The 59,660-nt window shown below is 44.7% G+C and overlaps 3 protein-coding genes across 4 annotated transcripts; 2 read left to right on the top strand and 1 right to left on the bottom strand.

The window, feature by feature from the left end:
• The first annotated feature begins 12,080 nt into the window (after nt 1–12,080).
• On the top strand, nt 12,081–16,481 carry LOC310667694 (olfactory receptor 1f45-like). Its single transcript, XM_083420547.1, has 2 exons — nt 12,081–12,525; nt 14,885–16,481. Exon 2 carries the CDS (start codon nt 14,894–14,896, stop codon nt 15,857–15,859), a length of 966 nt encoding a protein of 321 aa, XP_083276673.1. The 5' UTR covers nt 12,081–12,525; nt 14,885–14,893; the 3' UTR covers nt 15,860–16,481.
• A 26,370-nt stretch (nt 16,482–42,851) lies between these two features.
• LOC310667811 (sperm acrosome membrane-associated protein 3-like) lies at nt 42,852–50,099 on the bottom strand. 2 transcript variants are annotated; one of them, XM_083420771.1, is made up of 5 exons: nt 49,983–50,099; nt 48,585–48,794; nt 46,885–47,043; nt 46,034–46,112; nt 42,852–43,127 (listed from the first exon to the last, which is right to left on the bottom strand). In XM_083420771.1, exons 2-5 carry the CDS (start codon nt 48,748–48,750, stop codon nt 43,061–43,063), a joined length of 471 nt encoding a protein of 156 aa, XP_083276897.1. In that variant the 5' UTR covers nt 48,751–48,794; nt 49,983–50,099; the 3' UTR covers nt 42,852–43,060. The 2 variants fall into 2 exon arrangements, with proteins under 2 accessions (XP_083276897.1, XP_083276896.1); XM_083420770.1 differs by having other exon boundaries at nt 49,862–49,990.
• A 2,895-nt stretch (nt 50,100–52,994) lies between these two features.
• On the top strand, nt 52,995–58,909 carry LOC310667843 (lysozyme C, milk isozyme-like). The gene is made up of 4 exons (XM_083420840.1): nt 52,995–53,164; nt 56,261–56,419; nt 57,653–57,734; nt 58,722–58,909. Exons 1-4 carry the CDS (start codon nt 53,026–53,028, stop codon nt 58,786–58,788), a joined length of 447 nt encoding a protein of 148 aa, XP_083276966.1. The 5' UTR covers nt 52,995–53,025; the 3' UTR covers nt 58,789–58,909.
• Nucleotides 58,910–59,660: the final 751 nt, after the last annotated feature.

The following is a 59,660-nucleotide window of genomic DNA, read 5'->3' on the forward strand; positions in this document are numbered from 1 at the left end:
ATCTGGGTGGCACCATGTTGACAACCCCTGCTTTACCTTCTGCGCTGTCTTCAAAACATTAAATGGTAAAGTAAAGCAAGCTGGTTGTCAATTCTTCCAGCAGCAACTGATCGCTAAATTCTGCTGGTATCTGGGGCCGCAACTAGTAGCAACTCCAGCTTCTAATAGTAAAGCGATGGTAAAATCACCAGGGCAAATCCCCGCTCCCACTCCCGCCCCCCAGCCTCCGAGTCCATTTTAAACAACTTCTTTGACATTTAGTTTTTCCTTGTAGAGTTGGAAGAGGGAGCTTCATTGTCCAAACGTGAATGCCTGGTTGGAAGAGGTCATATCCAGCAATGTTAAGGAAGAATCATTCTATTGTACCCTTTTCCCATTCCCTATCCAGAGGTCACTTAAGGGATTTAAGAGCCCATTGTCACTTGGGAAATAGACAATCTGAGTTAATCATCAATGCTTAGAACTCCAAGGAGGCCATTTCCTATATTTGGTTTTAGATTTAAATATCAGAAGGAGTGATAAATCACTAATCTTGGGGTTCCTGGAGGGATTTTATCTCTCATTCCTTGCTGGACAGCTTTTGTAAGGGAGGCATGATAGTTTATTGATAGAAGATGTTGTTTCTATTCCAGATGATTCTAATTGTGGGGGCACGATGACAGGATGCTTCAGGGAATGGCAGAGGGGGCTATCAAAATTCATTTGGAAAGGGGGGAAAGCCCAGGATTAAACATAAATTACTAATTGATATTAAAGATAGAGGGGGTTTTGCGTTACCAGATCTGAAGCTTTATTATGAAGCATCCTGTCTTTGCTGGATCAAAAGAGTGGATGATCTTGCAGAATACTGACTTATTGGATTTGGAGGGATGGGACAATAGATTTGGGTGGCACGCCTATTTAGGCTATGAAAAAGTAAAAGCACACAGAGGTTTTCTAAATCATCTAATACAGAAATCACTATACATGGTGTGTGGCAGGTACAAAAATCTATTGGAACCAAAAACACCCTGGTGGTTATCTCCTCTAGAGGCCATCTCAGTAAAGAGGAAAAACATGGGGGGAAATTGGGCAACTTATAAATAAATTATAGAGGAGGAACAAAACCAACTCAAATTGAGAAAATTTGAAGAAATCAGAGATCACCTCACAGATTGGTTGCGGTACCATCAACTAATTGATATTTTCAAATTTGATCAAAAAAATGGGTTTGCAACAGAGGTATTGAAAAAGATGTATTACAGAATAAAAAGAAAATACTATCTAAAATGTACAGACTGCTGCTAGATTGGGAAGTAAAAGAAGAAAAAGTGAAGGATGTGATGATTAAATGGTCAGAATACTTTGGTTACTCCATTCAGATGGCTGCTTGGGAAAAATTAGAATAAAGATCTAAAGTTTACTGGTTGTTATACACTAAAGGAAAACTTTATGAAAATGTTTTATAGATGGTACATGACCCCAAGCAAATTGGCCAAAATGTACAAAACAAATTCAAACATATACTGGAGGTGCAAGAAAATGGAGGGAACAATATACCATATGTGGTGGGGCTGTGAAAAAAATTACAAACTTTTGGGATATTGTCTATGAGGAACTAAAAAAATGTTTAAACAAACATTTGTGGAAAAAACTGGAAGCCTTCCTTCTGGGCTTTCTGACAAATGATTTTCCAAATGACAAGAGGAGGGTTTTCCTGTACGCAACAACAGCAGCAAGAAAGTTGATTGCCAAAAACTGGAAGGGAGAGAAAATTCCAAGGAAGGAAGAATGGCAAATTAAATTATGTGAATACTTAGAACTAGCAAAGATGACGGAGGCAATCAGAAACAAAACAAAACAAAAGAAAAATTTAAAACTGAGTGGGAGTGTTACAGAGTACAGTATTTTTAGAAAAACATTTTCCCCAAACAAAATCTCTAATATGCTTTGATTAATTTTTGCAAATTACTTAACAGACAAATAATGTACGCCATGTGAGATCAATGAATTAAAAGGTGAAATAGGATACAGTTAAAAAGAAAAAGAGGAAGTAAGGACCTGCAATGAGGTGGAGGGAAGTCATTTTCAAAGATGTTGAATTATTCTGGTTTTTTTTATGTATCTTATTATGTTTTGAAGAATGAAATGAATAACTGTATTAATAAACAAACTCAATAAAAAATATTGGGGGGGGGGAGAGAGATATGGATAGAAAAAGAGACACAGATTTTTGAAGCCTGGTTTTTGCTCCATCTCGAATCAGCATGTACTGGTCACAGTTAAAATAGTACAAGGTTCGAATTTCATGGGAAATATATTAGGCTATTCCATATCTTATACTCCAGGAATGGGGAATTTGTGACCCTGCAAATAATACTGGACTCCAGCTCCTGTTGGTGCAGAAAAAAATAAAGAAAAGAGAATTCCTGGATGCCAAGATCCAAGTTTGGGGCAATTAATCTTTGGTGAAAGACCCCCAGCAGAGATTTAAAGTTACAAAATATGCAGCAAAGTGATACGGGGGGGGGGGGGGAGCATGTCTTCTTCACCTTCTTCTTCGCTACAATATATCCATTTATTTCCAATTGTCATTGTCAAAAGGGACTAAAATCTATAAAATTCATAGAAAATCAACGTGCCAATTTGCTCAATTTCTCTAGGACTCCATGACACCTCCCTTGTCCTCCATAATCCCTCAAGCAAGGTGTCAAGACCCTAATCCTGTCAAATCACTCTGCCAAGCCTTTCCTCCGGGCAATGCCAGGTGGCAGACTATGCATACATGGACCATTGTCTTCTCATCACCAGTACTCAGAATGTGCTTATCTGCACATATCTCTAGCTCTGCATATTCCCCCCTCCCTCCTCCATATGTTAATCCTGTGTAACCCAACCTCTTCTTAATGTACAGTATTCATGATGTAATCTGTGTAACCCAACCTCTTCTTAATGTATTCATGATGTAACTGGGATGTATTTTGCACTGTATTCTGGAACATGGAGGGAAGTTTCAAAAGTTCATGTCACCCCTATCTCGCTGTTCAATCTCACCTTGAACCTGTTGCGCAATAAACTTGGATTTTCTGCAGTTTGCTCCTGTCTCCGGCTGAGCTCATTTTCCTCCGCAGGGACCTGCGGACTTAGTCAGACGAGCTGGGTGGCAGAGCAGCCTCGCACCCAGATTTTACCGTAACAAAAGTAAAGCATGGCGCTCTAAACCTATAAAACATGCCCTTCCAAGTGGTTCCCAATTTTCCTCTTCCTCCAGCACAGGAAAAGACCACACATTTGGCAAGCTAAAAATTGGTGTATTTATAAACTCTTCAAAGGTCTGCTTCATGTCATTTTCCATATATCAGTCAGAAAAGTTGCACAAGCAGTGAAACGTAGCTTAGTTACAAGGCGGTGAAAGTTTCTAAATAATTGGTATAGGAACTCAAGAGAGGCTGGTGAGAGCCATGCAGCTTTGCTGGAGCAACCCACTCATACCTCTTAACACACTGAGCTTAGGTAGTTCAACCCTGGGTGTTGAACAAAGGCTTGATTACCTATTTCTTCCCAAAGTAAGAGGACGTGACATAGCTATGCCTGGCAAGACAGCTTACTCTATGGTTTTAACCCCTACCTGCATTAATTAGACTTAAGAATGTTGGTTATCTCACAGTTCTCATCAGCCAATAGTAGGGGATAGTGGGAGCTGTAGGCTGCAGGCACACTATACCTTTAAAGCATATTCAAAGCACATTTCCCAACCTCAAACGATTCTTGGCATTGTTGTTTACCCCTCACAGAGTTACAATTCCCTCTCACTTTCCCAGGTACTGGCAGCAACCTCAGTATAGTGGTACCTCTGGATGCGAACGGGATCCATTCCAGAGCCTCATTCGCATCCTGAAGTGAACATAAGATGCATCTGTGGATGTGCGGGTCATGTTTCGCCGCTTCAGTGCATGCACGTGATGTCATTTTGAGTGTCTGCACATGCGTGAGCGGCGAAACCTGGAAGTAACATGCTCCGTTACTTCTGGGTTGCAGCGGAGTGCAACCCAAAAATATTTAAGCTGAAGCGTATTCATCCCGAGGTATGACTGTATTGAGAAGCCAGGTAAGCAACAGCGTCCCACCCCACTCTATCTGGCTGGCTGCTACCGTCTAAATAACTTCCAAGTTCACTTCCAATTCTAAATTCCATGACCCTATTGTGCCAGGCTATACTTTGGATCCTACCCAAACTGCTGGGCTCCTTCTATTGCTCACCCCCGACCCAAAATACAGCGCTTCTCTCTGAAACCATCCCAAAGAGTGTGCCCACACTTCAAATTATGGGACTCCTCCCTGGGGCCATCTGAAATGGCTGGGCCCAACCTTCAGTTATGGGTCCACCCAGGACAAAACGATGGACTCCAACTATATATTCATGACCTTGGCCTCCTGTGAGCTCTGTTTCCCTATCAAGGGGCTCTGTAGGCAGGCCCTGCCCAGAGACATGATTTATTTCCTCCCAAAATGCATTCTTTGTCATACACTTTATGTCTTACAACATGTATTGGAACATATCCAGAAGACCACTGTTACCAGAATTTGTATAAAGGTTGGGGGTTGCTTCCAGTTAAATGGGACGCTGCACCCCCAGACCATCCCCCAAACCAACACCATTAAATTTTGTAAATATCCCCATAAACCCACCACAGTTTTGCTACATTGTATCTTGTTCAAGGTTACATAGTATTCACCTTTCCTTTTGCATCAAAACCTTCAAATATTCATATACAATCACGCCTATTTCAGATCAAACCATTCCAAATTTATTTTACTCAGGGAAAACCGGTAAAGAAAGCCATAATCTCTGAAACCTGGGATCACATACACAGCAGCCTCTTGCACAAGAGATAATCACTGGCATCCTGGCAAATGGGTGCCAGACAGGTAGTCATCCCACGGACAATAGCAGACCATCCAAGAATGGATTGTGCTCTAGTTCAGGACAAAGAAGTGTGAGTACCTGACTGGAAAACCAGGAACTTGTAAATATTTCCATTGTATCACTTGATGGGTGTGCTGTAGGGGGCAAGGGAGGTTTGGGGGCAAACCTGATAAACCGGTTTGTGCCACAAACCCCTCCCTGTTTGTGACATGTATGGTGTATTTACAATGTATGCATGATACTTCACAAAAGGTGTTTGTTGTGGGTAAAAGGTAAAACTTGTTTTTTTTAAAAGGGGAGCCATCCTTTGTTCTAGGCTTTTTCCTGTATCTTGCATGTGGTGGGTGGAAGTCCTGTTACAACAGTCTTTTGAATGAAGATCAGGCCTACAGGCTGCTGTTTTGCTCCTATATACCTGGCTGGTATATTTGTTTGGCAATCCAAGTGAGCCCAAGGGTTTTCCTATAACACCACTGTATTATGAGGAGTTAGGGGTGATGCTCTGCCAGCTGAGCAAAAACATGCAAGATGCAAAGCAGGGCCAGTGCAGGGTGTGACCTGGGGAATGTTTCAACATCAGACAGAGAGGGGCTGATAGGCCATGTTCATCTAACATTCCTGTCCTAAACTGTCTTAGGAACTATGGTTCTCAGGTGCCTGAAACTGCCTGGTTGAAGACACAAGATCTCCCACAACTTTTTTTTTTAATATAATTTTTTATTATTTTCTCCTTAAACAATATTTCCAACCATACATAAAATACATAAATCCTTCCGCTCTGCCGAGCTTGTGGCTTCCCTCCCTCCCTTCAGTAGGTTTTCTGCTTTCAAGTCTTTGTCTCGCACTTTGACTCCCACAATTTTTTTAGATTCCGCTCTAAAGTATATAATCAAATTACATCAAATGTGGCAAAATTTATTTCCAGTCCTGCCAAACTGCATGAAATTCAGAAGATCCTTTTTCATATCAGAGGGAGCCTCTTCTGGTTCACTGATCATCAGCAGTATCATGTCCACACACTGATTAATAACATGAGTTGCCCCCTGAGTTTTACCCCTTTGACTCTTCGATTTGCTCACACAGTTGAGGCCAGCATTCTTACCACCACCACTGATTCTGAATTTTTCTGTTTTACTAAGTTAAAAAGACTCTCCAACATCCAGCATCTAAAGAACAAGCTCCTAAAGGGCCATTCTATGCTATCAAATACCTTAATATGGTGATTGGATCCTTGCAAAGCAAGCAAAAATTCCAGACCCTGATGATGGGCTCTGCCAGCTGATGTCTCGGGATAAAGCCTGTTTTGGTTTTCTCTCTGACCACCTGTAGATCTCAGGTAGCCACTTTGGTTCTGGTTGCTGCTTAGAGGCCCAGTTCTATAGCCATATTTGTTGCTTTAGCCATTTCCCCTTCTTTGTACAATACAGTGGTACCTCAGGTTACATATGCTTCAGGTTACATACGCTTCAGGTTACAGACTCCGCTAACCCAGAAATATTACCTCAGGTTAAGAACTTTGCTTCAGGTTGAGAACAGAAATCGTGCTCTGGCGGCACGGCGGCAGCAGGAGGCCCCATTAGCTAAAGTGGTGCTTCAGGTTAAGAACAGTTTCAGGTTAAGAACAGACTTCCAGAACGAATTAAGTTTTTATCCAGAGGTACCACTATACTCAGTTTGGCATCTAATGGGGACAGGCCATTTATAAGCACTGTCTTCAGTCCCTACTTCAGTAAACTCAAATCAGACACATTTGATTTAAAGGAGGTAGGTAGTCAGTTTCCAAACTTTCAGTACATCTGCACACACACCTTTCAGCACAACAACTTCTTCATCCTCATTCAACTGCTCCGAGTGGCCAAACTATTTTTTTGTCATTAAGCTTAATTTTGGGGAAATCGCTCTCAACCTATCTCCTGTATCACCTCTTCGGTGTTTTATGAAAAATCAATTTAAGTGCCCATGTAAAAGCTATCAATGCTATTTATTACTCATAAAGAGGGGAGCTCTTGAATTACATGTTTGTCCGACTGCTGGCAAGCCACATACACCTCCCAAGACCCCAGGGTTTTAAAATTTTCCAATACAGTTTGATGACCCTACTTATCAGTCAGAATTAAGTATCCAGCCATGCTGTCTGCTAACATCAGCTATCAGCTCCCGTGTATGTGTCAGGCAGGAGCGGAGGTAGATATCTTTCAGCAAGCCCTACCAGCTATATAGTTTAGTTACCTAGTTTTATTTTAAAAGTTTTAGTGATTTTACATATACCTGTTTTTAATAGTTTTTGTGGATTTCTGATAGGATTTATCTACAATATTATTATATACACGGCTCTGAGAGCTCTTTGATTAAGTTCTTTACAAATCATATACCCACTGTTTCTCGATACCTACTGATGATGTAAACTTTTGCTATGGAGTCGCATGCCACAAAAAAGCTAACGTTTAATGTTCTTTGTTTTAGACTTACGAGAGGATATTTGCCAATAGATGCTATACTTAACTTACTGGGGAGCCATCAGACTCTAACCATCAGACTTAGTCCCCGGCAGATTTGCTACAACATACACACATCCCATCACGGGATGCTGGAGCCAAAACAAAATCTCTATTAATTAACCCTTATGGAATTGCTCACTAATAAAACTAATTTTCTTCCAGATTCCCCTAAGGAGACACCCTCTGCTGTCAGCCAATTATGACAAGTAAACAAATGAAAAAGCTAATGAGGAAACTTTTTAAAAGTAAGATAACAATTGTTCTGCAGTGAACTTAAGTAGCCTTAGGGGAGGCAGGCCCTAAGTGGGTGATGAGAGCAACTGGGATATACAGTTACTTTATAGCAAAGGAAGTTTAATATGAGTTGCCAGAAAAAAGAAAATCTCTTAAACTAAATGACAAATTTAGAAAAGGAGACCTTGGGCCACTTTTATATATTCAGTGGAGAAGAGCGTGGGAGCTGCATCAACAAGTTGAAATCTCACACTGTGGAAGAGTAAAATGAATGATGTGACCAGAATCAGTACTTGCTGAAAGAAAGGATACTAGCTGGGCAGGAAACTAATATTACTTTACCTCTAATCATACATTCACTTTTTTATTGTTTTCACGAAAGACCCTGATCAAACACAACACATGGTCCAGTCTAAAGTCCAATGAGTGTGGGAAGTGGAATTCCATCAAGGCCACTCCATTTTGCTAACATGTCCCAAACTGGTGTGATGAATTCTGTAAAATGGGGGAAATAGGGGGCGGGTGGCGCTGTGGTCCAAACCATTGAGCCTCTTGGGCTTGCTAATTGGAAGGTTGGCAGTTCGATTCCCAGTGACGGAGTGAGCTCCCGTTGCTCTGTCCCAGCTCCTGCCAACCTAGCAGTTCAAAAGCACACTAGTGCAAGTAGATAAATAGGTACCACTGCAGCTGGAGGATAAACGACATTTCCATGCGCTCTGACACACATCCCGCTGTCCCATTGTGCCAGAAACAGTTTAGTAAAGCTGGCCACATGACCCAGAAAGTTGTCTGTGGACAAACACTGGCTCCCTCAGCCTGAAAACAAGATGAGTGCCACAACCCCATAGTTGCCTTTGACTGGACTTAACCGTCCTGGGATCCTTTACCTTTTACCTTACTCTGTAAAAAAAACAAAAAACAAACAGCAACAAACTGTTGTGTTCCATGCCTCTAGCTGCTTCATTGATTCTTAAGAGCTCATATTTGCTTCTTTATCCCAACCAGTATGTAAGTGTTGGTGCTGACCTTTAAAGCCCTAAACTGCCTCGGTCCTGTATACCTGAAGGAGCGTCTTCGCCCCCATCGTTCTGCCCGGACATTGAGGTCCAGAGCCGAGGGCCTTCTGGCGGTTCCCTCATTGCGAGAAGCCAAGTTACAGGGAACCAGACAGAGGGCCTTCTTGGTAATGGCGCCCGCCCTATGGAACACCATCCCACCGGATGTCAAAGAGAAAAGCAACTACCAGACTTTTAGAAGACATCTGAAGGCAGCCCTGTTTCGGGAAGCTTTTAATGTTTAACAGACTACTGTATTTTAATACTTAGTTGGAAACCGCCCAGAGTGGCTGGGGAATCCCAGCCAGATGGGTGGGGTATAAACAATAAATTCTCTTCTATTCTATTCTAACCAGGGACTTCTCTGCAATTTGTTGTAGAGGCAACGACCAATTTATACGTGTCCAATTGACATGCAACCCAGAAGTGGCCAGGAAAGGGTGTGGGGCCTAACGGGGTGGGCCAGTTGATGCACACTCCACCATCAGGTGCAATGACCTAGAACTCAACCCCTGCACAAATCGGTGCCTGTACATGTCACCGCTTTCCCCACTGCCACTCAACGAAGTTTCTCCTTGTGATCTTTGTGAAATGACAGAATTTTCTTGAGCACAAGGTGCAGTGAATTGAGAGAGCTTGGTTCTTGCATCATCCCAGAAGCCACAGGGGTGGAAAAGAAACACGTTCCAGGAAAGACCTCATTCTCGAGACACTATTGTAAAGTGAAATCGTGTTTATTAGCTGCAGGATTCTGGTCTATTTCTGGCTTACTGGGATAATGATGGGTTGCAGTTGTTTCAGAATGAGCCACTAGAGAGAGATGTTGCGCCTCTGGTGTCCCAAATACCTGCTGGAGATGTGGAGAACCAGGTGGTACCATATATCAAATGTGGTGGGTGTGTAAAAAGATCAAAGTCTTTTGGAATGATATTTATTTAGAACTTTAAAAAATGTTAAAAGCATCTCTGCTTAAAAAACAGGAATCATTCTTACTTGGTATTACGGGCCCCGATATTCCCCAGAATGTAAGAAGGATATGCCACAGTAGCTGCGAGGGTACTCATTGCTACATATTGGAAAAGTGATAAAATCTCCTCTAGATGACAGTGGCTAATGCAGCTTGTAGAATACTAGACAATCTTTCAGAAAAGATCAAAAACAAGCCTAAGCAAGAGTTTATTTCAAATTGGGAATTTTTCAAGAATTACCTCAAGAACAGTTGCTATAGCTTAAATTCAGTCACAGCCTTTGAACAACCTCTGTAAATAATTCATGTAAAAGGGAAATGACATAGATATCTTTCCTTTATTACCAAACAAGTAGATATGTTTACGCAACAGATTTAAAATGTATGAAATATGGAAAGGACGGGAGGTCAGACGCTTTGGAAGAAAATTTATTGTTAAAATGTCTGGTATTTTATTTTATGAGTTTTTTGACAATTGACAATTGACAGGTTGATAGACTAATCCACAACAATGAATTGAAGTCTATGATGTACAGATGTAAGTAATAATAATAATAATAATAATAATAATAATAATAATAATAATAATAATTTATTTATACCCCGCCCATCTGGCTGAGTTTCCCCAACCACTCTAGGCAGCTCCCAATCAAGTGTTAAAAACAATACAGCTTTAAATATTAAAAACTTCCCTGAACAGGGCTGCCTTCAGATGTCTTTTGAAGATAGGATAGCTGCTTATTTCCTTCACATCTAAAGGAAGGGTGTTCCACAGGGTGGGCGCCACTACCGAGAAGGCCCTCTGTCTGGTTCCCTGTAACCTCACTTCTCGCAATGAGGGAACCACCAGAAGGCCCTCGGCACTGGATCTCATTGTCCGGGCTGAACGATGGGGGTGGAGACGCACCTTCAGGTATACTGGACTGAGGCAGTTCAGGGCTTTAAAGGTCAGCACCAAGACTTTGAATTGTGCTCGGAAGCGTACTGGGAGCCAATGAAGATCTTTCAGGACTGGTGTTATGTGGTCTTGGTGGCCACTCCCAGTCACCAGTCTAGCTGCCGCATTCTGGATTAATTGCAGTTTGCGAGTCACCTTCAAAGGTAGCCCCACGTAGAATTTGTAATTTTTTCTTAACTTTTACTGTTTTACCTTTTGAGGTGTTTTTTTTTTTGTTTGTTTTTTACAGCCAAGCAGTGTATAAATTTTATGAAATAAATAGAGAATAAAGAACAATTAATTGACTGTCTGATCTGACGAAGAAAGACCAAGGTGTCCAATGGGAGAAGAGAGTTTTGACCACAGCATAAGTGTAGCACTTTTCTTTTCTCTGTATGACAAACCCTCCAAGTGTCTTTATTTTCCAGGGACGTCCCTGAATTAGAGAAGCTGTCCCAGTTTCTGATCTGAACCTTTCCCCACTTTTCCTTAGGATGCCCCTATTTTCATTGGAGAAATGTTGGAGGGTATGGAGTTATCTGACCACTGAGCCATCTAAAGGCAATCCTGTATAGGAACGGGTTTTTTAAAAATATTTAATGTTTGATTATGTTTTTATATATGTTGGAATCTGCCCAGAGTGGCTGGGGCAACTCAGAAAGATGTGTTGGGTATAAATAGTAAAATTATCCTTATGGAATGGGACGTCTCTATTTTCATCGGAGAAATGTTGGAGGGCATGGGGTGAGTGAATTACAACCAATCACTCAACAGAGAAGAAAGGAAGACAAATATTCCCCTTGCCTGTGGTGACCCTAGACTGCCCCACCAAACTGTCCTGAATTGAAACTCTATGGACTCTCTAAGGGTATTAACAGCGTGGTGTGAATGAGCTGTGGGTTCTGATCTCTGGTTCTGTGTTGCAAAGAGTTCCTGATAGCCTCCTTCCCTGGTCCAATGAGCTCCTTGCCCTCCTCCCTCTCCCCAATCCCACTGCCACCAAAATCATCTGCCTCCTTCTAACATCAGGCTCTTTCTCCCTCAGCTACTCCTGAGATGTGGGAATCCCATGCATCAAGATGGAACCAGGGAGAGAAACCTCACAAAGAGAAAGTACCCAAAGATGATGGTCCAGTGGCTATGGACAGCCAAGGAATCAGGCATCAAATTGCAGTTCAACAATAGACTCGTTTGAGTCGCCTTAGAGCTCAGTTCACCTTCTCCAAAAGAGAATAAGTGTCAGCTACCCCAAGGCCAGGAGTGGGGAACCTTCAGCTCTCCAGACGTTGCTGAACAACAACTCCCATCAGGCCTAGGAGGCACAGTGAATGGCCATGGATGATGGGAATTGTAGTCCAGAAGCATCTGAAGGGCCAGAGGCTCCAAACTCCCCCCCCCCCCACACACACACAACCACACCATAGGGTTATTGTAAAGGGAAACATGAAAATGAGTATATAGCATTTTACAAACTTAGGAAAATGACAGAGAGTCCTGCAGGATTTTAAGATGGTGTTTCTCCACTATTTTGAACATACATGGTCCACTCTGAAGTCCAAATAAGTGCAGAACTTGGGGAGTGGGATTCCACTGAGGCCACCCTATTCTGCTAACAAGTCCCTAGCTGATGTGATGCACCCTGTTAAAAACAACAACACAAAAACAAAACCCTGTTGTGCTGTCCATGCCACTAGCTGCTGCATTGACTATTAACAGCTCATATACCCCTCCTTATTCCAATTACAGTATTCTCTGCTGAGGATGCATCATGCCCTATGACTGAGTCAGAAGGCTGAGTCTCCAATACAGTATCTGCTCTCCCAGTTACAGACAGAGGAGCAGTGCTGCAACCACCACCTTCTTAATACCATCAGGATCCCAAGGGCCAAACAGCTGAAACTCCTACAGTATTGGACAGGTGGCAGCAGGTACGGGGGGGGGGGAGCCATAGGAAATAAGGAGGGAGGCTGGATTAAGACTCTTCCTTCTGTCTTTCTCAAACTCCCCAATCCTTCTATTTACTTTCTTAGCCCCTTTAAAAATGGGGTGAACATATGAGACCTTTGTGGGTACATGTACAGTTGTGTACAAGAAGGGATTGGCATGAATGGCTATTCAGGTCTTCTTTCCCAAGAATACTTCTCACCTGGGCCATTCCACACTCCCTTGGAATTCTATCATACTAGACAGGTGGGAGAAAAGAACTGGAGTCAACCTCTGTCAGGTCACCCTTAATACCAGGGTGGCCAATGTGATATTCTCCAGATGTTGTGGGAGTACTACAACTCCCCTGAGGCTGATGGGAGCTGGTTTCCAGCAACATCTGGAGGGCACCACATTGCCTACCCTGTTTTATGTTTTTGTTTTTATTTTCTCATTACTAAATTGTACACACATAAATAATAAAACATGACATGGGTCACAGGGCTAAAATACTAAACATATTTTACAGTACACAATCATTAGGTGATTACAGTAAACCAGTAAAATTAATTCTTCTTGGAAAACACAGAGTAATAGGAGTGAGCTAATGATCTACACCACATTGCTTTTTTTTATTATTAAAGATTTTGTTGATTTACAAAAGTGTGTGCAATGTCTCTCTCGTATTTTTTCCAATGGAACATTTTTACAAATCAGTTTCATTTGTTGAGACATTAGGAAGAAAAGGGGGGAGGAGGTGGAGGGGGGAAAGATGGGTGGGGTTGGGTGGCGATGTTTCTATTTTACTTAATATATGTGGGGTTTGGTGTCAGCGTTGCTTGTCCAGGTTCTCTGCTGTTCACTTGTGTTCCTTTGTTTTTTTATACAACAAGAAAGACAAACAAACAAACAAAAAACACAAATACCAAATTATACACAAATTACAAAAATAACCATAGACACATAATATTCTTAGCAAACAATAAAACATCTATTGGTCTTAACACTAAGACCCGACCTCCCGTCTATTCCATACTTCAAATTCATATTACTTATTGCCAATACACATTTTTTCTTATAATTAAACTTATTCTCATTAAATCTAATTTCTTATATCTACCTTACAACTATTACTGAAGTTTCTCGAATGCTGCAACAGAAATTAAACTACTATATTTATTTTTCAGATATTCTTTGAAAACCTCCCATTTAGAAACAAATTCCTGTTTTGATTTATTCTTTATTTTTTCTGATAAACCATCTAATTCAGCATATTCTGTCAGCTTTTGGATCCAATCTTGAATAGAGGGGATTTCATTACTCTTCCATTTTGCTGTGATCAAAACTCTTGCTGCCGCCGTGGCATATAAAAAGATACCCTTCCTCTTTTGTGGAATATCCAAATCTTGTGTTCCTTTGGTGGTGAGAGAGGTTGGGGTTGGCCTAGGGTGTGGCTATTCATTTGTGGTTGGCTGTGGTGGTCTTTGTTTTCATGTGTGAGTGGGTGTTTTGGATCAGGTTAGCCATATTGATTTGTATGCTGTTGGTGGATTTTTGTCGTTGTCTTGTTGGGCTGTGTCTATATCACATTGCAATAAATGTTGTAGGTATTTCTAGTCTGTGTTTGTTTTGTATATTTAATAAAACCACCCCATACAGTATAAAAAAATTATCTTGTTTTTTCCTTTCCCCTTGCCACCTTCAGTTTTTGCAAACATTCCCATCTCATATGTTTGTATGTACCTACGATTTGGCATCCTCTCCAACATAATAGAGAGCTATTGTGCTTTATGTAGGCACCTCAGTGTTAAATAACATCCGTGCACAGTTTTTAGTGAATGTGCCCTAGGTGTTGCTGACAGAGATTTATATGGTGCTTTTATCGATAAATTGTTCCATTTATCCTCTTCAATGTTTGTATCCCATTTTAATTCCCACCAGCTTTTTAGACTTTCTCTCAGATAAGTGTATAACAAATCAGCTGATGCAGAGAAGGTATTTTGGGCAAACCTTCATGGGCCAAATTTAGCCTGCAAGCCAGAGGTTCCCCACTCCTGATATAACAATTGAAAATAGGGTCTGTGGTGCAGACTGGTCTTGAAGGTCTGAAAAGATCGAAGATGACTAGCCTAGCCTGTCCGACAGTGCCTCTCCAGGGAATGGGGCAGTTCTGCCATCTGAAATTCTTTAACTAAAGGAGATGCCAGAGGTAAACTTGGGGACAGCTGTCAGGCCATGTGCTTGGGTGGGAGTCAGCGTGGATTACATGATGGTGGCTGGGTGGACTGAAGTGAGCTACAGAGTTACCTATCCTTGCACCCCTCCCAGCTTTCAGCTTATTTTTCTGTGGTTCTCTCTCCCCAGCTCAAACCCATGGAAAGTGAGAACCACACCAGCCAGCCTGATTTTATCCTGCTGGGTTTGTCCAGTGGGCAAGAGCAGGACCGCCTGTTCTTGGTTCTCTTCCTCACCCTGTACCTGCTGAACTTGCTGGGGAACCTGCTGATTATCCTCCTGATCCGCTCCGATGCCCAGCTCCTCCATGCCCCCATGTACTTCTTCCTCAGTCACCTCTCCTTGGTGGATGTTTGCTTCACCTCCACCACCATTCCCAAGATGTTGCACAACCTTCACACAGGCCACAAGAACATTGCCTATGCTGGCTGCCTGGCCCAGATGTACTTCTTTGTGGCCTTCGCCATCACTGAGAACTTCCTCCTGGGCTCCATGGCCTTTGACCGCTTTGTGGCCATCTGCCAGCCCTTGCACTATTCCTTGGTGATGAGCCCCATGCGGTGTCACGTGATGGTGTTCATTGCCTGGCTGCTGGCCCACCTCCACTCCTTGCTCCACACTGTGCTGATGTCCAGGCTCTCTTTCTGTTCCCCTCGCCACATCCACCATTTCTTCTGCGACTCCCAGCCTTTGCTGGTGATGGCTTGCTCTGAGAAGAACCTCAACGAGATACTGAATTTCTACGAAGGTGGCAGCATTGTAATAGGGAACTTCATCCTCATCCTCATCTCCTATGCTTTTATCTTCCGAGCTGTGCTCCGGGTGTCTTCTTCCCAAGGCCGGAGCAAGGCCTTCCAAACCTGCGCATCTCACCTGACTGTGGTCACCCTCTTCTACGGCTCGGCGATCGGAGTCTACTTCCGACCCCTCTCCAGCTACTCTGGGGACAAGGACAAGATTGCCACCGTCATGTACACCGTGGTGACCCCTATGCTCAACCCTTTCATTTACACCCTGAGGAATGCAGACATGAAAGCTGCCCTTCACAGAGCATTGGAGAAAGTCAGACATGCTTTGGGGAAGCCACACAATGTCAAGCCGTGATGGGAAGGAGGGGAACCTGTGATGATCAGTTGTGAGAGATGCATCGTGAGAGACGTGGGAGATCAGGCTTGAGTCGGAGGAGCATGGATCTTTAAAGGACACCATTGGTTGGTAGACAGTCATCAAGGCTGTCTTATAAGGTGTGCTGGAAGGGCCTGACCTTACCCAGCTTTCCCACCTGGATATTCTGTGCAGAACCAGTCAATCTCAGAGGGACGGGAAGGAACTTCCATAGAAATTCCATTGTCCTCCACAGGAGGGAAGTCTGTCTGGAAGCTGGATGCGAGGGTTTCTACTTGGTACTGGGTAGCAGAGGCAGAGCAGGAATCTTGCTGGTTTATTGATCACTCAGGTGCCAAACAACCTCCCTGACAAAGCTGGCAGTGGCACTCTCTAGTATAGTGCTGAAGAACTTCACTATCAATGTCGAATCTGCCTTGCCTAGGCCGGCTCATGACCTCATGGGTGCCATGACAACCACAGGGCTGTCTCAGTATGTCATGCACATGGCAGGTCATTCCCTAAATCTGGTTTCATGAATGCCCTTTCTGGCAAAGTAATTCTGTCTCCTTCATTATTGAAATTTATAAGAAATTTAAAACATTCCTGTTCACCTAGGCATTTGATGGCTCAAATATACTGGCCATGTCAGCCGTAAAATTAATAACTGTGAGGGTCTGTGGTTGCTTTTTTTAAAAAATTAGATATTCTAAACATTTTTAGATTGTTTTTAATTGTTTTAAATGTGTTTTTTATTGTACTGATTTAATCTTTTAATGTTTGGTACCCTGGGAGGAAGGACAGGATATAATAATAATAATAATAATAATAATAATAATAATAATACTCACAGAGCCCTTCAAAATCTGCTATGGACATAGTTGGGCGGGGCTTATATTTCAGATCACCTGAGATTATTGTTTTCCTGTCCAGAAGCAAAAATACCTTTAACTTTAAAAATGAATTACTTGACCTGCATTGATAACACATTGCTATAGCTATTATGAATGCATTTTAAAAGAAACAACAGAGGTACACATTCAGATACACCTCAGGTGCAACCAAAGAGCTTCTCTCTCTCTCTCTCTCTCTTATAAACTTTATTTGGTTTTACAAATTCATTCACATTCATATTCATCCGTAATAATTTTTTTTACACAAGATTCTTCCAAATCTCAAGACTTCCCTCCTCCCCTCTGTGGATTCTTTGCGTAACTTTTTAACTGCATATTATAAGTCCATCCAGTTTACAGACCTCCATTGTGTCCAAAATCTATGTGTCATTGCAAGAGTTATTAAAAACCTGCTAAAGAGTTCAAGTGTTTACAATGGTCTTTCAAATATAATATAAATTTGTCCCATTCTTTGATCCTCCTGGTTTCTGATTTTCCCAGTTAGTCTTGCCATCTCTGTGTAGTCCAATAGTTTCATCTGCCAATCCACCCTGGTAGGCATCTTGTTCTCTTTCATCACCCAAATCTCCACTCCACGGTCAGCCTCAATCAGGAGTGCAACATCTCTCTCTAGTGGCTCATTCTGAACCTGCAACTCATGATAAGCCCAGTAAGCTTCAAACAAGGAGTTATGCTAATACCAGACCATGTTATTACCAAGGAGGCAGGTTTAGTCCTCGGAGCACTATCCCTGCCTCCGGGTCTGGTCTTGACCGGAAGGATACTGGAATCAACAAAGGAGACCCAAGTGGCCTTAAGGTGCTGCTGTGCAATGCCAGGTCAATGATTCATAAGACCGTTGTCATCCACGACTTGATCCTGGATGGAGGACTTAACCTGGCATGTGTAACAGAGACTTGGTTGGATGAAGCAGATAGACCTGTTCTTGCTGCTGCTTGTCCACCAGGTTTCTCTTACGCACAGCAGCCCAGGTGGTGGTGGGGTTGCAGTGATTTTTAGGAATTCATTAGCTTGCACCAGGCATCCTATTGGAAAGACCCAGTTTTTTAGTGCTTCTTCTAGAAGTTGGACAATAGGGGCATTATAGGATTCCTTTTGGTGTACCGACCTCCCCGCTGCACCAAGGATTCCCTGCCCGAGCTGCTTCAGGTCATGGCGGATGTTCTCCTGGAGACACCTACTTTGGTTGTCCTAGGGGATTTTAACATACATGCCAACACGACCTTACAAGGGGCCACTCGGGACTTCGTGGAAAGCATGGCCTCCATGGGGCTGTCCCTGAATAAGTTTGGCCCAACTCATAGTCGTGGACATGCCTTAGACCTGGTGTTTACCTCTATGGATGTGGGTGATCTGGCACTAAGTAAAAATGAAACAAAAGAAGTGCCATGGTCAGATCACTTCCTGGTGCAACTGGACTTCTCCATGACCCTTTCCCTCTGCAAGGAGGTGGGACCAATTTGGATGGTCTGCTCCCACCACTTAATGGATCCAAATGGATTCCAGAGAGTGGTAGGGGATGTTTTATCCCACAATGATGGCCATCCAGCTGATTCCCTGGTAGCCCTGGTGGCCCACTGGAATGCAGAGTTAACCAGGGCTATTGACTGTCTGGCTCCACCCCCATCATTCAGCCCGGACACTGAAGTCCAGCACCGAGGTCCTTCTGGTGGTTTCCTCACTGTGATAAGTGAGGTTACAGGGAACCAGACAGAGGGCCTTCTCAGTAGTGGCACCCACCCTGTGGAACGCTCTCCCGTGAGATGTCAAGGGAATAAACAACTATCCGACTTTTAGAAGACATCTGAAGGCAGCCCTGTTTAGGGAAGTTTTTAATGTTTGAAGTTTTATTCTGTTTTTAATGTTCTGTTGAAAGCCACCCAGAGTGGCTGGGGAAACCCAGCCAGATGGGTGGGGTAGGAATGATAAATTGTTGTTGTTGTTGTTGTATCCTGACCTGCAGCTAATAAACTCAATTTCATTTTTTCACAATTTTAAAGAAATTAGGTCATTCCTGAAATACATTTCCCCATCACCACCTTCCTGGACAGAAAATCTGCTTTTGGAGCACATGGGGATATCTGGAAGAAACCAGATATCTTGGGTCACTGCTCCTTGTTCTCATGAGAATTTTATCTCCTCAGAAAGATGACAGGGAGGAACTTTGTAAAGTGAAGAAGAAGAAGAAGAAGAAGAAGAAGAAGAAGAAGAAGAAGAAGAAGAGGAGTTTGGATTTGATATCCTGCCTTTCACTCCCTTTAAGGAGTCTCAAAGCGGCTAACATTCTCCTTTCTCTTCCTCCCCCACAACAAACACTCTGTGAGGTGAGTGGGTCTGAGAGACTTCAAGGAAGTGTGACTGGCCCAAGGTCACCCAGCAGCTACATGTGGAGGAGCGGAGACGCGAACCCGGTTCCCCAGATTACAAGACTACCGCTCTCAACCACTACACCACACTGGCTCTGTGGTAGTGAGGAAGCTGACAACATGTAGAGGAATGGGATTTCACCACAGGGTCAAGAGATGACAGAGGCAAGTCAGTAACTCCTCCACAGACAGTGGTGGGGAAGAACATGTTTGTTTGTTTGTTTGTTTGTTTGTTTGTTTGTTTGTTTGTTTGTTGTGTTTCTGTATCACCTTTTTTCTCCAAGGAGCTCAAGGTGGCATACATGGTCCTCTCCCTCTTCTTTTAATCCCCACAACAATTCTGTGGAGTAGTTTAGGCTGAGAGGCAGTGACTGGCCCAACATAAGTCAGTGAGCTTCATGACCAAGCAGGGACTTGAACTCAGATCTGACTCCGCTGTACTACACTGGCTGCTCCTTAACTGGCAGGGAGTTAAGGATATGGAAAAACTGAGCAAGCACCCCAGAGGTGTCTGATTCATGCAGGAAAGCCACTCCCCACCACACATCCTCACCTTCCAACCCTGCAAAGCCCCAAACTGAGGGTCAGAATTTGAACTCTGGAAGCTGACACTAGCACAGCTAGCTCAGTATTGCTAACAGCAGCTCTCCAGGGTTTCAGAGCGGCAACATACATTTAAAGCACATGACTTCCCCCTCCCCAAAGAATATTAGGAACTGTAGTTTGCCACTCACAAAACTACAATTCCCAGTACCCTTAATAAACCACAGCATCCAGTGTATTTGGGACAAGGCGTGTTCTCTGACTGCATGGTACAGATGTTTCTCCAAGCCCTACCTAGAGATGGTGGGGATTGAACCTGGGACCTTGTGCATGCAAAGCAAGTGCTCTACCACTGCGCTACAGTGGCCTGTATAAATTAAGGGACCTATATGGAAGTTGAGTCTGCATGGAAACAATGGAATCCCAAGACTGAGGTCTGAGTTTATCTCTGAGTTCAGGGTGAACCAAAGTGGAAGTTGACTGGACAGAATGAGCATTGTCAAGGTCCAGAGATCCAGAGATGATCCCTGCTGCTGTTTCCTTATCAGGAGCTCTCTTCAGAGTTTTGCTCCTGTTAATGTCCACAGCCCTTAGAAGTACAGTGGCACCTTGGTTTGCATACATTTTGGATTACAAACACATCAAACCCGGATGTGCGTGTCCCAGTTTGCAACATTTTTTTTGGATTACAACCCATTTTGGGGGGGATTAGGTAAAGGTAAAGGTACCCCTGCCCATACGGGCCAGTCTTGCCAGACTCTAGGGTTGTGCGCTCATCTCACTCTATAGGCCGGGAGCCAGCGCTGTCCGCAGACACTTCCGGGTCACGTGGCCAGTGTGACAAGCTGCATCTGGTGAGCCAGCGCAGCACACGGAAACGCCGTTTACCTTCCCGCTGGTAAGCGGTCCCTATTTATCTACTTGCACCCGGAGGTGCTTTCGAACTGCTAGGTTGGCAGGCGCTGGGACCGAACGACGGGAGCTCACCCCACCGCAGGGATTCGAACCGCCGACCTGACGATCGGCAAGTCCTAGGCGCTGAGGTTTTACCCACAGCGCCACTCGTGTCCCTAATCTGTTCATAATCGCCTTGGGGGGGATTACGAACAAAAAACTTTGGAGGCCCCATTGGTGAAAGCGTGCTTTGGGTTACAACCTTCTTTGGTTTACAAATGGACCTCCGGAACAGATTATGGTTGTAAACCAAGGTACCACTGTACTAATACGGTGGACGCTCGGGTTGCGAACGTGATCCGTGTGGGATGCATGTTTGCAACCCGCAGAGTCTGCGCACATCCAGGTTGTGATTCGGTGCTTCTGCGCATGCGCAAAGAGCAATTTAGCGCTTCTGTGCATGCGCGGCCACTGAAAACTGGAAGTAACCCGTTCTGGTACTTCCGGGTTTCGGCGGTCCGTAACCCAAAAAAACGTAACCTGAAGCGGCTATAATCCAAGGTATGACTGTACTAGTATTCAACAATGACACAAAGTAGAATTAACAATGCAAACCATTGCCTTTGTGAACACGCAGTTAGCGTTCAAGGTACAAGATATCCATGATCCCAGTTTGCAATCTTATAATATTGCCATTATACATGACTCTCGTGTGGTCCTATACAAATTTTTTTTCATTCCACCACCTAAGGAAATCCCATTTCCCGCCACAAATGATTGTATTGCATTCTCCCCTCTGCTGTGGAATTTGCTCTGGTGGACCACACAACACTGCAGAGCTTTCCGGAAACATCTGAAGACTTTATCTCTCTGCCCCCTGCAGGGGTTTCTCCCCCCCCTCCACCCCCGTTGAAGGAGGTCTTAATTGGTGGGTTTGTTTTCTATTGCAGGGTTTGGCTCTATCTTTGCAATCTTTGCCTGGCAGCTTGTCTTTGCAGTTGTAGGTTTTTAACTATAGTTTTTGTACTGATTTTCTGTGTTTTATTGGAAAGTTTAAATCCTTACTGTCAAAGGTTAGCTTTATATTATTGTTCACTTCCTTGTGAGAAATTTTATAAAAGGCGGTGTAGAATTTTATTTTAAAAATGAATAAATAATTACATTTCCAAGGCACCTACACAAAATTACTGTTGCCTTATTTGTAAGTATAATGTTCCTACTTTTCTGGTCCCATTCCCTCAGAAGCTAAACTTTTGTAGAGAAATCCAACTCTGTCTGGTAGATAATAATATATCACTTACTGTGTCAGAAGATTCCAGTATCAGTTAAAAAGGCTAATTGGAATTCTATTTTCCACCATGAACCAAGATTATCCCCAAAGTTGTTGGTCAAAGTTCATCACTGAAATTGGCCTTTTTCAATGTTATCAGACATTTCATATGACTGTAACAGCCTCTAAACAATTTGGAACAAGACTTTAGATCATATCTGTGAATCTGGAGTTAATCAACAAAGGATAAGGAAGTGTTGAAAAGGATTCAGATTTGGTCTGTTTTTTACAAAAAAACACCAATATATTTGATCGAATTGTTAAGTGCTCAAAAAAGTTTCATTTCAGGTTAAGGTTGAGAAGCATAAGCAACTATGTTGAGCCATCAGGTAGGTTAAAAAAACAACAACTTTAATGGGGCCAATAGAATTGTGCAAGCTTTCAAGATCAGCAGAACTATGAATCCAGACTCAGAATCTAGTCTTCAAAAGAAGCATAGGGAATTGGAAAGCTTATACATTAGTTTGCGATAGATCTATTTTGTTGGTCTTAATAAATGTATTGCTGTACCCACAACAACAGCAAAACTTGGGGTCTCTTGAAGACTAATGCAATCTTATACATATCTATTCAGAAGTGAGCCCCATTGAGTTCAATGGGTTTGCTCCCAGGAAGATGTGTGCACATACCTATTTACCTGTGAGTAAGCCTCAGTGAACTTTTTATCTGTGAGTAAGCCTCAGTGAACTTAGTGGAACTTACTTTTAAGTAAGCAAAAATAGGCATAATTGCTCTGTAATAGGTCTATTGTGCCCTAACCGTTCCTGAACTAGAACTTAATTTTCAGACCCCAGAAGACAATATGACTCAGTATGGATGTGGTGGTCTTGCCTTCAGGCTTGTACATCTTGGAATCTGATTTTTAATGACCTACAAAAGGTTATAAAGCAGCCTATGGAAAGAACCCCATAACTGGCATTGCTGAAATTTTCCTTAAACCAAAATAAAGACGTACATAAGACTTGCTGGAATGCCTCTTAATCACAACGTTCCTGACTGAAGCCAATCACTGGAAAGACATGGAAGGTACAACGTGGATATATTAGTAAAATACATGGCATATATGGAAAAACAGAGACACAAACACAAAAGTTACGCATGTTCTTTCAAAACAGGAGAAAACGAAGTTTGATTTTATCATGCAAGTCTAAAATCTAGGTCCACCACCACAATAAGCCACAATAGGGAATGCTCAGTGACCCTACCTCTTCTTTGACATTTTCATGCCTTATTTTGATACTTTTTCTGATACCTCTCCAGGTTCTCAGTATTTGTTTCTTTGAATCCTGCTTACAGTCTGGATTATAGGTATTTGCAGGGGGGGGGAGCATTATCTGGATGTTTTTATTGATTGCATGTTTAAAATGATGTCACTTCCTTTATAATTAAAACAATAAAGATTTTTTAAAAAAAGAAATAATAGTAAGAAACCTATGCTTATGAGCCCTTTTGTGTTTCCACAAGACTTATTTGATATGGCGCTGCCATATCAAATACCCTTCTGAGCTTCCTCAAGGTTAGCGTCTCAGGAGTAAGGCTCGATTTTTAAAAAGCTCCATTGAATTCAGCGTCGGAGCCACACATGTCTGGGTTGAAGCGGAGATGGCAGGATGGAAGAAGGCAAGGTATGGTTGGAATCTTGCTCTTCTTGCATCCTCTTTTCTCCTCCCCCCCCCCCCATCAAAACTAATTGGCTCTTCTGATCTAATCTAGTCTGAATGTTAATGAGAAGCAAGCAGGGCTCACAGTTCCCCCTTCCTTGCACAATGGTCCATCTCCTTCCCCTCCCATCGCCCTTTGATATTCATGGCTGTAGGAGCCCAACTCCCGCTGTGGGGTGAGACAATGAAGGCTTGATTTGCCCGGGGCCCCTCCAAGAAGACTTTCACAACCTCCATCCATCCATCGAACCAGAAATGGAAGCGACTTCAACAACACGAGCTATCTCAAATAAGCAGTCCTTCTTAGATGTTGTGGGATGGGTCCTCCCTTGGGTGGCATAGAGTTCCTAGGGTTGGTATTTGACATGTTTTTACATAGTTCTAGAGAGAGGACCTTGAAGGGACTGTAGCTTTACCCCCTCCCCAGTCAAGGATCCCGTTGATCTGAATGTCTCCTTGGAAGACGATCCTCATTGGTTCAAATTTAGAAGGATAAATAACTATGAATCCCCCAAATTTCGTGGTTAATGGGGCCAAATTAAGAGTCTTGTGACAGCCTAGAGACTGAACAGATCTATGATGGCATCCAGAATTTATGGAGTAATAACAGTCCACTTTCTCTGGTGTATTAAGATGTACAGTTGGTAGATAGATAGCGTGCACGCACGCGCGCGCGCACACACACACACACAGAGAGATGCAGAGGGGGGAAACAGTAAACATGATGTTCAAGAACATCTGTGACAATTGTATGTAAAACCTACATTTATATAAGGAAAGCGCATTGACCAGTCACACTGTGAGTTTATCTTGTGTATGGACTGAAACATTACTTGAAAACTACTTTTTGCATGATGTGGACATTTGACTCAATATATTTCCATCTGTGGAACACTTTGGGACTTCATCCATATTTGAATTCTCCCAGTACATGAGATGTAACAGGGAGTGAGGCTGTAAGTTCCCACTGAATTTTGACCAAGGGATCAACATATTTGACTGAACTCTCGTTATACTTCCAGGATTGCAGTCACCCAAAATATGGCAATGAATAGCTCAATTTTCTTTACTTACAGTATTTCCACACTCTGATCTTCCTCTAAAACAGGGATGGGTGACCTATGGTCTTCCAGGTCATGTTAGACTCCAACCCCCATCAGCCCCTGCCAGCATGGTCAAAGATGAGGGAGATGGAACCCAATAACATCTCAAGGACCCCTCCTGCTCTAAATGCCATCTGCCAAAAAGCAAACATAAGTGCCAGACCTGTTTCGCTTCAATAACTGAACTGACTTGTGTGCCTTTGGCCCAGTCTTATCCTGTTAATGCAAGGCACAGTCCAATGTCCACATTTCTTCTAAGGTACTGAGGGTAGCATACTCAAGAGTTCCCCCACTTATTCCATCACAACAACCCTGCCAGGTAGGTTAGGCTGAAAGATAGTGATTGACTCTGGTACACCTGGCCTAAGCAGGAATCTGAACCCATCTCTTACAGGTGGTAAGGTGCATCCTATTGACTCTCCGTATTTGATGTTTCTCACTGTTCATCTGAACATGTGGAGTCAGTTTCCATGGACAGGGGGCAGGAGTTCTCAAGTAAGTCCGCATCCCCAGGTGTGTTGCTCCACACCTTCAGTCACTGGCCTTCCCTGCACTGAGCAGGGCAAGCTTATAGGTGGCTTCTACTCATGTTCCGTGGGCAGGGCTGGTTGCCACTGTCAGTGCCAAAGTGCTTGGCTGTGTGGTTCCCTGGGCTGATTTGCGATCATTGTAATATCCGATCAGAGGGAACCAAGTGTGGTGCAGTGTTAAGAATGTTAGACTCGGGTTCAAATCCAGCATAGCCATGGAGCTATGAATCAGCTGACCTTGGGCCACTCAGCCTCCTTCACAGGGTTCTTGTGAGGATAAAGCGGGAAGATGGAGAACTCTGTATGCCCCCTTGAGCTTCCAGGAGGAAAGAAGGGATCTAAATGTAATTTAATACATTTGTGAAAAGTAAACTGGAGGACTGGCAAGAAGGAATATTATCTTTGAGGGAGAGCACAAAGAGCTCAAAAAGCAGGGGAGAATGTGTCCCTCAGCACAAATAGCATATCACAGCCCAAAAGAGCTTGTAGAATTTATTCATTTATTCCATTTCTATCTCTCCTGCATACAGGGTTCCCCCTCTCCTCATTTTATCCTCACAACAGCCCTGTGAGGTAGGATGAACTGAGAGACAGTGTCAGAACTGCATGTAGGAATATACAGGGCTGTGGTTTCTTCCTAGGTTCTTAATTCAGGAATGGAGTGTAGGCGTGGAAAGGTGTGACATAAATGTTTAAACAAACCCAAGCATGTGTCACTATCATTTCCCTCTGGGAAATATCCGAGGTTATGCATCTAGTGAGTTTGTGGCTGAAGAACGATTCGATCCCGGGGAATTTCCATACCCACCATGCAAGCTAACATGCTTAAAAAGGTAAAGGGACCCCTGAACGTTAAGTCCAGTCACAGATGACTCTTGGGTTGCAGTGCTCATCTCGCTTTACTGGCCGAGGGAGCCGGCATTTGTCCGCAGACAGCTTCCACGTCATGTGACCAGCATGATTAAGCCGCTTCTGGTGAAACCACAGCAGCGCACAGAAACACCATTTACCTTCCCACTGCAGTGGTACCTATTTATCTACTTGCACTTTGATGTGCGTTCAACTGCTAGGTTGGCAGGAGCTGGGACTAAGCAACGGGAGCTCACCCCGTTGCTGGGATTTGAACCGCCGACCTTCTGAACGGCAAGCCCTAGGCTCTGTGGTTTAGACCACAGCACCACCTGTGTCCCTAGCTAACATGCTTAGCTACTGCCTAAAACCAGCTCCATTGCCACCAAAAGTGTCTGGATCCCCCAGAACTGAGTAATGGTTCTGCATTCAAGGTCGGGAGCTAAAGAACAGAAGAAGAGCCAAATGAATCAGGTCAATGGCCCATCTAGTCTAGCATCCTGTTCTCACAGGAGCTAACCAGATGCCTATTGGAAGCCTGCAAGCAAGACCTGAGTAAAACAGAACTCTCCCCATTTGACCCCATGTTCTATTTATGACCCAGAGAGGACTGCCTATCCAATTTCCCTGTGCTATGCATAATTTTTATGCACCTCTATCATGTCCATCCTTACCTAAATTAAAAGGCACAAAATGTTGTAACTTTCCCCATAATTCATTCAGTGAAGTCCTGTGCTTCAAATGTATGGTTTGTACCCAGAGATGCCTGCTCTGAATCCCTAAATCCCTACTGAAACTTCTGGAGAAATGTGGTTAAGAGAGGACTGTGGACAAAGAAGGCAAAAGGCCATATTTATTCAAGGACATCTATTTGAATTAATGTCTACTGATGCTAACTTGCTCTCAGTAACCTTGCCATAGCAAGCCAGCTCAGGATAAATGCCAGCTAGCAATACACTCGCCAAGTCCAGCGCTAGTCGCTCACTTGTTCCATGGCTTCAATAACCTCACACACACTTCCTCAAGCATTATCCTCAATGAACTCATTGGGGAGGACTTCCTTCAGAGTCAACCTCCAGAGACTCCAGCTGTAAATCATTCCCCACCAAGTCTTTTGCTTGCAGCAAACCCAGAAGCCATTGCTATTGCTGTGACTTTGCTTTTCCTCACCGCACTCCCTTGGGGAAGTGTGGGGTTGTTGTTTTTTGCCCTCTTTCCAGAGAGAACTGGAATGGGCAGCCAGCAGCAGGTCTGGTGGGGAGGGCTCATCTTTGGGGTGCAGACAGCTCTGGATCCAAGCCCCCTTTATTGCTCCTTTCCCCCCTCCAAAACTCAGTCCTTTGTCTCTGTTTGCTTCCCTTCATCCTGCCCTTCCTCAATTTGCAAATGAATTTCAGCCTTGAAGGCCACATTCCTGCATATCAGATTAAGGGATGTGAGAACGAAAATACCTCCTTGCATACAGGCAACACACACAAACACACACACTTGTCACTGGTTGCTGAAATCCCTCTCCCAAGAAGGAATAAGGATTGGGGTTTTTTTGGGCAGGCCCCAGCAATATCAATCTACACCAACCTGGGCCAGCCTGGCTTCCTCCATCCATCTTTCAGGCTGGGGCTAATATGAGTTGCAGCCCAAAGCATCTGAGGGTGCCAGGCTGCTAAAGGCTGATCTATGCAACCTCAGTCCTCACATATTTGGGAGCGAGCCTTATGGATCACAGAGGGTTTTACTTTTGGGTCAGTGTGCCTGGAGTTAGGCTGCACAGTGTCTAAACTTCATTCTACGTGGGGCTACCTTTGAAGGTGACTCACAAACTGCAATTAATCCAGAATGCGGCACCTAGACTGGTGACTGGGAGTGGCCGCTGAGACCATATAACACCGGTCCTGAAAGATCTTCATTGGCTCCCAGTACGTTTCCAAGCACAATTCAAAGTCTTGGTGCTGACCTTTAAAGCCTTAAACGGCCTCGGTCCTGTATACCTGAAGGAGCGTCTCCACCCCCATCATCCAGCCCAGACACTGAGGTCCAGCTCCGAGGGCCTTCTGGTGGTTCCCTTGCTGCGAGAAATGAGGTTACAGGGAACCAGGCAGAAGGCCTTCTCGGTAATGGCGCCCGCCCTGTGGAACGCCCTCCCATCAGATGTCAAGGTAATAAACAACTACAGTGGACGCTCGGGTTGCGAATGTGATCTGTGTGGGATCACACAACCCGCAGCGTTCGCAACCCAAAAAAACGCAACCTGAAGCGGCTGTAACCTGAGGTATGACTGTATTTTACTTTTAAAAGACAACTGAAGGCGGCCCTGTTTAGGGAAGTTTTTAATGTCTGACACTGTATTGTTTTTAATATTCATTTGGAAGCCGCCCAGAGTGGCTGGGGAAACCCAGCCAGAAGGGCAGGGTATAAATAATAAATTATTATTATATTATTATTATTATTACTAACTCCCACAGAAGCAGAGAAAGTGGTTGCTGCAGGATGCCCTCCAGATGTTCCATTCATTTTCATTTCTTCACTGTTTCATAAGGCATCTGAATGACGAAACAAATGACAAGTGGAATGTACTTCTGTCACATGAACTTCTCACTACAATACAGCAAATGTGAATAAATTATGTTTTTAAAAATTTTCAATAAAACTTAAACTCTCATATTTTTATCACTTTCCTATTTCTTATCACATTGCCTTCTTTTGCCTTTTCTTTTTTACAGCTGATATAATTCTGAGTGTTTATTTCATTTAAACCCCACCATTCCTCCAAGCAGTTCCAGGCAGCATACATAATTCCTCCCCCCCCAAATTATTCTCATAGCAGCCCTACGAGGGAGACTAGGGTTAGAAACAGTGACTGGCCCAAGGTCACCCAGTGAGCTTCATGGCTGAGTGGGGATTTGAACCCTGGTCTCCCAAGTCCTAGTCTAAGATTCCATCTACTACACTACACTCGCTCTCAACAGGGAAAGGGCCATAGCTCAGTGGTAGGAGATCTGCCTTGCATGTAGAAGATCTCAGGTTCAACCCCCAGCATCTCCAGGTAGATATCAGGTTTGGCATTCAGGTCTCTCAAATCCAGACTCAGGGTTCTCACTTCAGTAGCTTACATTTGCTCTCACCAACAACAAAAATTTGAAGAATTTTGGGTGCTGTCTTTCCAAGCGACTAATGTAACAACCATCCTCGTAAGAGTTAAAGGGGAGACCTAAGAACCTTTAAACTTCCCAGTATGGTATAAGAAACAGAGCATTTTTTTTTTACTATTGAGGACTGCATTCCCTTGGGGGTTATCTAGTGGGTTCAACTCCCCACTCAGCCATGAAGCTCAGTGGACCTTGGACCACAGGGACACATCCTTGCTGAGGATGGTCTTCATCTCCAATAAGCATCAGCAATGAGGCTCAATAATGAGAAACACACACACACACCAAAAAATAAAAATGCTTTCCCCAGCAAATATTGAAATGCTAGTTGGTTAGAAAACAAGACTGAATTTGGGGGCATGTGTTTCTTTTGGCGTTGGCTGAAGTCATTTCACATGCTGAGGAAGAAAACAAAGCCCAGAGATGATTGGATTTGGGCTGGGTGTGAGTCATCTTTGCCTAGATGGTGATAGCATTTACACAAAGGGTGAGTGATAAGGAGTGAGTCACTCCATGGAGCATTTGAGGTGCCACCCTTGGCCAATAGCTTAAGTAATGATCTATCAACACAAAGCTCAGGAAATCCCTAGGGAATCTGCCCATCCCATCCAGGCTTCCAAAATAATGGCTCTCTGGAGTTTTGGAGAGAGGGGTCTAGACTAGGATAACTGCATCTAAGCACTGTGAAAATAAATGGTGGTTTGAATATAATGTGGCTCTGTCAGTGCAAGGCCAATGTCTCTCAGCATCTTGGTAAGAATACCCACATACATCCCAATACATTTCCTGGCTATTGGAGACAGAGAAACCTACAAGAGACACAGGCGGGCCAGGCTTCTGACCCAAACTTTGTATCCTGCACCAAAGAGGAATGGACAGGTGAAAGGGGACCAGGGATCTGATACTTTCCACCGCCGCCCCCACCCCCCAACAGTTGGGACTACCAAGATATATTTGAAATTGAAATACTTTATTGTCACTTGTACAACTTGTATACAGTGAGATTACACGAGCTCCCCCCACTCAGCTCTCTTAGTCTTCATTCCCCAGGCACACCCACCAAACCCAAAAGTCAGTTGCCCTGTTGTTATCTTTTCATTCAGCAGCCTAACAGCCCACGGATAGAAGCTGTTCTTTACCCTGTTGGTGCAACTGATCATGCTTCTATATCTTTCTCCTGAGGCACCGTTCTTCTGCTATTTCATCCAGCGGATTCACGGGACAGCCCATAATATCTCGTGCTGTATTCACCACCCTCTGTAGGCACTTCCTATCAGTTGATGTCAAACCAGCATACCACACTGTGATGCAGTATGAAAGGACACTTTCTATTGTGGAACGCTGGAAGGAGATCATCAAATGTTGATTAACATCGTTCTTTCGCAATACTCTGAGGAAATGGAGTCTCTGTTGGGCTTTCTTAACCACCTGGGTTGTATTGATTTTCCAAGTAAGGTCTTCACTGGGATAAACTCCAAAGAATCTAAAGGAAGAGACTCTCTCCACACAGCCCTCCCCGATGTACAGCAGGGCTAGTTCTCCTCTCTTCCTCTGAAATTCCAACACCATCTCCTTTGTCTTGCTGATATTAAGGTGCAAGTTGTTCCCTAGGCGCCATGTAGATATTTTTTGGGCCTCCCCTCTATACGCTGATTCGTCTCCACCTGTTATTAAACCCATTATGGTGGTGTCATCTGCAAACTTAATAATTGCAGTCGATGGGTCAGATGATACACAATCGTATGTATACAATGAATACAGGTAGGGACTTTGCACACATCCCTGTGGTGTGCCAGTGCTGATTTTTAAGGACTTAGATGTTACATGTCCAATCCTGACTGTTTGTGTCCAATCTATCAGAAAGTCTTTAATCCAGTCACAGATGGTAGAAGAAAGCAAATGTGGTGGAAATAAATCCAGACACCATGGATTTTGCAGGATTGAGAGTTTTGGCAAGAACAGCATTTCTCAACATAAAAAAACTATCTGCTGTTTGTTTTATGCCCATCTTCTGTGAGAAGCAATCTGCATGGAGCCCCCAGATAGTCTCCCTCTGAGTCCTGCCCAGGCCCAGACCTGCATAGGACCTGCTTCCATGGAGGATAACACACTTAAGTAGTAGTAATGGCTATTTTGTCTTCTGCCTCCACTATCAGAAGTTACATAACTCAGTATGCAAGGATTCGCAGTCAGGAGACCACCGTTGCACCCATGTCCTGCTTGCATGCTTCCAGTGGGATCTGGTTGGCTGCTGTGAGAACAGAATATTGGACAAGGTGGACCATTGGCCCAATCTAGAATGACTATTTTTTCTGTTTGTAAGTTCTTATATGCCTTTAGCCCATGCCTAAGCTGTACTCTCTAAATTCTACCTCCTGGGACAACATCATCACCCCACTCTTATTCCACATGAAGTTCTCCCAGACAACAATATTCATTCCACTCCTGCAGCAGGAAAACAGTAGAGCTTGATGTTTTCCTGAGTTTTCAGAGCTAGTGTAGTATAGTATGTAAGAGTGTTGGGCTGGGATCTAGGAAACCTGGGTTCAAATCCCCGCTCAGGCATGGTTCTCACTGGGTGGCCTTGGCCCAGTCACTGTCTCTCAGCTAAACCTACCTCACCTTGAGTGGTTCGAATCCCAGTGATGGCGTGAGCTCCCATTGCTGTGTCCCAGCTCCTGCCAACCTAGCAGTTCAAAAGCACATCAAAGTGCAAGTAGATAAATAGGTACCGCTGTGTCGGGAAGGTAGACGGCATTTCCGTGTGCTCTGGTTTCCGTCACAGTGTTCTGTTGAGCCACATTCTGGCCACATGACCCGGAAAGCTGTCTGCAGGCAAATGCTGGCTCCCTCAGCCTGAAAGCAAGATGCGCGCCACAACCCCATAGTCACCTTTGACTGGACTTAACTGTCCAGAGGTCCTTTACATTTACCTTGGAGCAAATGCCAGGTATAAATGAATGAATTAAATTAAATTAAATTAAATAGAGAAGACCATGTAGATGGCAGGGCACTTCACCTCCAAGTGATACCTCAGAAAGCAAGTTGTGTTGCTCCAGCCACCACTCCCACACATCTCAGGGGTCACCCAATACTTTCCAACCCCTAGAGAACCCTGTGTATGATTACATTCCCCACCCATCTTTCCTCCACGGAGCTCAAGGCAACATGTAATATTCTCCCCACCCCATTGTTAAACCTCACAACAACCCTGTGAGGTAGGTTAAGCTGAGGCATTGACTTGCCCGAGGCCATCTAGTGAACCCAGGTTTCACGAGTCCTTGTCTGACACTCTAATCAGAACACAACACTGGTTCTCTTGAAGCATATCTGATGAGCCGAGCCACTGACCCCAGAAGGAATTGCTTCCATCTCAGTAATGGGCGACTGTAAGTCGAAATGGTAGATTTTCATCCATCCAACTGAAATGGAGTGGATGGAGGGCTCATCTGGGAATCTCCAGTTTGAGGGCAGAATGAATTCAATTCACAAACCCATAGCAACTTGGACAAACACTGATGGCAACATGAAAAGGTCCCACCACTGAACTTGTGTGTGGAGTATGCTGGATCAAGCCAGTGGCCCATCTATTCCAGCATCCTGTTTTCACAGCAGCCAACCAGATCCCTTGGGAAACCCGCAAGCGGGACCCGAGTACAATAGCCCTATCTGCTCCAGAGGTTTCCAGCAATTGGTATTCCGAAGCATTGCTGCCTCTGACTGTCATTGCAGCCATTGATAACCTTCTCCTCCATGAATTTGTCCAACCCTCTCTCTCTCTATTTGATTTTATTAATTTTCCAGAAAAGGGATATAAGAATAACATAACATTATCAAAATAATTGGTTCCCCCCCCACACACACATCTCCCCTAGAAGGCTAATACAGCAAATTTCCCCATAAATATACAAACTATATTTGTAGTTGCTGGGTGCCACTCATTAAAAATTGTCAATAAACCTAGGCATGGATTGCATTGTACACCCCTATTCATAATTTTGCATATTTCTGTAAATACCCTTTTTAAAAATAGCTGTACTAATTCCAATATCCAATACTCTTTTAAAGCCATCTCTCTCTCTCTCTCCCCCCCCCCCCTTGTGTGTGTGATAGTTTTGGAAAGTTTTGCAATTAAATATATGCTTTCCACTCCAGGGCCCGAAACACAGTGAAGCATTAAAAATACACTTTTGGTTTCAGCCACCCATGCAATCTCATGTCGTGTCCATTTTTTCCCCATAGAGGACCAGATTTGTTGAAGTGAAGGGCCATGAGGGCTGACCAAAGGGCCAACCATAGTTGTTGACCTTTTTTCCGGTTTTACTCCAAAGTTCTTGAACTTCTTTTAGGATTGAAATTGTTGAGGTTTAGGATTTTACCCCAGGAAATAAACTGCCACAGGGGCCGATTAAACCAACCGGCAGCCCGGATTAGACCCCCAGAACGGACTTTGGACATGCTTGTCAGAGATCAACCATGGTTGCCCACGAAAACATGATGAGAACCATCTTGACAGTAGGCTTGGCAAAGCCTCCATTATCTGAGATTAACCTCCTGCCTGTGAGGTGAGCTTGAAGGTGCTGAAACAGCTATTCTGGGGAATTAAAAATGATAGAATACACAGAGTTAGCAGGTTTAACTAGTAAAATAAGAGAACAAGAAGTTCAAGTATATAAAGAGGAATGGGAAACTTTGTGGAGTATCTGGGAAATAACTATAAACTATTCTAATATGCACCGTGTTGGGGCAGAGAACTTGTGGCCCTTCAGATGTTTGGCTCCAATTCCCACCATGCATGGATGGTGATCAAGGATGATGGAAGCTGTAGTCCAACAAAACCAGCAGGGCCACATGTTCCCCATCACAACACTATCCAGACTGTGTCTGCAATGTCACACTTACCAAGCTATAGACCAGGGATTGGGGAACCTGTGGCCCTCCAGGTGTTGTTGGGCTTCAGCTCCCATCATCCCTGACCATTGGCCATTCTGGCTGGGGCTGATGGGAGTTGGAGTCCAGCAGTAGCCAGAAGTCCATGGGTCCCCCATGTTGAAGGAAGACATAAGAAAAATAGAAACCTACAGTCTATGGAAAGACTCCAGGAAGCCACTAGGCATGACCTGGCAGATCACAAGTTTGGCCTAAGGAAGTTGGAAAGGAGGATTTTTGCCTTCTAGAGAAGGTAGCAACAGAAACTCTTGGAAAGGAGCAGACCTGGAGAACTTCTCTTTGGCCTTAGGTTCATTTCCCTATCAATTGAAAGTTGATTATGGAGTGTCTTTGCAAGTCAACCTTGGCTCCAGGCTTCTGAAACAGTTCCAGGAAGATGCTTATGATGGGTGGGGGATGTTGAGATAGTTGGTGGCAAGACACTTAATCTTCCCATCACAAAGCCTCTCTGTCTATTGAACTTTCATTCAAATGCAGAGATATCCTCCCCCACCGCAACCCCCTATGGGCCAAAGATTTCCTGCCACTGCCCTCCTCACAAGACTCTTCCCAAAAACTATTGATATGCAGGAATCTTCAACCTCCCCCCCCCCCAGCCCTTGCTGTAAGCCATCACCAGCCAGTAGAATGGGAAGCTTGATCCTGGTAGCCAGGATTCCACCCCACCTTAACTGTTAACCACTTCAGTTCTGGAGCACGATTCCTGATGACTAAAATAAAATAAAATAAAATAACTCCTGTTTTCAGCCAGATTTGTCCCCAATTAGCACATCTTCTTTCGTTGCTATGGATTTAATGGAAAGGGTGTGTATATTTGTGTGTGTGTTTACGAAGGATGATTTTATAAAGAAATCTTAATAAAAGTCCCATAGAGTTCAATCAACAGAGATTTCTGTAGCAAATACTGTGGCCCAAAGTTATGCTTAAACACCATTAACTTAAAATGCATTATAAGATTACTCAAATTCCCCCCTCAATAAGTATTTCTTTTTCCTTTTCCCTGTTTTGCTTTATTTCACGTTTCTGTATTGGTGTGTGAGAGAGGTTTGTTAGCCTCACCAATTTTGCTGTTTTCCCCAGTTTGCTTAAGCAGTTTTATAGATTTCCATTTATATTTTGCAAATATCAGACATAAGGAAAGAGCAAGAATAAATGGCCTATATAAGCCTGTATTTACTATAGAAACTTAATTTTTAAAAATGCATTTATTACTACCTCTGCATTTGGCCATCTGATCTATTCAATATTTTAGATGCCACTGTGAAATACACTCAACGCACATCAAAACACTTAGATGCCTTTGGGTTTTTTTTTTAATATGTTGTGGGACACTCTGAATATTTATTTTTAACAATGGAAGCATAGGATATAAATCCTCTTAAATAAATAAGAAATATTTGCTTGCTCCCCCCCATCCCTTAGAATTAAAAGACACTCTGTTAATGTGTAAGGGAGTATGAAGAAGGCAATCTACCTTCCTGGTTTAGGGAATTAATTCTGAATCCTTGATCTTCCATTATCACTCTAATGCTGATTTCCAAAGGATACTCAGAGATTACTGGATTCCTCAGAAGCAGCTAAATCTGGCAAAGCAATAAATAATAGTGGAGGGGTCACTAATTTCCAGGGACAATTACCAGCAGTAGACCAATACTGTATGAGTTTTCAATCTTTCTTCCTCTCTTTTCCTCTCTTTTCTTTTTTTGCTGCAATGCTATACTCAGGTTCCTGGAAGCAAGTCTCATTTAACTCAACGTGACTTATTTCTGACAGAGTAGATATTTATACAAGATTGTGCCAATAGAAATTGACTAGGGACATCAACAATAATAAGACTGAGCATTTTAGACTGCTGGAAGTTATTCAGAATCATTGTATTGTGGCCCTTATACCCGTCAAATTAGGTCAGCATTAATTACCTGCATATTTTGGATTTTAAGCTGCTCTGTTTTCTTCTGAGGAAGTGCAAAATATACCTGTTTATGGTTTTATGGTGAACAACATTGCACCCTGTACACACACCTCAAAATCAACTGTTTAACTTACTTAAAACAGATTGGAATGGAAAGGGACGGAAATGCTTCACAAATATTTAGTATGCATGTGAAAATTCTCAGAATCTTACATTTTAAATTGTTATGCACAATGCTTTTTTCAGGGGGTACTCAAGAGTATGCAGTCCCAGCACTTCTTTTTGTTGTTGTTGTTAAAAAGTGTGTCACAACTTCATGGTGAGTAGGTATGCTTGTATTTAAAAATACAAAACATTTTTTAAAATAAAATAATAATTGTGGGGTGGGATGTAGCGGTGAGAATGGTAGATTAATACTGGGGAGACTTGGGTTCAAATCACCACTCTGACATGAAGTTACCAGGGTGACCTGGGGATACCCACTATCTCTCAGCCTAACCTACCTCACAGGGATGTTGTGAAAGTAAAATGGGGAAGGGGAAGTCATGGATGCTGCACTGAGCACATCTAGTCTTCCTGAGACAGCAGGCAGGGATAACTGTGGCCAGCTTCAGTGATCAATTGCTCTGGGGCTGGTTAATAATAATTCTGGGTTATTATTAAATTGCAATTTTGAGTGTCGGTGTGCTCCCTACCTTAAATCTTATTAACTGTAAGCAAGATCAATTTGATTGTCCTTGAAGAGACGATGTTGGATTGAGGCTAAGAAATTGGGGGGCTGGGGCTGGCTAAGACCACGTGTTGTGTCCATGTCAGAGGAAAAATTTCAGCTGGAGATTTTGAGATTTCCTTGCTCAGACCATGCTGGCTTTTAGTGCTGCTGCCAACATGTTGGGCTAGGACTAGGCTTAAATCCTGTTGCTATACAGTTCCCAGGGTAACCTCATAAAATTGGCTCCTGTGCCAAACCCTAAATTGTTATACTCTGACATGTTACAAATTAAAAGAAATCTGGCACCAGCTTTCATAGCTAAGGGCCTATATCATCAGTTGCATGAAGCATATAGAGATTGATGAAGCTATACATGCACACATATTATATACGTTGCTAGTCATCGTGTGAAGTCTATAGATGGTTGGCCTTATAAAACCATATATACATATATATAACACATATATACATTGTTATTTATCCTGCGAAATCTGTTGATCATGTGAAGCCTGCATATTATTTGGCTTTTAAAAACGGATTCCATTTTTGGTTTTACATTTTTGTTAACCAACCCTGAGAAGAAAAACATGTGTGTGTGTGTGTGTGTGTGTAGAGTGGGACAAAAATCTCTTAACAAAATTAAATGAAGTGTGCACATAAGAGAGGAATCACATAAAGTCAGGAGGGAGGGAAATGGTTTTGGAAGGTTAAAATGGAAGGAATAAAATGGATGAGCCCTCCAGCGTGAATAGATCATACAAGCCTATAGGTTTTCTTTCCAACTTCCCTCCTTCCTCCCAATACTTTGGCATTTTCAATTGATTCAAAATAATTGGCTTTAGCATGATGATCACCTCAACTTCTTTAAAACAAAGGGACTCTTCTCACTCCCCAGGGCTTAAGGAAAGGCTGGCCCATTGGAATGGGATGGGCGGGAATCTGCATGCCTGAGGCTCTCCTCTCTTACCCACCTTCCTGGGTGTGGGGGGTGATGGCTTGGCCCATTGTCTCCAGCAAAGGCTTGCGCTATCTGCCCTCCATCACCCCCTTGATTGTTTCACCTCTCCACCCCACCCATTCCTTGATCCATTCACCAGGCAAGGGCTTGGTCAGGGAAAGGTGGGAGGGGAAGGGGACCCCAGCTCTTGAACTTGATTGGAGGAAGATAGCCAATGGAGGGAAGTGGCGAGCCAATGGCACCCTCGAGGCTGCAGGCTTTATAAAGGGCGCCCCTCGAGTGGGACAGCACATCTCTGGACCCCAGGAGCAGAGACCACCACGGAAGATGGCACGGCTGGTGAGCATTGGAGGAAAGGGATCGGGGCGCTGGTGGGCTTGGGAAGACCTCTCCCAAACCATGCTTGGGATCTTGGGACGGCCAAGGGGAGATCTCTTGATCTGCCCGGGAGGTTTAAATTCTTGGGATTCTTTTGGCTCTGTTCGTGGAAATTTGCAGGACGGGCCGGGCTTTTTTGTGTGTGTGTGTTCCCCGAACGTGAAACCTTTCAGGTTGGTCTCTTTACCTTCAAAATTGTAATTTTTTTTTGCGGCTTCCGGGAGGTGGGATGCAGAAATTTGTACCTTGTATATAGCTTGCAGACGTAGGAGCTGGGGGGCTTTAAACCGCGCAATGACACTTGGAGGGGGAATGGTCTTTTCTTAACTGGTTGTATTTTTAAGCATTAACACAGCAAAAACCTCTACCTAACCCTGAATGTTTTTGTTGGGTAAATATGAGGCAGGGGATAACTGGGTGGGGGTTTTTCATATGGGGACTGGGGAGGCGTATTCATTTGGTTTGGGGAAGCTTTGAAAGAGTCTTGTCTTCCCAGAAGACTGGCAACTTAATACGTAATTTTCCACAATCGAGGCCACGTGTTTGAGATGGTCAAAAACTGGACGTTTTGAGTTGTGGGGATCCAGTAGACGGGAGGAGGAAGTTGGGTCTCCTTTTCTTTGGTGTTGGTTTGGCATCCTTTCTGCAGCTGGGGTGAAGGATCTCTTTGGCATTTCGCGGGGTTTTTTGGGGGGTTTTTTGGGTCGGGACTGCATCCGATCCACGAGGGTTGGACCCAAGCACGCTTTCTCCGCTGCCTGGACGCCGCCAATACGATAGCACTGCCTTGTGATTTTAAAACTGAGAAAGTGCTTCATTATATTGGCAACGTCTTGGTCAGGTTTTCGCTTAAAATTTCTTGACTTGGTCAAATGCCCAACCAGGTACACTGCTGGCTGCCGTCCATTAAAACTACCAGGGTGGTGCTTCAACTGTTGGTGGCGCCTCTAGCGGTAGCAATTGGACTAGCCCGTTTCACTCCGCTTTTGTCAACCCAGTGCAAATCTCGTTTATTTTTAATGCTTTTAGCATTTCACGTGTTTTGAGCAGCGTGGGGTTATTCTTGTGTTCTTTATAGGTCAAGGTACCTTTTCCCGTGCTGTTCAGTATCCTCTGTTTTGAGTGCAGAGTTTAAACCAGAATCAGCTGTTTGCGAACCCCATCGCGACCGCAAAGAGGAGATCCAGAGCAATCTTATGGGTGCAAACTTTTCCCCATTCGCACAGATATGGAAACTTGGGGCCTTCTGAACTCCACGCAGACAGTGGCACTTGCTTGTTTATATTCAGAGTCAATTAAGTGCTATATTGTTTGTGTGGAGTTCAGGCCTGACTGAGCTACAAACTACAAGCTACAGCAGCTTTTAACAACGATTTCTTCTGTAACTTGTATCGATCTTTCCCCAATCTTAAATCTTGTGATTTTTGAGTCCCTTCCTGCCTTCCACATCTTTAACACTGTTTTTCTTGCTATTTTACAGGGAATACAAGCAAAGCCTGCACTTCCTCATCACCTGGAACCAAGTCAAACCTTCTTTGACCAGACTAGGATTATTTATCTTCTGTGTATCCTAACAGGATGATCTTTGAGCCAAGCCTTACTGAACCTTGCCCAGGCACTGGCACTTTCTGTTGCATTAGACCAGGAAAGTGCTTCATTGTTTGGGTGAGGTTCTGGCTCCAGTTCACTCTTCAGAGACCTTGTCCATTGGTATATTCGGCTTTTTGTGTCCTCTTCCCTGCCAAAGGTGTGACTCCTTTCTCCTCCATAGGCTACTTCACCTCGGAGCGCTTCTGTAGCCTGTACTCATAAGTGCTCCTTGATGAAGTGGCTTCTAGAGGGTCCTGCACCAAAAAGGATTAATCTCTGGCCAGATGCTGCTCAAACATTAGCACTCTACTGTTGTGACAATATGGGGTAAGTGCTACATTGTTTGGGTAGTTTCCAGTCAGAATTTGCAACAAGTGTTTTCCATAGTGTTTTCCCTATTTCCCCTAACATAATGTCACAATGTATGGTTGCACAAGTTTTGTTTAAACTAAAGCAAAAGGTCCGGCGAACCATGAATTAAACAACTTGATACATTCCCTAGTAGTCATCTTGCTTTTTTAAGCTTGCAAAAAACCTCAACCTTCCCCTGCAATCTTTTCCTTTAACTAACTGACTAAACATTGTTGCTGTACACCTGTATTGTAGCTACTGCATGAAACTACTAAAAGCTGTTTAAATTAATAAAGATTGTGCTCTAATGAATTGTAATGTGACTTTTGTGGTTTTGTCAAATAGTTTGCCATGCCTGGTGAATAGCTCAATAGACCCATTTCTTGGTCTCAACACTTGGGAGCCACATTAGGTCAAACCACATTAACTGTAAAACCTCAGTTGCATTTTGCACATAAACTAGATGTTTCCATCCTTTGGTTTAATTCTCTTTTCGACACCCCCATACTTTTCCTCCCTTAGGTGTTCTATACACACTCACGCACCATAACTAATGCTAGCCTTTTAAAACACCCAAATATTGCATGCTACACTAGTACTAGTTGGCTGCAGTGTGTTGTAGCCATAAGTGGCAATAAGATTGTCTTTCAAAAAAAGTTTTAACCATGAGTCTGGAGGCCAATTCTGGATGCACCCATCCTTCCGCAGTGGGGACATTTGTTTCTGGGTGAGTTGATCACTGGATTTGCCAAGCTGTACCACTTTCAAGGGATCTGCTGCCCCTTATATTTGGGAAAACACATGCAAGTATTGTGTAGCTAGAGTTCAAATCCCCCTCCAACCATGAAATTAAATTAAGTGCAAAGTAGCCCATGTTGGTCACTTTTAGGAAAAGATACCTCAACCTGCAAATCCTGTTGTCCTTACATACAAACTTGCATACATGAACCACCACCAGCCAGTGACTTATTTTCTCAATCTTGTAATGAAAAACAGTGAGGCTATATAAAGTGTTGTTCACATTGGGGCACATTTTACATCTTCCAGGGCAAATATGGATTTTCATTATTTGCTTTTTGGGAATTTAATTATTGAGGCAATTGTGGGATTTAATACTGTATTTTAACTAATGATGCAGCCACAATGTGTGCATCCCTGCAGTGGCTCCTGAAAATGGGAAGTAATTGGTCAAGAAACAACATGCATATTGGGAGAGATGCATAGAGGTCAAAGACGCCAAAATAAAGCTGCAGGGGTGTGGAATTGGCCATAATGGGCAATATTGTTTGTACAATAGGCTCAGAACCTCAATCCTTATAAAAGGATTAATCTTCCAGCTTTATCTTCTGTACACGTGCTGTACATGGTTCTCCATTATTTCCTCAACAACCCTGTAAGGTAGGTTAGGCGATTGTTGCTGGCCCATGTCAGTGCTTTCTCCCCAAGGGTAGATAGCATGTCAGCTATTTTTCTGGAAGATAGTTGGGATTTGAACCCTGCGCTCCCAAAGGTTACATTATGTAAAGGTTTAGCTGCTAAATCTGGCCAAAGGCAGACCATCCTGTTCTCAAGGTGGCCCCAGGAAACCCACAAGTAGAACATGAGCTCATTGCCAAGCAGCTGGTACCTTTCATAGAAAGGGGTTGGACTAGATGACTTGCATCCTTTCCAACTCTGCTACTATAACATCACTTTGTTAAATGACTCCAGATTCTTATTTTCTCAACACCGTGTATGATGGTACATGCCTCCGTAATGTTGTCTCTTATTTGCCCCTTTTATTAATAAAAGGAGGGAACAACCCAAATTGTGGGAATTATCCAAACCCCCCCAATTAACAGTGGCCATATGCCTGTGAAACTGATGCATGCATCTTGCCCAGTGGTTCTAAGACTGCATTATGGAGAAGCCTGGGGCCTTGGAAGCTTCTCAGGGATTCCTCAATGGGTTAAGTGGTTGTGTTGGACTGGACTTCCCCAGGGACAACTGGCCACCACTTTTTGCAATGCAAACCACTGAAGGCTGGCTTGTGGTGTAGTGGGCAGAATCTCAGTCTAGGACACAAGAGGCCAGGATTCAAATCCCTACTCAGACATGAAGCCCTTGTTCCAGTCACTCTGGCAGCATAAACACAAGAATCCTGGGAGCTGTAGTTTGTTAAGGATTATGAGAATTCTAGCTGTGTGAAAAGGAAATTACAGGTGTGAGGAGTGGAGGATGTGCTTCAAATGTATGGTGTGTACACAGCCCATCTCTTAGCAGAACCTACCTCACAGGGTTGTTGCAAGGAAAAAATGGGAGAGGGAGAAGAACATGTATGTAATAATAAAAAAATATAAGAATAAATGTAAGAATAAAATGTAAGAATTCTATGTTCCTTTTTTAAACTGGGGATATACTAGGGCCTTTTTTGCAGTGGCTCCCCATTTGTGGAATGCTCTCCCCAGGGAGGTTTGGTTGGCACCTTCATAAAACGTTTTTAGGCTTTCAAATGTTCTGTGGAAGGTGGCTTATTTGTCCCCGTTCTTATTTTTATTGTATATTTTGTATTTTTGATGTTGTAATTTTATGTTGAGAACCACCCTGAGTTCTATGGGTATAGAGTGGCATACAAATTTAATTAACAAAATAAACAACCAACTTGTCCTTGCAGGAATCTTGTTTGCCATTACTGATCTTTAAACTGAGGAAGCCCTGATAAGGTCCTGAGGGACCTCTTGGAATACAGTTTGAAAACTGAGGCATCATAGATCCCAGCGCATCCCCTCACATGAGCTGCAATACACAGTACCTCAAATCACAGAGTCTGAAGAAATATTTTTATAGCACAAGATTTGGTTCTCATTGTCCAAGTTACAATCACTCTCCCCACTGCAGGGCCCAGCCGAGAGCTTTAAAAGAGTTTATTCATGCAGCACTATTTAGCTCCAGGAAGGCAGTAGTCCCAGGCCGCAAGCCACACATCCGGCGCCCAGCCCTTCCACAGCCGCCTTTCTGTCCTCCTTGTTATTCTCTCACAGAACACATCCTTTCAACCAGGCAGACAAATCAAGGCCTTCGCAATTTTCCCTCCAACCCATCCTGAGTGAGAGAAAGAAAGGAATCTCATTAAAGAGAAATTCATGGATAAACTCAATAAATATGGAATGTAAATTTACAGGATAGCTTCTGCTGTACAAGTCCCAAAGAAACAGACAGGAAGAGTATTGGAAGAAACTCTTTCAAATTAACTAATGCACTGAATAAATTCAAAAACCTCTGGATCACACCTGAGAGTAGTTCCTATAATTTCCAGGTGAGCTAAATGGTGGAGATTAGGACAATTTTTAATTCAATTCAATCTGTGTTTGATTGTGGTCATTGCTTTTACCATTTTTAGCTATCTGAAAAGTGATGCTGCTGCAGATCCTACAAGTGTCCCTATTTTCCAGGGACACCCCTGATTTAGAGAAGCTGTCCCAGTTTCTGATATGATCCTGAAATGCCCTATTTTTCCTTAAAAAGGTAAAGGTACCCCTGCCCGTACGGGCCAGTCTTGACAGACTCTAGGGTTGTGCGCCCATCTCACTCAAAAGAGGCCAAGGGCCAGCGCTGTCCGATGACACTTCCGGGTCACGTGGCCAGCGTGACATCGCTGCTCTGGCGAGCCAGCGCAGCACACGGAACGCCGTTTACCTTCCCGCTAGTAAGCGGTCCCTATTTATCTACTTGCACCCAGGGGTGCTTTCGAACTGCTAGGTTGGCAGGCGCTGGGACCGAACAGCGGGAGCGCACCCCGCTGCGGGGATTCAAACCGCCGACCTTTCGATCGGCAAGTCCTAGGCACTGAGGCTTTAACCCACAGTGCCACCCGCGTCCTGTATTTTTTTTCTTTTCTTAGGATGTCCCTATTTTCATCGGAGAAATGTTGGAGGGTATGGAGTTATCCAACCCCCAAGCCATCTAAATGTAATCCTGTATAGAGAAGGGTTTTTTTTGTTAATGTTTAATGTTCTCTTATGTTTTTATATATATTGGAATCTGCTCAGAGTGGCTGGGGCAACCCAAGTAAGATGTGTGGGGTATAAATAGTAAAATTATCCTTATGGAATGAGACGTCCCTATTTTCATCGGATAAATGTTGGAGGGTATGCTGCAGTTTAAGATTAAAGCTCATGATTGTTGCAAAGAAGAAATGAAACAAGTGTTCACATTATACTGGGGATGGTGGGGTTTTGAAAATATGTTTCTTAGTCTTCTTAAGTGGGGTGCAGGTGGCGCTGTGGGTTAAACCACAGAGCCTAGGACTTGCCAATCACAAGGTTGGTGGTTCGAATCCCCGCGACGGGGTGAGCTCCCGTTGCTCGGTCTCTGCTCCTGCCAACCTAGCAGTTCGAAAGCACGTCAAAGTGCAAGTAGATAAATAGGTACCGCTCCGGCGGGAAGGTAAACGGCATTTCCGTGTGCTACTCTGGTTCACCAGAAGCGGCTTAGTCATGCTGGCCACATGACCCGGAAGCTGTACACCAGCTCCCTCGGCCAGTAAAGCGAGATGAGCGCCGCAACCCCAGAGTCGGCCACGACTGGATCTAATGGTCAGGGGTCCCTTTACCTTTACCTAGTCTTCTTAAGCAGATTTTATACTTTAGCAATTTAAAATTCTGAACACTAGGGGAAAATGCTGAGAACCACGAGACTGAATTGTGAACTGAGCTGTGAAGTTTACTAGAACAGTTTGTTGCTTTTTGGAGGGGCTGAATTGGAACAAAGTCCTTTTTAAAATGAACTTTCCAAGCCCTGAGCATAACTCCGTCTTCACCAACCGGATGATTTGGACTACAACTTCCATCAGCCCCTGCGTCGTATGCCTGTCCCAGATGGGGCTCATGGGAACTGTAATCCAATACATCTGGATGGCACCAGACTGGCAAGGGCCACCATAACCAGACAACTAGCTTCTGCACAGCTGCAGAGACATAATGGTCCACTGGAATCTGAATGGTCAAGGAATCTATAATGTCAGGCCTACAATATGATTCCTCTACAGGCCGTAGCTCCATGGTAGAGCATCTGGTTTGCTTTGCAGAAGGTCCTGAGTTCAGTCCCCAGGAGCATCTTCAGATAGGGCTGGGAGAGACCACCTGAAACCTTCAAGAGCCACTGCCAGTCAGTCTAGGCACAATTGAGAGGGACATGCCAATGATCTGACTCAGTATGGCAGCTTCTATCTTCTATGAGCCTGTGATAAACTCCTTAGGCTGGGGTAGCTGCCAGGGGTCTGATAGGGGTTGGAGTCCACCACCATGGGCAGCCAGTGTTGTGTAATAGTCAGGGTGCCTGACTAGGATGTGGGAGACCAGGGTCCAAATCTCCATGAAGTTCACTGGGTGATGAGAGTCAGCCCTACAACATCTGTAGGGCCACAGCTTCCTTACCCCTGAACTGTGGGGCTGTTATTACATTTGTTCAATCAATGAACAAATCTAGTCTGCTGAGGTTGCCATAAACAAGATTTTGTAAGAACAGGCCCAATGACTCCCGATCAGCTAACATTGAGATCTGAATTTTGTGGACTTTGAAATCTCTCTGTTATTTAAAAGTGTACCAGACTTAATGAGGGATTTTTATTTGGGGATTTTGTGGCTTTGCAGGGCAATTGTTCATTATTATTTTTAAAGTTATCCTGTGCATCAAATCCTTGTGTTTGTGGTTTCTAAGTGCTATGTATTATATTTAAAAAAGATTGCTGCAATTCTGCACTATACTTTAATAATAATTTCTGTTGCTTGATTTCTTTGGATTTTTTCAACATTGATTTACCATCCATCTTAAGAGACAAGATCCTTCTGATGGCTGGTTGTCCAGAGGATGGGGACTAACAGTAAGGCTGGATATCACCACGGTGTCTTGCTAACAAATTCTCCTGTTTTGCTTAGCATGCAGCAGAAGCGCAGGACCTAGTGGTGGTCACCAGATTCTACCCCGCTGCCCCCGAGAGATCCCCATACCATGCTCCTAGGCCTCTTGGTCCTTGTGCTATCCTCATGGCACAGACGATGTCATCCTTGATGTCACTGGTCAGCAGATCTGTGGGGACAGAGGAAAAGAAGGCATGAGGGGCTGAGGCAACAGAGAAGCCGCCTGCAGAGGTGACCCATGAGTTACAACATCCCTCCAGAGCCTCTCCTCAACCAGCTCCTTAGCCTGAGTCTTGTGCCTTCCTATTGGAAAGAGAATATCTCTGCAGACCAGCACATCCCCCTAGTACAGAAACCCCCAAAATGTCTGCCAGGGGATATAAACATGCCATGAGATGGACAGCCCTCCATAATTTGCTGGGCTACAGCTCCCAACATCGCTGACTATTGGTCAGGCTGGCTGGGGCTGATGGGAGTTGTACTCCAACAACATGGGTTCCCCATGCCTTCTATAAGAGGACGGCAGGGAATCAAAGTCTCCCACCTGCGTGGATGTTTGCCTGTTGCTTCTCTGCATGATACCTGGGTCTGGCTTGGCCAGCTTCTGAGGAAGCAGGCTTGGGGCACAGGTAATTCTGCCTTGTTGCCACATTGTCTGGGCATGGATCTTTCAATTGCAGCACCTTGGAGGAGGCAGCCAGTGTCTCTCTCCCTAGGTCCCTGTGCTTGCCCTCTTCCAATCAGAAGGTGTGTGTCCAAGATCAGTGGCTCACGCAGGATGCAGGAAGCAGGCTCCACTGAGTGGACTTTACAAGCAAAGGCGGCAGCCGATGCTGCAGTCCCTGCAGGGAACTCTGCTGCAACCTGGTCCCATATGGCTGCTGAGCAGCTCCCTCTAATGCCAGGATGTAGAACTGAAGCCAACCCACTTCAGAGCTCACCGCTGCAATGCATTTTGCAGAAGTTCGGCTGGAAGTGTTTGTAATCTTCACACCAAAGGTGGCTGTTGATCTGGAAGATGCCATTGCTGGTGCTGCCGTCAGCTTCGTGGTCCACAATTGCCGTGTCAAAGTGGCTCTCATAGAAGGCCAAGCAGACCCCTATAAGGTGGAGAGGGAGAAGGATCCAGGAATTCTGCGCCAAGATTAACACAAATTCTGCTCCAGGAAATGCTGGGGTTTGGGCCACCTGTATAAATTATGCAAATTAAGCATATTTACATATAGGTCCTTGTTTTGCATAATTTATTTGCTTCTGTCAGTCATGCGGGAGGGGCAAGGAGCTAGGAGGGGTGCACACATGCTTCATAGTGCTTCACGCAGCAAGGTGGCTCAGTTATTGCAATGCACTCTATGCAAGGCTATGCTTGGGCCTGGCCTGCAGGCTGCCGCTGGTGCAAAAGGCTGCAGCTAGACTGTTGACGGGAACAGAGCAACACCAGCACATAACTTGAGTGCTCGAAAGCTTGCACTGGCTGCCCACACCTGGGCCAGGCTCAAGGTGTTTGTCTCAATTTACGACCTGGGCCCAGGATACCCCTTGAACTGCTTGAATCTTTATATCCTGCCCAAGCCTTGAGGTTTCCAGGGGAGACACTGGTAGCAGTCTCCCCACCCCACCCCCCGGCTAAGATGCACACCTTAAATTTCCAAGGCAGAGTCCGTTCAGCATTTTGGACCCAATTTTATGGAACCGCTTTCCAGATGAGGTCCCTCCCTTTTGAACTTCCAGAGCCTGTTGGAAATTGCTATGCCAGCAGTCATTTTAACTGAATTCTGATTTTATAATTTGAACCAATGTTCATTTTCAGTGTCTTCAGTTTCCCATACACCGCTTAGGGACGGATGACTGCAATTAAGCAGTAGATAAATTGTCATAATATATAAATAATAAATAACTAAACGTACATTTCCAAGTCTTTCTCTTCACAGTCATGAGAGCTAGAAGTATGCCTTTTCCTTTTGGGGATTAAAGCTCACACATTCTCACCACTAAATTTCATGTGACACTTTTTTTTACTGCCCTTGCACATGCTTGTAGAACAGAGCTTTCCAAACTGTGCGTTGTGACACATTAGTGTGTCATCTGCAGTGTGTAGGTCTGTTGCATGAACGCTCCCTGAGCCAGTGTGGTGTAGTGGTTAAGAGCAGTAGTCTCGTAATCTGGGGAACCGGGTTCACGTCTCCGCTTCTCCACATGCAGCTGCTGGGTGACCTTGGACCAGTCACGCTTCTCTGAAGTCTCTCAGCCCCACTCACCTCACAGAGTGTTTGTTGTGGGGGAGGAAGGGAAAAGGAGATTGTTAGCCGCTTTGAGACTCCTGAAGGGGAGTGAAAGGCGGGATATCAAATCCAAACTCTTCTTCTCCTCCTGGGACTGGAAAGGGGTTAGTTTAACTTCTGGTTTGCTAGTAAAACTGAATTACTGTGTTGCAAAAAGATGCATGTCTAAAAAGTGTGCCACCAACAGGAAAAGTTTGGAAAGCTCTGCTGTAGAATACGCAGCCCTGATTATTACAACCACCCCACCCCAATACCCAGGTCCTGAACAGGAGGGCCAGGAGATCCTGCTCCCCACACATGAGGGTTGACCTCAGTTCAGGTGAGAGGGACGGAGGGGAGAGATGGAGAGAAGCACTCACAGTCAGCTAGACTGTATCCACGGTAACCTTCCAAGCCAGACACCTTCAATAAGTGGGCCAGTTCACAGCGTCCGAAGATCTTTCCCCCAACTCTGGATGTAAAGCACATGAGGAGAGGCAGCAGCAAAAGAAGCTTCTTCCCTAAAGAAAGTGTTGGGAAGGACATGATCCCCGGGGAACGACAGGTGGGGCATGGGACTCCAAGGCAGCCTATGGAGAAAGAGAAAACCACCATGAGGCCCCTTGTGGTGAAAGGGTTCGGTTAGCAAGCGACTAGGCCACTGTGATTTGTCCTTACATTTGAGGAATGGGGAGAGAGCTCACCACTTATTCCTGGTGTGTGAACACTTCCATGCACATCACTAGACCTCATTCAGACTGTGCAATACTTGAGTCCTCAGACAAAACAATTCATCAGCCCACACTTCTGGAAATGAATGTTTAAAACCTTTTGGATGTCGAAGACTATATGTACGATTATGTTTATATCTGATCCTTCCTCTTTACATGGGGAACTGTGGTCCTCCAGATACAACTGGACTTCAACTCCCATCAGCTCCAGCCAGCATGGAGAACAATGGGAGCTGTAGTCCAGCATCATCTGTAGGATCATCCCAGAAGAGTGAGCTTGTAGGCTTTGTCTTAGCCACCCTCCCTGTCTTGGCCGTAGTGTTGACTAACTTTGTGAAAGGCAACAAAATGTTGGTCCCAGGGTATGAGGTCTTAACGCACATGATAAGACTCAGCACCCGGCTAAGCTAAGTAGGTCTGTGTTTGGTCACTGTCTGGATGAGGAGCCATCGGGGAAGCTTGGGTTCCATGTTGAAAGAAAAGCTGGATACAAATGTAAGATCAATGAAGAAAACTCTCTGGCACAGCAGTCCAAAATTCTCCAGTCCTTCGACTATGCCCAGATGGCTATCTTTCAAGAGTATTCCTAAAGTGAAGATTGACTGCTCCCCCTCTACACACAGTAGGTGTGCCTCAGCTGACTAAGATAAGGTTGCCAGATTTTTTTCAATGAATCCGGGGACATTTCAGCTTCAATGGATTTTGTATGGGGACTGATCTGTAAATCTGGGGACTGTCCCCGGGAAACGGGGATGTCTGGTAACCCTAGACTAAGAGTTTTGTAGCAGAATCAACTTTCCTTGTAGGATTTGAAAGAGAAGCCCTCCACAAATATACATTCCAGCGCATCAGAGACATGCAAATGAAAACATGAGTCCCCATTCCCTTGTAGACCAGCTAGAACTCAAGAATTGAGCCTCATGCACCTGTTCCACTCTGTTTATCCCATGAGAACACACGTCCATCCCAAAGCTGTGGCTGAGGCCTACACATCATGACTCCACACCCAGCCTGGCTCTTCTCCCACCCTTCCAGAAAGCCACTTACTGAACAAGCCCTGCGTGAGTGAGAGAATCACTTGGGTCCCTCTGCAATTGGAGGCAGACTTCCCAAGGGGCAGGTGGTTCTGGAATCCAACGGGTTTCCTGTGACGTCACAGCAACTGGGCTTCTAGAACATGACCTGCTTCTGCTTCCCACTGCCAGCAGAGCTAGGCTGCTGAGAAATGGGTGCACCCATCCCCACCATTCTTCAATATTGCGCCTGTTGTGAGCGGTGGGAGTAGGAGTCATGGGATCTCCTGGGTGATTGTCCAATAGGCTCCACAGCTGAGTCAGGATAAGCTAAGCTATATGCAGATAAGAGAGTCCATTCTGTACATCAGCTCTGAAGGGTATTCTTTATTGGCTTGGGTTTTGTGTGAAGGACTGACAAAGAACCCACTATTTTCCTTTATTTGGTTGCTCTCTTGCATCTATTTGATGGATTAAAGAGTCCCTCTCCCCTCCTCCCTTTGGCAAATCCTTAAATATGGAGCTGATCTTATCACAACCCAAAAAAGGGGAGTATCGTAATCCCAAAAAAGGGGAGTCCAAGAACTACATTCACCTAAAGCTGCAACTTAGCCCCATTAGCTACTGAGGGCTGCAGCTTCTTGACACCTTGCTTCTTGATCCTCAGACTCCTGACTTCTTGATCCTTGGAACCCTGACTTCGTGAGTCCTTGCTTCCAGACCCTCAGACCCTTTGCTTCTTGACTCCCAGCTCTCTGACCCTCAGACTCTTGGCTTCCTGACTCCTGGCTTCTGGACCCCCGTTCCTACTCCCACGCAACCATCTTGCCCCCGGTCCTGACGTCCCCTGCCGGGACTTCGATTGCCCGTGAACTGGACCATGACAGCACAAGAGGATCAAGAGGATAGCTGTTCATCCCCTAAGCAACGGGTCCCTTCGGAGGAACTGCTTCCCTCTTCCTCAGAGTGGTACTCTCCTTCCCTAAGACCTTCATTCTCCCTGACAGCAGCGGAGCTACCATTCTGGGAGTGGGACACAGCTATAACATCCCTGAAAGTGTCATCCATCAACTGCTCTGCCTTTCTTCGCTTTTCCAAATCTGCCACCTTGGCCTCAAGAGAAAAGATTTGTCCCTAGAGACCCAGGAGCTCATTGCACCTCAGACACACCCAAGACTCCTGTCCAACAGAGATAGGTATACTTGTGACGGACAGTTCAAAACACTGGAAAGCCAAAACTGCCCTTCTGGCTTTCTTCCCACATACTTGTTTTTGTGCTTCACGTTACTTTATTGAAAGCTTGGGTCAAGGAAAGGAGAAGCAGGGCGGGTTGTCCTGACCTCCTGGCCCTGCTGCCCAACTCCCACATCTGCTCAACTCACCTGGATGCTTTGTCAGCCAGGGCTCCCTTTACCTCATGGGCTGGGAACCCTTAGCCGGGTGGTGCCACAAAATATTGGGCCACCAAGACCTGTTTTTGAAGAAGTAATATGCAAGAATACACAGACATGAAAATACTCGGCACCCTTCCCAGCGGTGAAGGAACAGGCTGTGCCAGTTGACTGCCTTTGCAAATAACTAGGTGCCAGTTTTTCCACCGGACAAAAACAATAAGCAGGGAACAAATCAGAGGGCATCACTCCCACTGTTTGTTCTGGGTTCAGGAGGTGGTAAGATAAGATAAGGTGGTGAAAGTCAAGCGACAGCCATAGGAAAGTCCTTTCGACTAGACCATGGAAATTGCCAAGAGCAGAGGCAAAGCCAATTGCTATAGTGAAAGAAGGTGTCATGTGGTTGAAGGGGTGCCCCATCATCATCATTTTATTTGTATGCCACCTTTCCACAGTTAGAGGACATGGGTGGTGCTGTGGGTTAAACCACAGAGCCTAGGGCTTGCCGATCAGAAGGTCAGCAGTTCGAATCCCCACAACGGGGTGAGCTCCCGTTGCTCGGTCCCTGCTCCTGCCAACCTAGCAGTTCAAAAGCGCGTCAAAGTGCAAGTAGATGAATAGGTACTGCTCTGGCGGGAAGGTAAATGGAGTTTCCATGTGCTGCTCTGGTTCGCCAGAAGCGGCTTAGTCATGCTGGCCACATGACCCGGAAGCTGTACGCCAGCTCCCTCAGCCAATAAAGCAAGATGAGCGCCGCAACCCCAGAGTTGGCCATGGCTGGACCTAATGGTCAGGGGTCCCTTTACCTTTTTCCCACAGTTAATACTCAAGGCAGCTTACGATATGAAAAGATTTACATAATTACAAACATAGCAAAGTAGTCATAAAAATAAACAAAGCACATCAAAAACTACATAGCCAAACTGAACAATTTCCACATAAAAATAAAGATACAAAAAATTAATATCAATAACAACAAAGACTCCAAACAAAATTATCCCCCAAATACCCCAGTCCTTGCTGGGTGGCAGCAGCAGCAGCAGCAGTTCTTACAAAGCCTGTCAGGCCCCGCCCTGAGCCAGGTGGAGAGAGGCAGGAATGGGGCCCTCAGGCTCCCAGCAGGTCAGACTTCCCCACCCACCTGCCTTTCCCTTGCAAAGCTGATCCTGATCAGGCTCCGGCCCATGGAGCCAAAAAGTTTCTACAATTCTGCACTAGTGCAAAAAAATCCTCGAATATGGCCCATTAGGTCTATTAATTTCAGCCGGTCTACGCTGAGTAAAACCTAGCTGAATACCAACCATAGAAAGTTCTCATAAATTACCCTATTTGTACACTAAATTAAAAATTCGAATACAGGAATTAAATTTATTAGATTGTGAATTTATCAAATATAGTATGGCAATACTTTTTTTTTTTAATGAATTGATTAAAATCTAGTAATACAACTTGGATCCTGGAGCTACAGCTCTCAGCCCTCCGCCACAGGGAGTGGGACCCAAAGAGTCATGTCCCCTTCTTATTGACACACACATGCAGATTAGCTAAGCAAGGTCAGGCTGAACGTCCTCAAGGGTGTGGCAACATCATGCAGACCTTGGCTGCTTTCCAGAGGAGTGCCCAAGAGCCCATATAAAAGCAGGCGTGACACCCTCACCATCTACCTTGACCTCCTGCACTACGACGATGAAGGCTCTTTGGCTGCTGCCCTTCCTTGCTGGTCTCCTCACCACAGGAGAAGGCATGATCTATGGCCGCTGTGAGCTGGCTCAGAGGCTCAAGCAGTTGGGCTTAGATGGTTACGCTGGCTATAGCCTGGCCAACTGTAAGTCCATTGGGGGACATCTGGGTATTGGCTAGGCCAGGGGTCTGCAACCCACGGCTCCGGAGCCGCATGTGGCTCTTTTACATCTTTGCCGCGGCTCCGGGGCGGATACTAGCGAGGGGAGGAGGCGCATTGTGCGCCCCGACACTCCCCACTGTGGCGGGCGCTGTACTGGCTGTGACGTCGCATGGAGGCAGTGCGTGCGTTAATCACGCACCTTCCCGACGTCACCTTCCCACCCGCCCGCCTGCTACATTGTAAGGGGCATGTACGCTGGTCACTGTTTTGAAGGGGAGTGAAGAACACACACACACAAAAAGGTAACTTGTTAATTTAACGTTTATTTCTATGAGGAGGAGTAAATCTGAGGGGTCAAAGAAAGAAATAATTTTAAAAAGTGACAAAAAAGTTATTTTTATAATGACGAGTTTTGCGGCTCCCAGTTTTTTTTTCTTCGGAAACGGGTCCAAGTGGCTCTTTTTGTCTTAAAGGTTGCAGACCCCTGGGCTAGGCAAGCATTATAAAAAGACAGAATTTATCTGAGAGTGGAGCGCACAGAGGAAAGCAGGGGGCAGCGGCAGGTGGCTGTGCACTACATCTGGGGAGAGTACTTAATCTTCTGGGTCTGACTGACTAGGCGTGTAGCTGTAATTATGAGAGGAAGGTGTCCTCCCTCCGCATTTCTATAGCTAATTTGGAACATGCCATGCTGCATCCTGCTATAGGGCTGCTATAGGACGCGGGTGGCTCTGTGGTTTAAACCTCAGAGCCCTTTGGGCTTTGGGCTTGCCAATCAGATGGTCGGTGATTTAAATCCCCATGGTGGGGTGAGCTCCCGTTGCTCTGTCCCAGCTTCTGCCAATCTAGCAGTTCGAAAGCACACCAGTGCAAGTAGATAAATAGGTACTGCTCCGGCGGGAAGGTAAATTGTGTTTCCGTGCGCTCTGGTTTCTGTCATGGTGTCCCGTTGGGCAGATGTGGTTTAGTCGTGCTGGCCACATGACCCAGGAAGCTGTCTAAGGACAAATGCCTGAAAGCAAGATGAGCGTCGCACTCTATAGTCACCTTTGACTGGGGTCCTTTACCTTTTTACCTTAGAGGGCTGCAGGAATAGGGTGTAAATGATGTGTGTGGATGCGTGAACTGGGGTGAAGAATGTGGTTTGTGCATCCACATACAGAGACGTGAAAGCGTGCAGCATAGGAGTGGATGTGATGAAGCCAGGAACATTGCTTAGAGGTGGAGTTGTTCAGAGGTATTGGGTGGAACAGCACTGAAAAAATTACTCCTACTTCTACTACTATTTTGTCTTAAATCTAGCAGGGTTTTAAATTTGCCCTGCAAGCCTGTTGTCTCAAAACCACACCCATCTGCCTCACACCTGATGCTAAATGTGGTAGCCAAGGCACAGTCGGAAGCTGCGAAATACACTCCTGGTTGAGCAGAGGAAGCTGGCTCAATTCTTCCATCTATCAGCTGATGGGGGGGGGGGTGTTAAAGCTGAAGTCTGCTGAATTTCTGCACAAGAGAGTTTCCCACAGGGAACTCACCCATGCAGCCAGTGCCTTAAAAAGTCAGTCAGCCAATGGGTGGGAGAGCTGAAGCCAGCTGGAGCAGCCACACAGCTTAAGGAAAAAAATTAGAAAAACCTAAAATAAAACAAAGCCTTAACGGGATGCCAGCTACAAACCTCGTTTCACTGAACTATTCAGTTTCCTCAGAAGGAAATCATAAACTTTAAATGACCAAAATTCAAACAAGGGTAGAACCCCCAAAATTCTGATATATTATAATCTTAGCTTGACCTAGGTAAAGCGAAGCGCAGTAATAAAGGACTGAAGACTCAAAAGTACAGTTTCTAATACTGAATTTACAAAAAAAGGTTTGAAAACCTAAATAGCAAGTTTTAAACAAAGCCAAACTTGAAGAAGGCAAAGCACAATAATAAGGGGTTGAAGACTCAACTGTGAAAATTCTAGTGCTGCTTTTACAAAAAGGTTTAAAAACCTAAATGGCACAAATTCAAAGAAAGTAATACAAGATAAAGTTGTTTTAGATTTTGAACAAACTCAAGAACAGGGCTGAAACGCTCCCATGGTCTAAATGTTACTGCTGATGTTAAAGACTGATTTTTATTTTTTATATTTTATTTAGTAGATTTCCACAAGATAATATTTCTAGTTGATTACTTCTCGTTTCAGGGATTTTCACGGTATTTCATTTGTTTTGTGCAATCTCTCAGTTCCGTGCCTGTCTTTTTTCTATTGCATCAGCCGCACAGGGCTTGCACATACCTGCCAGCCGTCTGGCTCAAAGCACTTTGCAAGCCCTTCCCAAAGTTGGACAACACACCTGCCAATCATCTGATGTCATGTTCACACCATGTGACTGATGAGTGAGTTGTCCCACTCATGTGTCAAAGTTGGTCTGTGGGGTGGAGCCAGAGAAGGAGCCAAAAAGGTTCCCTGCCAGTGGAACAGGGTCTCCCCTCTGCCCCACCACCTTTTTGTGGGATGAGTCCAGAATTGGACAAGACCCTGGAGAAAGAGGGTGGATCTAATGCTGGACCTACAGGATTCAGAACAGAGTGGCCAGATGCAAAAGAGAAGACTCCTGCACCTTGAATGGTGGTGCAGAAGGGGGCATTTCAGCAGATGTTAACAGAGTTTCTGAAATCCCCCCCCCCTTTTTTAGTGAACTATGGAAAGCTGTAGGAGTTCTTTTGCATCTGGCTGCTGTACTTAAATGGGAATCAGTAGATACTCTCTGGAGATCACCACTCTGAAAGATCTCTCAACTATCCCTGGTCCTGCTTGTGGGATCACTGGTCCTGCCAAGCTCCTCAAGTGTCCTGGAACAGGGTAGGGCACCAGCTATGAACCTGCTCAGTTTGGGCTTAGCCAGTGCTGAAGAAACACCTGAGCTTCCTGTGACTTCTTGTTGGACAGTGGCCCGGCCACCCTCAACGTCTGGCACAGTGACTCACTGGACAGCTGGATAAGACAGGATTTCAAAACACATGTGGGTGTGAAGAAGGGGACATCCTCCTCAGAATCTGCGCACTTAGTTCTGATCTTGTCATGCCTTCTGTCTCAGGGGTCTGCACAGCATGTCATGAGAGCAGCTACAATACCCAGGCCATACACTACGACTCTGATGGCAGTGCTGACTATGGCATCTTCCAGATCAACAGCCGTTACTGGTGCCAGAGTCCCAGCGAGCCAAGTTCCAACATATGCGGAATTCAATGCTCTGGTGAGAATCGCCTTCTCCTGGAGGGAGATTTGCCTCTTTCAGAGATGGAGAACCTTTGGCCCACCAGATGTTGATAGTCTACAATTTCCACCATCCCAGACCATTGGTCTTGCTGATGGAAGTTAGAACCAAATGACATCTGGAGGGCCACAGGTTCCCCACCCCAATCTAAATTGTGATGCACAGCACATCAATTGCTTCTGGGAGACAGAAAGGATCGGTTGTCCTTCCTCACCCTGGAGCATTCTGCTTCAGCTCTTTGAAGGTGTGGCATTTGCACTCCCAAAGAGAAAAAGTCAGATAGCTGTGGTTCAGCGGTCTAGGTTGACCAGCTTATTCAAATGTTGATGTATTTGGTGGCTGGGAACGCCCCAGCTTCCTATCTGAACTGCAGCCCTCCTAGCCAGGAGATTTCAAGTTCCACATGTAGTCTGTTTGGACATTAAATTGTGTAGTCAGATCATAGAAGATACATTTATTTGACTTGGAATTAGTAAGTGTATAGGGACTGTTCCCCATTTTTTACCCTCTGGATACAAAAGGCTATTTCAAGCTGCATGCTAATGGACAGAGGGTCAGTCTAGGACAACTAGTTGTTGTTTTTCCCAGGCAGCTCCTGTTTCTTTAGCATTTGCAAAATAGACAGAAATTCCACATAGAGCAGCCATGGCCAAACTTGGCCCTCCAGATGTTTTGGGACTACAATTCACATCATCCCTAGCTAACAGGACCAGTGGTCAGGGATGATGGGGGTTGTAGTCCCAAAACATCTGGAAGGCCAAGTTTGGCCATGCCTGACATAGAGCTTCATCCCACCATCACGGCTTTCCCATGCTGGAGGAAGCTACACCTGTTGTATTTCTGACCGCCTCATAGGAGCCATGCCAGGTGGGAGGGGAGAAGAGGCTGCAACTATGGGAGAATCAGGCAATATTGTCTGGCCCTTTTTACATCTCTTTTGTCCCTTCAAAACTGCACCAGGCCTATAGCATCCCAACAGGCCCCTTCATGCCAGAGGTGGAGCTGGCCGCTCCGGCACCTGGAACGGTGCACGTGTCATGCACCGGGGGCAGAGCGATCTACCCAGGGGGTGGGGCAATCTGCCTGGGGGCAATCGGCATGGTCTGCCCAGGGGGGATTTTGTCAGCTCCACTCTGGGATTGCATCTGGGGTAGGCTGCCCCCCTTCCTACACCCCTGCTTCATGCTCCTATTGCACCTGCTTTCCTTGCAGAACTGCTGACGGACAACATCGCCGTAGACGTGGCTTGTGCTAAGGTTGTTGTTGACAATTCACCCAACGGACTGGGTGCCTGGTAAGAAGGCTGTGAACTGTTGGGAGAAGGGTCTTCCCTTGTGAGAGGTGGAGGGACACCCTAAACACCACAATCACTGCAGAAGCACAAGTTGTCTCTCAGCTGGGGAATATGAGGGTGCCACAATTATGTTAGAAATACTCCTGTTTGATTTGAAAATGGAAGCGACGGTTGAGTTGAGGTGTGTCCGCTTGAGACAGTCATTGCAAATGTCTTGGGGGGGGGGGTTGAATGTACAGGGAAACAAATCAGGTAACAAGCCTTGGATGAAGACATCCCCAACCTCCCCTCCCCACCCCCAGGTCTGTACAGCAATGTAAAAATGTGAGTTGGGAGACAGCAGGAGAACGACATCACTTTGTTTCAAGCCACTAATTTGCACACAGTCTAAGTTGCCATGCCTATGAAATGTGCTGCATTTCAGTTTTTCAAGGGGGGCCCATGGCAATCTGTTAGATCAGGGGTAGTCAAACTTTTTATACCTACCGCCCACTAATGCATCTTTCTTGATGGTAAAATTTCCTTACCACCCACCAGTGCTCGATGGAAGGAGGATTCAGCTTGTGCCATAGAAACCCCTACCACCCACCTAGACTCCTGAAACGCCCACTAGCGGGCAGTAGGGACCAGGTTGACAACCCCTGTGTTAGATGATATTAATTAATATATGTCCTTTAACACATCTATTTTAGTTAAGAAAGTTTAGCATAGGGAAACAAGTCAAGTGATAAAACAAAAGCATTGTGCACACTCATGTTTTCTCTGTATCCAGAGTATTCCCACCACTGGTTTGTGAAGCAGTGTGCACACAACTGTAGCCACAAACTATGTCGATCCAGTTGTGATATAACTGTGTTTTGATGCATTCTCCCCTCACCCCCAGCCAGCTTCAATCCAAGTGGAGAAAACGGACAACCTAGCTGTGTTTGAAGCTGATAAAATGCACACACAGTTCATTTTTTCATATCTGTTTATTTTCCCCTCCAGGGTGGCATGGAGATTACATTGCCAAGGTCAGGACCTGTCTCAATACGTTGCAGGGTGCGACTTGTAGAAAAAACACAATATCCTGGTGTCAGCAGGAATGCTAGAAAACTGACTCCAGCCTCCGTTATGTCTCAGCCTGTCAAGAAATTGTTCTAACTCAGTCGCAGAAATAAATGCATTAAAAAACAGTGGAGACATGTTTTATAATGTCAGTTCAGCACCTATCCTTACATTTTAGGTGGGAGCACCTTGGGAGGAGTTACTACAAGGATGCCCTAGGCAGGTGAAGTCCTGGGTTATTCACGCATGTTGCAGAAAGATTGTAGGAACTACCTGGAAGAGGACTTGTTTATTGAGCGGTTATTATTGTTGCTGTTAGTGTTTGCATTTATTGCCTGCCTTCCACCATCAGGTCCCATGGCAGGTTACAACAACTTAAAACTCAGAATTAAAAGCACACACACATTACAGCCACAGGAATAGGGTGGGCCAAATGCCAGGATAAAGAAGTTTGTGTCTTCAGCCCTGCTCAAACCTATAATGCCACAACTTAGGAGCTGCTACAGAGAAGGCCTTCCTACCTCAAGGCCAACAGCTGAATTTGGGAACAATCTCAAGAGGCCAAATCTATACCAAAACATGGGTGAAGTCATGCCACATTGATATTTCACTCCTCCATCTTGATTCAAAATAGTGCCCAGCATCCAAACAGTGACAGAGTCCACTGCCCTGACCTTGGTAAGCCTCATGATATATTTACAATGATATATTTAGTGGTAGCTAAACCTATGCAAAAAAAAGGGGGGGGGGCTGTCATGCCAAAATTGTATTTCAGTCTACCATCTTGAATCACAATGGTGCCCAGCATCCAAATATCGACAAAGACCATTGCCCCCGTGGTGGGAACCTCATGCCAAGTTTGTCAACAATATCTCAAGA

Source organism: Podarcis tiliguerta (assembly GCF_965153285.1).
Source record: "Podarcis tiliguerta genome assembly, chromosome: 17".
NCBI lineage: Eukaryota > Metazoa > Chordata > Lepidosauria > Squamata > Lacertidae > Podarcis > Podarcis tiliguerta.

Coding starts and splice junctions, on each gene's coding strand:
- LOC310667811 (XM_083420770.1), bottom strand. CDS start 49,931: ATGATGTGTAGGCCTCAGCCACAGCTTTGGGATGGACGTGTGTTCTCA. Junction 47,044..48,584: donor TGGATACAGTCTAGCTGACT/GTGAGTGCTTCT, acceptor TCCACCTTATAG/GGGTCTGCTTGGCCTTCTAT. Junction 46,113..46,884: donor CTGCAAAATGCATTGCAGCG/GTGAGCTCTGAA, acceptor CTGTCCCCACAG/ATCTGCTGACCAGTGACATC.
- LOC310667694 (XM_083420547.1), top strand. CDS start 14,894: ATGGAAAGTGAGAACCACACCAGCCAGCCTGATTTTATCCTGCTGGGT.
- LOC310667843 (XM_083420840.1), top strand. CDS start 53,026: ATGAAGGCTCTTTGGCTGCTGCCCTTCCTTGCTGGTCTCCTCACCACA. Junction 53,165..56,260: donor TGGCTATAGCCTGGCCAACT/GTAAGTCCATTG, acceptor CTTCTGTCTCAG/GGGTCTGCACAGCATGTCAT. Junction 57,735..58,721: donor CCCAACGGACTGGGTGCCTG/GTAAGAAGGCTG, acceptor TTTCCCCTCCAG/GGTGGCATGGAGATTACATT.